Source organism: Tinamus guttatus, unplaced genomic scaffold (genome assembly GCF_059628265.1).
Source record: "Tinamus guttatus ecotype Peru unplaced genomic scaffold, ASM5962826v1 Tinamus_guttatus_pri_ptg000116l, whole genome shotgun sequence".
Classification (NCBI taxonomy): Eukaryota; Metazoa; Chordata; class Aves; order Tinamiformes; family Tinamidae; genus Tinamus; species Tinamus guttatus.
This window is the reverse complement of record NW_028288650.1, coordinates 1,525,336-1,593,246: the sequence shown is the minus strand read 5'-3', so window position 1 is coordinate 1,593,246 and position 67,911 is coordinate 1,525,336. Positions and strand designations below refer to the sequence as shown.

The 67,911-nt window shown below is 40.5% G+C and overlaps 1 protein-coding gene across 1 annotated transcript; it reads right to left on the bottom strand.

Moving 5' to 3' along the window:
* Positions 1-8,221: 8,221 nt before the first annotated feature.
* Positions 8,222-61,177, bottom strand: WDPCP (WD repeat containing planar cell polarity effector). The gene is made up of 13 exons (XM_088521269.1): positions 61,091-61,177; positions 59,818-59,862; positions 59,260-59,310; positions 57,099-57,169; positions 56,791-56,850; positions 48,501-48,615; positions 46,490-46,623; positions 42,099-42,290; positions 33,473-34,082; positions 30,046-30,234; positions 27,393-27,516; positions 14,048-14,111; positions 8,222-8,355 (listed from the first exon to the last, which is right to left on the bottom strand). The coding sequence occupies exons 1-13, from the start codon at positions 61,149-61,151 to the stop codon at positions 8,242-8,244; spliced, it is 1,830 nt and encodes a 609-aa protein (XP_088377395.1). The 5' UTR covers positions 61,152-61,177; the 3' UTR covers positions 8,222-8,241.
* Between the last annotated feature and the right edge of the window lie 6,734 nt (positions 61,178-67,911).

Here is a 67,911-nt window from a genome sequence, read left to right as displayed (position 1 = left end):
CTCAGTTGTACACTGTATATTCCCTGCCTAAAAACCAAGACATTTGAAGGTGGGTGGCGTGTGTGTGTGTCCTCCAACAGCCTTCGACGGTCATGGTTGTTGTCACACTGACACCTAATGGGAGCTCGGAGTAGAGTGTTAAAGGTGGCTGATTTCCCAGGGGTGTGATTTGCCCGACGCTGGAAAAAAATAGCTCAAATTATCCAAGAAAACGAGCTTAGAAAACGGACTTTGCTTAAGCGCGTGGTTGGCCTTGGAGCAGCAGCGCTGGGGAACCGACCCGCACCCCGGGTGCTGCTGGGCAGCGCGGGGCGGGCGTTTTTATTCCTCCTTTGGCCACGATGCATCTTCCATAGCCCAAGAGGGAGCTAATTGTCCTCCCAACCCTTCACGTGGTCAATAAAAGCCTGGGTCACTTGGGCAGAGCTGTGGTGCACCTCAGCGACCAGCTTCCATGCACGGATGGTTCAGGAGGAGCTCCGCCGGGTCCCGAATCCCGCCTGGCAGTGCCCAAGCGCCAATGCATCCATGCAGCGTGCCAGAAAATCCCGGGATTTGCGGCGAGATCCCTGCGGAGGCAACCCCAGAAGCTGCTCCTTGCTCAAGGCCGCTCAGGCATGGCTGGGAATTGCAGGAATATTAACAAATGGGAAGACTACATTTATGAGCTTGCTGGGCGCAATCCAAGGCACTGGCTAGACACACAGAAAACAGTTAGAAAACCAAAATCTGCTAAATCTGCAGGGAAATCCTACGGGTGAGAAGGTAGGACACCACTACTTGTGGTAAAGAACCGACTGCAATGATCACTACGTGTGCCTGGGCTCTAATTAACTATATCTTTTTGTCACATTGAAGCGCAATTTCAAATTTCAACAATGTGGAGATAGTATTGCCTCATGATCTGCTTTAAAGACTAAATTTTGGAGTTTGAAATTGAGCACGATTCACGACTTGTCAGGGTCCTGAATGTTACCAAAATATCCCTGAAGGCCAAACACCATCTGAGTCCAGGAACTGCAACAATCTCATGGTGCTGAGATTTTCTCATCAAGTCTCACTACAGGCTGCCCGAACAAGGAGAATATTTCCCTGGGTTCAAATACAGACATGAGGACAGCCTGTCATTTAGCCTCAGTGTACTGCTTCGTCATGGGCATTTTTGCTCAGGTTTTCACCCGACAGTTGCGAAATTTGCTTCTGGCCCAAGCTGAGCTTTTCCCTATAGATTCCACTAGCAATATTTCTAAGAGCATGTTTCTGGGCCCAAGATGTGACTTTAACAGGAAGAAGGTTATGGTGCGTGCTGGTTTTGTTAGGCTGAAAGTACTCAGAGCTAACACAAGGTCAGCAAAACCCCTTGGCTTTGGATGCAGGAGTTTGACAAAGGTGAACTGTCACGGAGCCTCTCGGATAGGAGTCTCCTCGGGAAAGGAGCCACAGCCTCCTAATTTTGCCTTGGGGCACTCCATAGCATCCCAGCTTAGGAGGCTGTGCTGTGGCTGGGGTTGTAGTGGAAGAGGAGGTAATAAATCCAGAGCCTTTTGGCATTTTTGTTTGATCAGAAAACAGCTTTGCAAAGAGGCTCGTGTTTAGGAGAGTTGTTTTTTACGGATGCAGAAGCCCCGGACTTTTCCTCATCCCTGCTCACTACTACTTAAACTCCCAACATATTTGCTGACAATTATTTGTCAGGCCGTTGCGGAAGGCGGAACGGTGGGACGTTCCCAGCCCGCGTTAATTTAGCGCCCCGCGCCAGCCCCCCGTGACAGCTCCTTCCCAATTGCTCCGCTGTCACGCCACCGAGGTGATGAATTGCAGCCTGTCACATCGCGTTACGTTCCGCAGCACAAGCAGGACAAAACACATACCAACTGCCACGCAAATATGTGTTTGCCAGCTCGCCTTTCGGCGCCGATAAACGCAAGCCGCCCATTCCCGCCGTTGGGAAAGCCGCTCCGACCGCGTTCGTTCCATGGAAATACGCGGGGCCGAGGCCACGGAGCCCAAGAGCGACGCGCAGGGATGAGCAGGGCGGTTTTTGGGAGCTGCTTTTGTGGCTGGGCAGCTTTTGGCTGCGTGTGTGTAAATATAACACCCGCTTATGTACACACGCGCACGTGCACGCTGCGAGACGTGTGAATATACATGATGTGGCTTTGAACTGCAGCCTTTTGGCCCACGTGTGGGCCTTTTGAAGCTAATGGGAGATTTACCAGGGGCTTTTTCACAGAGCTGTAGGCAAGACAGGCACCCAGAACACATTAACATTATACTATAATGATACAGTGTAAATCATCCAGTGAATTACAGGCCATTAAATTTCATCCAGCTATCCTGCACTGAGCCAGAAAAACTTGTGTTAGACTAATGCATAAAATGTATTTGGCTAAAGCCTATTTCCCAGAAAGGTGTTCATTCAGGCTCCATGCAAAGACACTTTCCATGCATCAATTTCTTTGATAGTTTGTTTCAACACTTATATTACCCACGTGTGCTTTCTATTTAAATTGACTTCAGTGCAGGGAGTCAGTGCTGAGACCGTGAATTCCTAACATTAAAAATGTCAGTTTTCTCACTCTTAGCAGTTAGCAAGAAACCACAGGAGCTGGAGCTGCTGAAAGTCTTTCTTGAGGTAGAACAACGTTACTGGCATGCGGCAAAGATGTTCATTAATAATCATCACTTTTAACCATATCCTGACATAATTTCTATAATTCTTCCCAAAGCTTAAGCCTTTTTGAATGCGGTTACCATAAATTAGGATCATAATTCAACTTTTTGGTCTACCAAGTCTCCCTCGTAAGTATATGCCTAAATACCTGCCATTTACCTAGTGTTAAGGAAAGTGTTAAGTGCAAGTGCTAATAAAATAACCCCAGATGCATTACATTAGAGCGCAAAGTTTTCAGAATCACTTCTCAAACTTGCTGAAAATGCAAACTTCTTGAACACTATATTCTGAGGAGCAGATTGTATTTGTTTTGCTGCTTACTCTTGCAAGGGTGATTATTGGTGAACTTACAGGAATACTTTTGAGGCTTTTTTCCTCCGTGTGGCTGTGCACACATACGGATTCAGGGAATGTTTTATTTCTGGAGTGGAACTTGGTGACCATACAGAGCCACGCTCCCTAATATTAGAGACTGTTAACACTGAGAGGCAAAAGGTGTTTATTCATGTTGAGAATTTGCCTGGAAACAAGAATTAACACCTGATCTTTAAAAATTGCTATCTTGTAATGACCTTAGAATTACCTTTTTTTTTTTTTTTTTCCCTATTTTTAACTTGCAATGCATCTCTAAGCATACAGTGTGTTTTTGTGTTTATTTTGAAGTAGACAACCATTGAAGAAAACTATCCCGTATACTATTTAAATTCCAACCTATAATATCAGTCAAGGACTGGGTATGGACAAACTATCCTCAATTGTGGAACATCCCCACACCATGAAAACCTCCGAGTTGGTTTTCCTTTTGTAATTTAATGCTTGACAGGTTGCCATGGAAAATAAGTTGCTTTGCTTGTTAATTAGTGTCATCCCTTGTTTGTTGCCTACATGCATCGATGTTGATGGAGGTTCTATGGCTAAACTAGCGAAATACAGAAAAGATGTGAGATCAGAGATGTCATGTGCCTTACAACCACCTATTTGGCCATGGAACAGAAACACATCGGGCACAAACAGCTCCTTTTGGTCTTCAGAATTTGGAAATGCAGCTTTTGTTTGTAAAGCAGTCATAGTACGTGGGCATGTATACAAAAATGTATCTTCCTAAAGCCGTCCCTTCCAATTACTGATGTCTTTTACTATTCAACGTCATCGTGTAAAACGAAGGCCTGATCTGGTTAGTGTTAAATAGGGCATAACTGTACTGCTGAGAAAAAGCACAAGATATGGTGATCATTAAAACCAAAAACCTAAGGAAAACAGTGTCTCAACTCCAGGTATGTAGCGGCACTTTTTAAAGCAGGTTCAGAAGAAGAATATATCAAGAATATATCAAAATAAACAAAGAAAACAAAAAGGAATGCCACGATTATTCTAAAGCTTGACACAAGACTAAATCTCTTTCAAGTGAAGATACACAGAGCCTTGCGTAGGGCTCTGCAGCTAAGCAAACCAGCTAGCCTTTGATGTACTTCTAATTATTAGGGACTGAGGATTATGTCTTTAGGCAAAGCTGTCTGGCAGGGGGAAGGTAGAGATCAAACCTGACACCATGACACAAGCAAAGGGAGAGGTGAGATGAGGTGGAGCCAAAAGTAGTTTGGCATCACTAGAGACTTCAAGTAAAACAATCAATTCCACGAAAAGAATGCAGCAAGGGAAGCAATCAGTGTCTGCAATCTGTGGATATGACAACTACTACTAGTTTAATTAACAAAAAGGGAAATATCAGAGTAAAGGAGATTCAGTAGATCCGTTTATGCATTCTCATAAGAATATGTAGAGGGTCCTTCCAGATGAGGCTCTTTGTCACCTGCTGAGGAGCACGTGTGTTCTGGCAAAGAGAGGCCCACGAGCAAGCAGAACTCCTGGGCCCAAGGCCACTGAAGACGATAGAAATCTTGTTGTTTTAGCAGGCTCTGTGTCAAATGTTGTGTGTGCTTTGATACACATAGGCGAGTCTACGCACAAGTTAAGTTATACAAAATTGCTGCGGATCTTAAAAGGCACTCCTTGGAAAACTCAAAAAGTTCATGTGGTGAACCCCACTTTTCACCATTGGTTAACTGCCAATTTTACATTAAAAAAGAATATTTTTTTCATCACAAATGCCTTTCTGGCTCTCTGGGGAAAAAGTCATATTGCTGGAAAACTCACGGCAAGTGATCTGATTCCTGAGGCTTCATGGACTTAAGCTGGAGATCTGAAGAAATGAACAAGTCTGATGCTTAAATTAAGGGGAGTAGAGCTCCTGAAGCCCTTCAAACCTTTCTAGATCACAGTTCAACTGTGCATCAGATAACATTTTTTAAGGATGCCACTAACACATTACACAGTGAAATAACAAATAGCAAAAGAGGGTGGGAGAAATCACGCCGTGAAGCAAAACCTGCCGGCCCAACAGAGGTGCCAAGGAAGAGCTGGGATTGAGGAGAGGACCGGCAGGAACAGGGGGACGTGGAGGCAGCAGAACACGCCGGAGACCAGAGCAAGCCAGAGATCATCACAAAGCATCCGCAAGCCATTCCGGATAAAATACTTCCACAGAACTAGGGAAAAATGAAGAAATTCTGAGCTGAAGGCTCAGCTCAGCGATGTTGCTTGCCAGTAAGATGCATTAAGGGCCTCTCTATTTTAAATGCCATTTTATGAACAGTGTGGGATCTTATCTCTATGAGAACTGATAAGATTTCATTCCTCATTTGCAAGCATTATAGAGCTTCTCCAGATTTTTTTAATAGAAAACCTCAAGTGTTTTCACATGATGTTACTGAACCACCAGTTAGTCAGTTAGTCAGTCCATCCACCTTCTCAGTACAATCAGATTATCTCAACATCAGTGTTCCTATTACGATACCTCTGATAGAAACGTTGCCTAAACATTAGCGTTACTAATATTCTGAATTTATTTCTAAGTAGAAATACAGGGCTTCATAATTTGCCTTTGAACTATGCAGCACTTACTTACCCATCTTGTCACAACACGAATCCCTTTTGGGTGAAAGCTATTGATTTGAAGGTTAAAAATCACCTCGCTGGGCCCTAATGCAATTTGTTAGAAGTTGGCCTTGGGAAACTTTCTGACACTGACTACATATGCTCTTTGCTGGATGTTCACTGAGCAATGACGTCTGAAAGGCTGAGTTCCTCACCCCGATGATCATTATTAGTTATGGCATTTCTTAGCAGGCTGTGCCTTGTCGGTTCCTTGTACCTGAATTTTTACATTAGCGACGTGCAGTTTGCAGCACGGAACAGACGTGTTCTTCTGTGGTGGACAATATTGTGCCCCGTTACTTGTGCTCCGGGAGTGTGTGTGCAAGGTCACACTCCGAAGCAAAATTCATTTGTAAGCCTGCAAATATTGTGAGTATTGAGAAAAAAAAAAAGTCAGGGGACTTAAATGTCAGTTTGCACCAAAATCACAAGCAGGGAATAGCAACAAGCTCACTTGACGTTCTCCCTGCTCTGCAACGTCCTCACAAGACTACTCTGAAGCTCTGCCAATGTTTTTAGCACGTTTATCTAGACAGTTTTCTGAGCTTTGAGGGTGACTTCTTGGAGACAGTGTTTAGTAAACTGTCATCACGTGAGGAACTGAAAAGAGCTAAAATTCAGAAAAAATTGAAACTATTTTTAATTCTTTCTTGACACAGATCTTGATTTAATATACACGAGGAATCCACCAGTGATTATAGAACTCGGCATGACATCTATAAATTTAAGTTGAAATTATATTGTCATTCTATGTTATTTGCAGGAGCTTGAAACTCTTCCAAAAGCCTGAGTTTTAAATACATTATGCTTGAAGTGAGCCCTGTGCACAGAAATATCTTGACAATTTAAAGATATCTGGGGCAGGACTCTGAGGGTCCAAAACTGCAGCTCCCAAGGGCTTGGGAATTGGCCAGCAGTTTTGACTCATTTATTTTCAAGTAGAGGTAAGCTGGTTTTCTGAGGATAGGTTAGCTCAGGAAATACCATCATCACATGGAGAGCTAGAGAAAAAGTTCATGCTTGTGCTATTTAGAATAAAAGTACAACAATTGACATGTAAGGCTTCTTATAATTATTCTTTTCTTTCATTGGGCACAAAAAAATCATGTTTCTTGGTATCTCTCTTTGCTAACAAAGTTGTTGGAATAAAAACGGTATAATGAAAAGATCTTGGAATACAGTACAATAGCACAAAACCTCTGGCTTAGATTTCAAGTGCTTAAGGTGAGATCCAACCTGCAGTGAAATGAACTCATGGGAGATTCTTGTTTATTGTAATATAAAATGAATTGGATGCAAATTCATTACTGGTAATAGACTAAATCTCAGTGACAGTTTGCCCTGAGGACATTGAATTTACTCAATATTCTAAATGACCCTCATAGTCAATTATTCAGCAAATGAGAACATTTTAAAGACTTTATCACATGAAATGACTTTAATAACTTATGCTGATGGGGCATTCCAGAGGTAAGTGTGGGATGGTTCCGAAGGAGGGAAAACCATGACTGACCCGGAGGAGGCCACGTATCGAACCTGACAGGGACAGCAAGGCACCTGTGACCACTTTGGGTTTCTTCCCTGTCCCTCTGCTTGTGCATGTGTCCCAGTACACTTAAAAATGCAGTTTACAAACAGTTAAGTAAAGACACAAAGATTAAGGCTTAAATTTCCAGGACTAAGTGTGGTATAATTCATTTACACGAGACTAATAGACTGACAGAAGAGAGATGATTGGCGACAACTCTTAGTTATATGGTAGCAGTGGAAAACCACCTATAGCTCCGAGGAGAACGGACTGCAGGAGAGGTGTGACTGCACACGTGTAAGAGTGCTCTCCAATCACCTAAAAACTCTGCGTTTCCTCTCAAACGGAGCAGGGGAAGGACTCGCCTGAACACCTGGAGACACAGCTATAATATTCACACCTGGTCCTAAACGAGTCCTGTGTTGTCCAAGATCTCAAAGTTTTTCTGACTCCTTCTTCTGAGTCTTAATCATTCACTACTTTCTTGTCACAGATCAAGGACAAAAGCTCAGCAATTCCCTTAAATACTCAGAGATGTGACAGAATGTAGGGAAACACCAATGTGCATATTTGACACTAACATTGTGTTTTGTTTGCAGGTCAGCTACACAGACTCGGTCAGGGCCCCTTTCTGTGTGGTTCATGCTGCAGCCTAGAAAATCAGAATAATCTACATATTTGTACCCTTCTCTTCATGACAACGGGGAAGAAATATAAAGGCAGTGAATGTGGTATGAGTTCCCCTGCTGGAAAAAATTATTCGTGTTTGAGCTGTTAGCCTGATCAGTTTTTTTATCTATACAACCATGATGTATTTATCTCTCTTGCTTTGTAGCTATTGCATTGACACAGTCCTCACCTGAGCACTGAAAGGCAAAACTATGATATTTAGAGAAGCTTCTCACTTGAGTTACAGGCAAAAATGCTCTCTTCTTTTCCCCAAACAACACAAATGAACCAGTAAACCCCCGCAAACAACATGGTGCTGCATAAGACATGAATTCATTAAAACAAAAGCGTTTTCTTTTCCTTTTTTTAAGCAAGGTTAATTCTTACCAATTCTAGTAGTTATTGATTCCGCATCAATGTCGTTAGCCTTTTTCTTTGCCACTTCAGCTAGTGCCAATTCACCCTTATCTAGTGCAACGTAATGGATGTCCTTTGGAAATAAAAGAAAAATAAAAGATTAATCTAAAATGAATCTCATAGGAGTAACAAAAGAGAGTTTGAAAGAAAGAAAGAAGCTCTTTTATTATTTAGATCACAAACACAGATGGAACTGATGAACCTACTGCTACATTTTCATTCTCTCTCAATGCAAATTTATTATCTTACTCGTGCTGTTGAATGCAGCGTTTCTTGTTAACAATGAATAAAACGCTGACCAACCATGCAGTGATAGAAGTGAAGCTATTGACTCAACGTGTGAATGAAACCAATCTGTCTGCTTTGAACTTGTGCTGGTTGGTGCAACAAGAGTTGGAAGAGGATTGCTCGGAGGTGGCGCTGGCTGCCGCAGGTCTGAAGCATTCGAGCTCTTCTGGCTCTGAGCCTGCATCTGAAGTGTGTTACGTTTCCAACTAACGCAGCAGTTTGGGAGGAAACCTTTTGGGACTGATTTTTTTGGAGGTCGTCACGTTGCACTTACTGCTCTTAGCGTAATACGGTGATACTCTTCCCTGTGCTGATATTGGAGGGAATAAGAGCAGCAATGCTCAATAGCTTTAAAATCCCTGCTAGTGACAGGATTTCTGAGTCATTGCAGGGTTTTCTGACTGCAGTTACACAACGGGCTTTTCCAAAAATGTTCTTGGTGAGCGTGAACTGTTGCCAATAATCTAGATCTTGTCTTTAGCGTAGGGTTAAAAATCAGAGAGCGGCAGTAGGGATTTATCATTGCCTGGTGAACTGCAAAGCTTTTAACAGTGTTTTAACCTCCGAGGTGCTGAGCATACAGTGGAATTTCCAGGGAAATACATTTTCAGGGAAAAACTACTGTTCCTGCCCTTGATTTTAGTCCTTTAGGTAAAGTTACATCCCTGATTATCAGTAAAGAGACATTTAAACCCGCTTCTCCTTTGCTGCCAGAGCCACAGGGTGATCTGTGCCTGAATTTAAAGAGATTAAGTAAGAGTGAAAACCCTTTCCCATTGGCAAAGCTGGGAGGCTTCTTTTGTACTGAAAATGGCAATTGGTATCAAAAAACCTAAGTCATTGCTGGCCATTGCGCTGCACTCTATCTGCATGCAGGAATTTCAAGGGAAAAAAGTATTTATTGGACATACTGATCCCTGCCTATCACAAAAGTAACTGCATTCACACAAATTCAGAAGACTGCAGGTGAAACTGTCCTCCTCTGGGTGAATTTAGTGACATCTTCATAAACATGGCAGAAACCCTGCCAGAAACTGGTGAGCAACTCTAGAAAGAGAAGACAGACGAAAAAAACTGAAGGCAATAGCACTGAATGGGAGAGGGAAGATACTGCGCGAATATTCATTTAATAAGAAAAAATAAAGAAAAAAAAAGAAAAAGGAAAATAAACCCAGGAGGAAGGCAGCTAAGGAGGTCAGGCTGCAGCGGGAACGTGGTGCTGACTCTCCCCATCCCAGCAGTCCGGAGCAGCCGGCAGTGCTTTCTGATCCCAAACCCAGGTGCGACTTCCAAAAATGCTGATGTGTCTCGGGGCAAAGTAAGGAGGCCTGAACCTGCTGTGAACCCTGCACTTCCTCTCGCTCTCGGTCTACCACGGTTGTCATGGGAAAGGGCCCGAGCAGCACGGGATGATTTCTGCGGAGATTAAAAAGCAGATCTTGTCAGCTTATTTAGATAACAATAGAAAACCCAAGGGCTCTAGAACAAGTCTGAGCTTACAAGTATTTGAATGTATAGGTAAATCATGTTCATCAATTTGAAGTCTATTCTGACTGGGCTTTAACGGCTCGCTGCTATTTAAACTCAGAGAGGTATTGTAGACTTTTACACAGTTTTATGTAATAAACTTGGGTAGGGGATGGAAGCACCTGCGAAGTTCTTGCAGTTAGGAGGATGCCCATGCTGTTCATGGCAAACGATCGGCTACTTTCAGGTCTTCTTTTTGGCCATGTTCTTTGTTTTGCATGAAGACGTATGAAGATGGGAGACATCCTTCACTTATTAGGGTGGGATTTGTAGGCAACTAAAGACAGAGCAGCATCCGGGTGCCACAAGTTGCTGCCATAGGAATTAATGAAGATTCTTTTGACTTCTGCCTCCATTTTTAAATAAGTCTTAAATAGAGAAGGCTGTACGTGTAAAATATCCTAACTGAACAATTTCAGATGAAATTGAGGCGGTCTCCATTCAACTGAGCCCCAAAAAAGTGTTTTCTAAAAATAATTTCTAAACGTCTGAGTAGGATAAAACCAGAAAATAAACAAAAGAGAAAAGCACTGAATTGCAGGGTGCGTTCAAGAATGGCAGGATTTTTTTTTTAAGCTGAATATTTGTTACAGATTTTTTCCCCCAATTATCTAAGAATTTAGCAGTTCAAAGATCATGTCCCTCTCAAAAACAATGGTGAGGATAAACAGGGTTTCCAGCCGCTTATCAGGAGTTTGTTGAAGGGCTGTGTTTTATCATCTAACAGTTTGACTACTTTTTGGAGTTCCTTTTTACCCTCATCTTTGTTAGTCACAGAGCTGGTCCTCAGTGAGCAGAAGCCATTTGAAACCTTGATGCGCATTTGTCTATAGGATATTTCTGGGCAAAATTCCAACTTTTCTTCGAAGCATGCACTTTCCTCATCAGCGTATCACCCAAGATCTGACACTTTTATTAAAGTGTCTTTTCCTTGCCTTTTTGCTTCCTTTGGTACACGGGATGGCCTTTTGAATTTTCAGCAGCTGAAAGCTGGAGCAAACTACAAAAGGATTTAAAGTTAACAACCCTTCCATCACTTGATCTTTTCTGTCACAGATTGGATCAGTCGCTGTCCAATAACTGTAGCTGTTGTTCATGATATTATGTGCTTTTCAATTTCTGTTTTTTTTTAATTGAACTTTGCAGGAGAGGATAATAATAGATGGACTTAGACGTGATGTGGTGGTAAAGCTTATGGGGGGACACAGCAGTGGCTGCGTGTCTTGCTATGGCATCATGCTAGTGACGCTGCAGTTACGGCTAAGGAGAAACTTTTAAGCCTTTTTTTTTTTCTTTTTCAGTTTTAGGAAAGAAATCAGTCTTTGGATAACAGTCTATCAAACTTTTTTGCAATCTCAAAATAATTGCCAGGATGGTTGCAGCGCTCCGTTTGGCAAAAGAAACACAAAGATAAATTCTCCAAGATATAGAACATTTCCTTAGAAGTGCCAGGAGGCAGATATTCAACCAAAGCCAGGTATCCACAACAGAGACTCTCTGAGCTTCTGTTATCTCTGTTCCTCTCCATCCTTTTATTTTTTCCCTTCTCTGTCCTCTTTCCTTCTCTGTTCTCTTTAATAAATGCCTTTTTGTTTTTCATCTTTTTTATGCCATCGAAAACCCACCTTTCTACTACTCTACTCTTTCTTCCATTAAATTAACTGGGAATAAGATGTCACTCCTAGGGACAGCTGAGGTTTTATAAACTCATTTGTTTGGTCTGTGGAGCAATCGTACAAATAACTGACCTGTGTAATAGTTATTTGTATTGCACATAACTATAAATGCTTTAAGCATAGGCGAAGTCAAGTTGTATGTATGTCATTAATTGCGTTTTGACCCAAATAAACAATATATACAAATTATTCAACGTCAAGCAGAAGCGAAGGATGCACAAACCTTATGTTTAGCAACTCGGGTACCTTGTCGTCTTGCAGCAATGCCTTGTTACCTTCCGTGACGTTTGCTCCTCACTCCCTCCCTGATGGCTTTGCTGAGGGAGCTTTCCCAAACGGATGGTGGGAGTTGGTGGAGGACTTGAAGGTGAGCGCTGCTTGTGGCAGAATTTAGAGGGGACTACGAGCCCTGAATCTCAAACATCACACTGGAGTGTCTAACCCCTGCATAACTGAGAAAGGACTGGTGCCTCTGTGGTGGGCATCTAGGTACTAGAAGCTCTGGAGAATGAGGACAACACCCAGCTGGCTTTGATGGCACAGAAATGTAACCTGGGAGAAGCTATGTGGAAATGTGCATTTATGGGTGTCTAAAGGCAGTGGCGAGACAAGAACTGTGCCCAAAGGCAGCACGAGGAATACGGAGAGGAGGTCCTGAGAGAGGAAAGGCAATATGGAGAGAGGAGGACAGGACAGCGCTGACTTCAGTGTGAACCTTAAAGCTCCTCTAGAAGAAAGCTCAAAGACCTCTTGGCTCGGAGGAGGACACGTTTCCCTGTGCGGAAGAAGGCCCCGAGTCCATCCCTCGCAGGAGCAGGTTTGGAGCCATCTCCTAAGCAACGTTCCCCCCAGGGGATGCCTGCACTTCAGCCAGGTAGAAGATGCTCTCGGTCCTCGGGATGACAGGCCAAATGCCGGGGCATTTGTCCCGGTATAATGGGTGCCATTATACAGAAAGGATTTTTGCTCTGCAGGGTGCAAGAGCCCTGGTAACACGCTGTATTCTACCACAGACCTCTGACAGCCTGAACCTCCTAAGCGGTTGCGGTCCTCAGCTTGATAGGTGTAAGAATAGCCTTGAAAAAGTAGTCTTTAATAACAAAATAAAACAAAAAGAGAGCAGGAAAAGGCTGAGATAAAAAGAGCAAAAAACGAGGGGAGTAAATATAAAACATGTAATGAATTTCCTAAAAGTCTGCCATTTCCATCACATTCTTTTGATGCATACTTAGAAAAGTTTATCGCAGTATTCACATCTTTCTAATTAGATGGAACAAGCCAGATGATTAGAGCCGTGAAAAAAACATCAAAAGGTTCACACAACTTTTTATATAATTAGAAGGGAATTTTCATAACCCATAAAAGCAGGATTTAATTGTGTAATTTAACATACAATTTAAATATCAAGATCAAACTAGCAGGGCAAGTGACTTAATGGGATAAGTGATATTAACATCTAGTGTCAAAGCTTAATTTAAACAACAGAATGTCTTCATTATGCAAAAGAGTCAGGCAAACCAGTCGTTCAAAGGGCTTTTTTTTTTTTTTTTAAACAAGCCCCTTTCCAATTGTTTCTTTGAAAACAATGAAATCAGCTGTGGAGCAGCAACATGCTGAGAGCCCAGCAAAGCGCCACTGGCTTTGTCCAGCTGACCTCGCTGTGACATTGTGGTGCAAGATCTTATAAAACAAGAGCCTCCCGCAGAGCTTGCACTGAGGACCTTTTAAGAGCTGGTTAATTTTACTTTTGTAGCTAATTAAATGGGAGGGGGCAGAGAGCGCATGAAATGTAAAAACCCTTGGGTTGATGCTGCAGAGCTTTGTTGTTTTAAAAGTACCTGGGGAAGCGTTCATAATTTGTCACTTTTCACAAAACCCTGAGAGACAAACTAAGGGCATTCAGGATCCCCGGGATATGGCCGGCTCTTGTGTCCTGGACTCAGCAGTTGCACTTCTTAAAGGAATGGATTAGAAACGTATAAGCTTATTAGAGTGAAAGATGACATTCACCCGCATCAGGACGGATGAAGAAGGGGAAAGTTCAAAAACATATACATTAATTCCTGGAAAACACAGAACAGCCTTTAGGCCATGTTAGGGAAAATGTCAGTGACTCAAAAGATTCTCAATTGCTATTGAGCAGCTTCATGGTGGCAAGGGGCAAGGTAGTCTTTAGCATGTGTCCAAGACTGCAAATGACACTGATCCTTTTTGAGTGCGTACAGAAGTTGACAACTAACCCATCGTTACAACAGCCTCCGAGAAATGACTCACCATGAACAGGTCCCGAGCACCTATGTCGACAGCTAGCAGAAAGGCTTTTTCAAATCTCTGATACCTGCAAGAAAAAAGCAGCGTATCACTTGCTGGGGACAATGTCAAACCACGTCAATTTTCATCAATGAGTAGGAGAAGTCCTTCTATTCTCCTCAAAAGTGATGGCAAAGGTTTACTGGGGAAACTCTTAATATCCTTGTGGTAGAACCGCAGAAGTATGAGATAGGACAGTGAGTGTCCTTAAAAAACATCATCAAGGCATTGTGTTCAGTGGCAAGTCCCATCAGATCTTATTAAACCTGAAGGCTGCTGAGGGATGGTAGCAGCCCCTTTGATTTCCAATGACCCAAACTGCCACCTTTTCCTTCCCCAGAGACAACACAGCATCTCCTGGCAACTACAGCAAACACCCACGGGGGCAGGAGATACTACCAGAGGCTGCAGATACCCTTTGGGGTGAAATCCTGAAGGTATCAGCAGAAGCAGGAGGAAACAAGCCATCCATCAGAGGCTTCACACACGACACCGGCAAATCCTGCACCGGGTTACGCCTCTCACGCTAGATGGGAATATTCCCTCTGCTGGTGGATAGTCTCTACGTGATGATCCAATTAATATTGTGGAAAAGTGATTCTATTTGTATACATTCTTTCCTACTGCTTTGTGTCAAACCTGTTTAAAATGGGAGTTTGGTGCGAATGTTTTTGTATTTGCGAAATGACAAAACACTAGATTTTATTTCAGTTACGGCAAGCAAATTCCATATTTTCCCTGGTAAACTGGTAAATTTTCCCCCTTTTCCCTATCTACCAAAGTCTGCAGGAGATCCGTTGTACATGCTTGACGTTTGGGAAGGAGATGGCTTCTTTGCCATCAGTGGCAGACAAACAGGTCCAGTGACCCGTCAGTATTAGCAAGGTGCACTTTGTGCCTGCCCAAAAAATGCTGCAAGACGAGCCCGTATGGGTGCCAGTATCTATATTGTTCTATAGATGCTGGGTAGCTTAGGAGATTCCTCCTTCCCTTGGTGGATGAAGGTGGTTTTGTGCCTCCCTCTTACTAAAACCTGCCCTAGCCAATGCAAAAATGCTTGCAACCAAAAAATGCAGAATAACTCTTCCTTCGATTGGCCTGCAGAATGGAATCGGGGCCTGAAAGCTGCCAGTTCTTGCCTGTCTCACAACGATTTCATTTTTTTCTGTAATCAACACACATACTTGAGTCTCATTATGGCCCCTCTCCATAAAACTGTGAAGTTAGCTCATTATTTTCAGAGTTGCACTGAAGGGTAAGAAGGGGGAAAAAACAAAAAAAAAGGTTACCCAAGAAATGCTCTTCACAAACCAAGAGAGCTGGAAATAACCAACACTGACACTTCATAAATTACTATAAATAGAACTGCTCTAAAATGAGGTGAAGGTGTCAAACAGCAGCAGCAAGTTTGCAATACTTAGACAAGCAATATTAAATCAGTCAAGAATGCTTTTTTTTTCCTAAAAAACCCAAACAAATTAGCTTTATTAGAAAGTATGTGCTATTCTGCATCTCTTTGGCACGGATTTTTTGTTTTTCACTCCACAGGAGAATCCTATACGGTAGGAGACAGACCTCAAGCTGATAATACCTGTTTTACAAGCACATTTTGTTACGGCAAAACCTCTTGTTATTGTAGCACACTTACAGTTTATCAGTTCCTCACACCAAAAAGCCCCAAACAAAATATCTTCCCTTTTCTCCCCATGCTACAAGTACACGTTACAATATCTGCTTTCTAAAATGGCACCTACAGGGTACAGGTCTTCAAGCAAGTGTCCTCCCCGCTCCCTTCCCTCTGCTTGTTCCTTGCTGCTTGTTTCACAATAACTCTAGCAATCAAGACTTATATGTCTCTTGAAAGAGAGAGATAAGGAAATCTGCCTGTAAACCATGAAGTTCAGGCACTCGTTTGGTCAAAGTGATAGCCAACAGAAATATGACCTTCAAGATTAAGACTCTCAGACTGTGATTAACTATACAGGACAGATCGGAAAACATTTCTCTCCAAGCTGCCTAGGACATAAAATGCTATGTTTAAGCTCCTCTTAATAAAATAATACAGTTACTGGATGCTCTTCTGCAACCTTTCTGCCCATCCTAGAGAACTCTCAAAACGATGGTTGTTAGTACATCTATTTTAAGGACAAGGAAAAGGAGAGAAAATATAAAGGATATGACAAGGGTGATGCAGGTCAAAACGGGAGACACAGCGAAGGATCCAGCGCTGCTCTCCACGGCCACGTTGCAGACCGGGATCCACCTGTGTTTTCCGAATGCGACTTACCCCAGCCGATACCATGAGAGTCAGGAACATTTATTCAACCACGTATCAATTTTATCTACTAAGTTCAGAGAGGCTCTTCTTGGCTTGCATAGGTTAAAAGAGAATCAAATGTCCAGGGTTTCATCTGACCTTTTAAACCTACAGTTTGATGCTCCACAAGAGGCTGATTAAATCCTGCAACTCAAACCCATGTGTCTAGGAGGCAGGTTGGACTTGGGCCTGCAAGGAGGGAGAAGAAGTGTCTTGGAATCTCGGGGAACCGCCTTAAAAAGGTATTTGTAATATTTATACGTAACACTAACATGTCTAACGTGAAGTCTAAGAACCAGAAGGAAAAAAAACACCCTATGGAGGGAGGAGGAAGGGAAGAGAGATGGAGTTCAAGCAAGCAGGAGAGAAAAACGGCACAGAAAAGATGGGAACATTTCTTTAGGGACTAGTTACAACCAACAAGCCTTCTTAGACATGCCTATCGACCATGTAAGCATATTCCTTGTGCCGTGCTGATAAAGGAGGGCTGCAGCAGGTTTCTTGCTTGTCTTCAATAAGAGCACACATTTAGAAAATAATCTGCAGGGGAAGAGCTGTGGCACAAATATTATTTCTAAGGCAATCCTTCTAAATGGAAAAAATTTCAGGGCCCTCCTCACCGCATAGCCCAATCAATCAAGGGTGATGTGCATTCAAAAAGTGAATATTTAGTATGCACCGAGCAAACAGAACAGGAAAAAAATGAATATTGAAATAATTTACATGCAATCAAACTACACTGAAATTAAGTTTTAATTGTTCAGTATTCTGTGATGCATATGCAGATTCTTAAGTATTCAGAATATCAATCAAGTGTTTACTTACATCAAGCAATTGTATTTAAGCATACAAAACAGATGATGAAAATATGTTCAATCAGCTACAACTCCCAACATTTACTGCAGGGTTTATGTGATCGCTTTTAATTCAGTTATTTCATTTAATATTTCAATTTAATAGCTCATTCTTTCATTCAATTTCTAGGCATCTTGCCCATTTCTTAAACACAATAATAATAATTATTCATAAAAGGAGCTGTTTCCCATAAGTTTTCATATCAGCAATTTTTGGAACAGAAATGATTTTCATGCCCTTTTTTCAAAAAAAATGTTATTATCTGAAATATTTTTTCCCTTTTAAATTAGACAATATTAAAATAAAGAATAATGTCTGTAAACTGACTCTGAATCCTGTTTCAATGGAATTCTGAGTCAGAATAACTGAGAGATTATTGGGCTGAGAACATAAAAAGTGTGTGGCTAGATTGCTAAAAGTGCTTGATTTTTAGATGGGGAAAAATGGGTTGAGCTGTATAAGGCCTCTGGTGTAGGCACAGAGCTGCATTTCAGAGCAGAGCTTCAGAGCCCATTAAAAAAAATCTTGGCCGAGGCCTTAAATTCTCATGCATTTCATATGTAATATATTTTTATGTGTAAAATGTCAGATACAGATGGTATAACTTTAATGTGACAGCACTGATGAACTTTAAGGAGCTATTTTGAAGTCAAAGATCACTAAATTCTGAAGTGCTTAAATATGAGTCTTTTCATCTATATAGTACCTAGTACCTATAGCATCTCGTACAGTGTCAAAAACTTTGTTTCATTTTGCAGTGAATGCTGTAATACTGACATTCTCCTTACAGTTCCTGGAATCAATAAATACATTAAAAAATTAGCTTTCATAAAAAATAAACAAAGACAACCCCAAAATATACAATTTTATGTTTTATATGACAAAAATATGATACTTATATTTTATATGTGATTTTACCCAAATGAATTCAATAGGACACACAATTTTAGATCAGGTAATTGCAGTGAAAATTAGACCAGTGAATGCAGCCTGAAGACTCCCCGCAAACTGTGAATCTGTTTCTCAGAATCTCATTATTTGGGGGACTCAGTACTAATTCTTGAATTTACTTGATCTTCTCATACTGTTGTTTTGGGGGGCCAATTGTCACCCACCAGGGCACATGCAGCTCTCTCCTGTTTGAGCAAGAGCCAATATGGACTGCGTGTGTTATGAGCAGTATGTGTGTTGACTGTTAGACTCGATGGATGCATGACTAGATCACAACCTCTCATGCTAGTGATATTATCTTGCCAACCTTACGTTTTTATGCCACTGTCTTCGTAGATCATGGGCTTCTTTGAACCGGACACTAGAAGTCCCTGAAGAGCATCCACCACCTTGATGCCTCTGAAGTATCTCTAGCAGTGACAAAGTGCTGTAGAGCACAGCAAAGGTCATGGAGAAGCAGCCATCAGATCCACACGCATGTGTGTCGAAGACATAATCTTCCAAATTCTATTCTGGATGCAGAAGTTTTAAAGGTTGTCCAATATAATCTACATATCCCCTGAGGCCCAAAGTTAGCAAAGGATTAATGTATGGGTTTATGACCTATAATTTTTGATGGGTCCTAAGTATGGGCATGGTAGAGTGAAGTGCTGCATCTGGGGCTTGAGTGACTAGCTAAAAAAAAGCTTATGAAAGACTCTAAAGGTCATACACAAATATACCTCAAATTATTAAACAACAGCTAATGAATTACTATCTCTGAGAAAATTTTGAATGAGCACAAGTACCTTAAGCCACCCAAAAAGTCTCTGTAACTTGAACTGTACTGTCAAATTACAAATCTCCGAACTAAAGGAAGTCCAACTACAAGTCCATAGATTACTGGGTGTAGAACCAAATGCCCTTCACATCAAAGGGCATAGGAGGAAGCAAGGAAGCAAACAAGACATATTAAAAAAATAGGAAGAAAGAGAAAGCTAATAAGGGGAGCCAGACACTATGACTCCCTGGCCAAAGAAGGCCCTTGAGGGCTGTAACAGCCTATGAATTCTGGAACACTTTCCCAACCTGAAAAAAAATCAGAAATCTTACCATGGGATTCCTATCAAGTAGGACAATATTCTGCTTTAGAGAACCTAAAAGTATTCTTGTGTGAAAAGGTTGAGATGCTTCTATGTTAAACACGTATGTTTCTTCTCAGAATGGACTCTATATTCATCTTTTCTGAGGGTTAGTGTTTTCAGGTGAACCAATTTAATTTTTCAAGAAGAAACTTTTTAAGAATGTTGCATGTAAACGTCTAATAATTTATAAAACAATAGCCTAGATATACAAAACATTCTAGAAAAAAGTGGTAATTCTAGCTTAAAAGAAAGCTTTCGTGATCTTTGTTCAATTAAATGTAAAGCAGCATCGGACTACAACTGTAGAACTGTTGTTCCAAAGAAATATTATTCAGAAGATCCTGATTCCATAAACATTTATGTCCCAGGCTTCCCATTTGGTGCTGGTCAAGCATGTTACTGCAGGTTCTCTTCTTGTAAAATAGGGTTAGCCGCTGAAAAGGAAGACTATTGGGAGCAATAGCTGTGTTTTCTGACAGTGCAGCTTAATTCTTCTGTGTCTGTCTAGTGCTCTGAGTTTATCAATAGTAGGTGCTATAAAAATGTGAAAAACATCAATTTATGACTATTATGAATTATTATTGCATAAATTGAAACTATGAAGGCCTCCTCCTTTTCACACTGAATCTCTTCTTGCAATGGGCACTGCCTTTGAATTTCCCACCCTCCGTATTTCCCTCTTCACAGTCACTTCCCTTCCAGGGAAAACACGTTGTTCCCATAGCAATATTTCCCTCCCCTGTGATTTTATTAGAGCAGTTTTCCTTGGGGTTTCTCCAAGCTGTGACGAACGCCCACCCGGCGAGCACAGTCCCCCCTTGTCCCCAAGCCTCTCTGCTCCCCCAACCTCTTCCTACTCAGCAACTTCTCAACAGTCCGTCTTTATCTGTAAATACAGACACACTCCAGCACACTCTCCCAAAGAACTCTGGGCTAAAAGCAGATGGTAATTAAAAATGCTGATAAGAGTCAAAGACACCTGTTGTTTCACACTTATTTTGCTCAACCCCGTCTGCTAAATCCTCGCCTTTATTGCATTAATTCTCTCCTGCTTTTCTTCTATTCCAGCTTTATCCCTCTCACTCTGGTGATCATGTAAACTTAACAGTATGTCTTGAAAGCTGGATTTTATTGAGCAAACATATCAGCATGTCTACACGCTAAAGACAGCTCTATAACAGAGGCCCAGTATCATTGCTATGGTTAAGGATGAGTTGCTGCCTCTATTATAAATCCCTATTGTATACGTGTGATATCTCTGCAATTTCAAACTGCAGCAGATGGAAATTTGGTATTAAAGTTAAGATGAACAGACCCTTTTCCTTCTTGGCCTTCCATGAGCTGCAGGGCCAATTCTCCCTCATGCCTGACATTGGATAAGATGCAGTTTTTTAGTGCTGAGACTTTCTCAGAGAAGATAATGTTAGCTCAATATTTTCTAAAGCTGGCTGCCTAAAGATAAATATCTAATTACATAGTCATGGTGCACGGCCAAATTTCAGATCACTCGTTGAGTTACAGGTCCATTACAGCAAACTCCCTTTTTCTGTCTGGGTTTGTCAGCAGCCTAGACTATTTCTTTAAAAATAAAATAATGCAAAGGTAATGAAAAGTAACCAAGTAACCAACAGGTCAGCCAGAAAAGAAATTCTCTGGAACATTGATGGTATGAATTTTGGTAGCAAATGCAAAACTAGTAACGATTTTATGCTCTCTCTGCACAATGTCATATGTAAGAAAGTAAAATATAAGAATGACTGAAGGTCCATGTAGTCTAGTATCCTGCTGCCAGCTAGTGCCTAGTTCTTAAAAGTCTCTCTAGACCTCTTTGTAAAAACTTATATATTTTCTGTTCCAGTCCGCTCTTAGGTGCTAGAGTGGTTTTAAAGTAGAGGTTACACACCAGAGTATTTAGTTCAAGTAATGCATCCTCGTCTTTACTTTAGAAGTTCTTTTATTTAGTGTTGGTCATGTATTCTGTTTATCTATCCATCACAATCTATCTATCAATCTATATATTTGTCCATCTATATCTTTTACTGATACTTCAGCCCTCACCAATGTGAACTAAAGACCTCCACCCTCCCCATCCCTTCCTATCCTGACCTACTGTTTGAAAGGAGCTTTTTAAAGAGGTCTGACTAGGTGCCTAGTGGCTTTTTTTGTGTGTGTGTGTCTTCAAACTCTGTCCTTTTACTTCAAGAATCTACCTGAGCACTTGTAAGATCTTTCTGTTAACTGGCCAGTGATCCAGCCATAATGTGATGTAGGAACTGGACCTCTTGAGTGCCCATTGCTCCCTGTATCTTCAAACAACAAACTTGTCGATAATTACTTTAACCTAATCAGCTAGTTAATTATAGCTATTTGCTAGGGATAGGCACTCAAGTCTGATTCCTCACACTTATCCTAAAGATCTCCCTTAGATGGGATTACTCACCCTTTGTGCACCCATGACTCTACTAAATTCAGAGGGATTCATGGGATTTTGTTCTCAAGCAATTAATGGGATTTTGTTCTCAAGGAATTGTTTCATCTTATTTATGTTTTTTTTTCCTCATATTTTGCCCTAAATTTCTCAAACCGTCATTTTTACTAGAGACTTATATCATGGAGCTATCTCTCGGCATCAAAGAATCTGACTGAAACTGCAACCTGTTGCAGAGCTTTTAAATAAAAAACACTCATTAGCAACATAACTAAAACAAAGACACTTTAAACTTCCTTTTCCTGTGATACTTATCCTCTTTAACAGTAAAGATAATCTAGTTCCATTGAAAAATGTACCTTTATTTCTTGTTTCTAAAACAGGTCAAGAAGCAAGACCAGGGGAATCTTTTCATATGCAGTTCCATCTCAGCAAGTGAAATTCGCGTTCGTCAGCGCAGTGCTAATGTGAAAACCTTTGGTTTTGATCGTTTCCACGAGATGACAAAAAATGACTCTTCAAAGTCCTCGCCAGAAGGTGCTACTTTAGTCAGAGCTGCTACTGACCCTGCTCCCATGGAGCAGAACTCTGTTCACGTGGCCACCATGGAGAACCTGGCTGACACCAGTGCTCATTTTCTCTGAAGGCATAATTTCATGCCTAATGGGTTACCTTGGGAATATAAAAGACATCTTTCCTCCTGAAGCATATCATCATTAATGTTTATACCTATTTTGCGACACGCTATGTACTAATATAATTATAGATTCTACTTCTAGGGTGCTCGTAAAAAGGATTGCAAAAATTCTTTGCTTGCCTGGTCCCTAGCTCCATGCTGTGGGTTGCAAATAGAGCTGGAACTGTTCTTAGAGGGTTAAGGCATTTTCTCACCTTTGCTATGGGGTCCTGTTGGGGATGGCAGGCTCCAAGAGGATGCCTAGTTGGCAGATTGCAGCGTAGCAATGCAGCGAGTGCTTTGCCCGTGGTGCTTAGTCCTGCAGCTGCAGGACCACAGAGCTTCATTTTAGCTTTTCAAAGGTTGTCTTGGTGTTAAGAGAAAACTGTGTCAAGGTATTGTATCAGATAGTGTAGTATGAGTCTTCAACAGATTCAACAGATTCATAAAAATCAAGGTGGAAACAGGCCTCCTCTGCTGTTAATAATCATCTCCCTTATTGGTGTTTATTTATGGAGGACCTCTATCAATTTAAAATTCCTCTTGTGCATAAAGTCTTGCCACTAGTGTTACCCAGTTCTGTCCACCACGTAGCTAAATTCCTCTTTGCTATTAACCAGTAGCATCTTACACTGTCCATTGGGAAGAATATACAGCACTTCGGAGAAGATTTGCAAAGTTCTAAAAAGATTAACAGTTAAACAGTAAAAACAGTTAACAGAAAACATGGGAGAAGTTTTCATTCTTGGACTCATGAATATTCACGAAATATTTCATGAAGCCATTCAAAATTCAAGGCTTTGAAAGAGGTTAAAACTCCATCCTATTATTTACAACAGGGTTTTGCTTCATAGGGCAACATATTTGTACTCTGTAAGAACTATCCAGTGACATTCTCTTGATGGAATTATCAGATGCTAAGAGGCAAGTGTTTTTGAATCTTAACATATTTCTACCTTAAAAAGAGAAAGAGAGATCCTTAAACTGTATATTCACAAACAAAAGGAGAATAAAGGAGAATAAGGGAGAAGTGGCTCAGCGGAAACCCTGAATTATGGCTGCATTTGAGCCTGGTAACTGCAGGGCTCTTTCGGAGTTCAGAGCTCAGCCCTTGCCCATGAAATTCTATTCGCGAATTATTTAATTCACGTTGCCTGAGAGAGGCAGAAAGGCTGGGGCAGCTCGGAGCAGGGCCGCGCTCGTGCCCGTGTGTGTGTCAAACCGCCCGGGTAATTCCATGCCTTGGGAAACACGGCGGGAGCAGCAGGAATGCGCGGGCAGAGGGAGGCAAAGCCGCGCGTCAGCGGTGCCAGCGCGGAGGGTGTAGGTGCCACCGCAGCCCGGGCGCCGCGGGAGGCCAAGGGTGGGGATGAGAGGGTTATAGCTCCCCAGGGCTGCCCAATAAACCCGCCCCGGCTCAGGGTTTTACATAATGATCTAATGCTTTATATTATTATAAGTAGTGACATCATATTAAAATACAGGAGTGCCACTCAAGTGGCAAGGAACACCTAAGATATGTTTTTATACTTGCAATTCAGTTCCTGTGTTTTTAATTATAGATAAGAATTTAAAGTGAAATTATTCATTCTGTAAGTACTATTGTAATGGATCCCTGGCATATAATTAAGAGGCCTTTAATTTTAATTTTGTATACCGAACGCCCGGATCTGGAGGTTTTCCATGCCCTGTATTCAGGGCCTATACCTGCAAAGCTCAAAGCTGCCACTGCGGAGGAAGCTGGAGAGGCTGGATGGTTTGCAAACCTAAGAGCTCAGCTTTTATAGCAATGGATACAAAGAAAGAGCTGCTTTAAATTGCAGGCATTTATTAATATTATTAAACGTTGCAAGGTGTTTTCCTGTTTTCTAGCCCATATTTGCAATACAGTTAGTAAATACGGAGCATCTTCCCTCTAAAAACCTTCCCTCCCCGGTACCTAAAGGAGGGAACCTCCTCCTGCAGCGTTCAGCATTTTCTGGAAAGTGATCTCTTTGATGGTAGAAAAATATTTAGCCTATAACCTCAGCGATAATGTGAAAATGGATGTCTCCAGTTATTTGCAACTGGATATGCAGCCCTTCAGCTTACAGGAAAGATTAAAATCACTGTCGCATGATTATTACTAGGTGAGGATAGCCTTTCTGCAAAGGTGACTGTATTTCTCAATTCTAGTAAATACAGACACTTGCATCTTAAAAAGTACAACAGTAACTGGCACCTTTTTGGCAGACTCAGCAGGCAGGCTAAAGATTGTCTCAGCATGTAGAGTGAATTAATATTTCTCTCCCAAGAGTGGGTCCTTCTAGAAAAGGCTTAAGGCAGATTGGTGGGGCACTCAAAGGAAAGCTGCGGGGAGGGGGGACTTTTGTTTATAGGAACATTTTTCAGATTTAGATCTAGAAACATTTAAGTGTTTTAACGTTTTAATCTTGTATGAAAACCTCCGCCCTTGCCTGTCCATTCCTTATGCATTTGATCTCCTCTGTGTTTCACACATCCCATGTTGTCTTCTCCTGTTTCTCTCTGCACTTCCCCTCTACCCTCCTGCCGTTTGCTGCATGTTCAAATGCCCATCTTCACTGTGACCCCATTTCATTGCTTCTGGATCATGCTCCTAACCCATCTTTCCTGACCCTAACCTGCTGTTGAGCTCCTGTTCCCTCTGCCTTGATGCTCCTTGTCTTCCAGATTTCCCTTCTGGATACTTACTGGCTGCTTTCTCCAAAGCCCGCTCCACAATTCTCCAGGAAAGACCTGTTGAGTATCATTTGCACTTGTAGGGTGCACGATTTAGGAAGCACCACGTTTCCTTCACTTCTTCCTACGACAGCATCTAAAGCTTTTGCTTTGGTCTCCTTGTGCTCACCGGAGAGGAACAACAGTCCCCTGGCACTTGCTTCTATTTGGCGCTGACAACCTAGAGGGTCTGCACTGAAGTCTTCTTACTATTATTTTGTTTGGAGATATATGCACATCTATGGTAATATAAATTCACTGTGAAGAGATTCATTAACAATTTGCAGTCAAACTGCTGGTATTTAGCGCTAAACGAATAAGGGTGAATAAATCAAATAAGGGTTGAGACAGACAACATATATCTAACTTCAAACGTCACCCTCCTGGCACCCAGCTGTCATTGCCACCTCTGTTCATGGTTGACCCTGTAAAAAGGCAGCAGGAGGACCGCTCCATTTCAGTGCCCATACCAGGGCACGGCACAGTTCTCCAAAAAGCCAAGAGCAAAACTCTCTCCATGCCTTCCTGGCTGTCCCGAGCCCACAGGTATCAATGGTACCCAGTAGAGCTGGTGGACCTTGGCAGCTCCTCGCAGTGGGAAGGAACAGAAGGAAAAGCAGAGGCTGTAGCTTGGGATTGCCCACAGGAATCAGGGAGCGTTGTGCCTCCCTGGACACTGCAGTTGTGGATGGGATTGTCCCAGTCGGAAGAGGCCGGCTGCGTTACCAGCCCTCCAACAAATCCCTGCTGCACTTCCTTTAGCCTACATGCAAATGGCTAGAGCCACTTAAGGAAACATCTGAAAGGAAATAAACACCAATTAAGGAAGAACCACTTTAGTACAATAAGGATCAGCTCTGGACATCATTTTCTTGCTTTCTATCAGATAAAGCTCCCATTTTTCAGCATTTCATTTTGTACTTAGATTATGTCTTCTCAGATAAGCTTTAAGCATTGCCATCTGTTCGGCAGCAATTGCATGAGCCTATCACTTTGATTCAGTCGAACGCAAATCCCTTTGGCAGCAGGGGAAGAGCAGCGAAACCTCCCGCGGTTCCCGAGCCGCCGGATGCTCCGCGGCGCCGACGCTCCCGCTCCCGCCGGGGCAGCCTCCGCACCGGAGCCTCCGCATCGCTCGCGGGGTTGACCGGGCTCCCCGCTGCCTTCAGCAGCCCCAGGGCTCGCAGCGCAGCCAGGGCCACGTGTCCCTGCCTGCCTGCTGGCGCTCGGAGCAAGGCCCGCGCCGCGGGGAAGGCACCTTCTCCAGCAGCCACGAAGGGGGCCACGGTTACACGGCTCAGGGGGTCTCGCTGCACGGGGCCTCTGCCCCGGTCAGTGTCACAGCACATCCACCCTGCTGCTTGCTCGGAGCAGGGCGAAGCGGCGCTCGTACACACCATGGAGGCCGCAGCCTTTAACGAGGCTCCGGCGAGCGGCCCGGACCTCCTGTTTGGATGCTGTGAGAATTCACCCACTCGGGATGAGGTGCCTACTGCTATGGAGGGGCTTACCAGGAACATCATCCTTTGCAGATTCAGAACTTAGAAGACAGTATTATATAATTCTCTTTCAGATCTGAAAGCATCACCCGTGGTACTCTTTCCCAGTTTGTAACTTTGCATACGCACATGATGTATATCATTTAAATAAAACAGAGAAGAGCGGTGCATTAAAAGCTGTTTTCACAACATCCATCTAGACTTGTCCTCCACAAGGGGTTACAAACATCACGGTTGTCATTCGAACACACAGTTTCTTCTTACTGAAAACTACTGGAACGAGAACTGTGGAGGTGAGAATAACAAAATGCCCAGTGTTCAAGGGTGCAAAGGCAAAAACGGCTTGGACCACATACTGTTCATTTGCATTCTAGCATCTATTTAAACTCAGCATTTTCTTCCTGCTTCTAAGCTCTTTCAATAGTCAATCCAAAAGCAGTCAGTGAATAAATCTCTCAGAAGCAGGCTATCTTTTTTTCTATCGAGCTAGAAGGGAAAGGGTGATTCACGTTAAGTATATTGATGATAAAAGAGCTCTGAATAGCATTTTATCTGCAATACTGTACTTGAAAGGAACGACGTGCAAGTTAAACAAACAACAACAATGAATGCATTTTTTTCATGGGTGGTCCTTCTGGAAAGTGTTAACCACATTGAAGTAGACAGTTATTGAAATACGCAATTAATTTTAAGTTGATAGTAGTTGAAACTGTCATTCACCTGAGGAGGTGGTGGAAGAATCTTCTTGCATATCTGCTGATTGGGTCCCTGTACTCCAACACGGTTGCATCCAAAAGGGGTCTTGTTGGAGCATAAAAGGTTCCCAGGCTTGCCTCGAGCTGCGCTGTGGAGTTCAAACACAGCAATGAAACAAGGGAAACTTTCAATTACAACAGGTTGTTCATGTTTGCAGTCAGTCAAATTCCTCAAATGCTGATGAAATGTGATGTTGTTATAGGACGGATGAAATTAAATTGTGACAGCTTGTATGAACACAAATGTGCATATAAACTTTCACTTGAGGCAGAGCTGACTTCGAGCAGCTAAAGCTGTCAGAAGGGAGCAGAACTCTCTACCCCACGAGGTTCTCACCAGAAGCATCCAATTAAGAGTGACTCACAATTTGAACAAGTTTATCCAGTAGACATCAACTCTCAGCTCCAATTTTTGTCCTCTTAAGGAAACAGTAACAAAGTTTTTTTTTTTTTTCCAGGGATTACTGCAATGTGTTAGGTCAGCAGGTGACAGAATCTTTCTCAAGATCACCTTCAAGTCGAAGCAACCTCGGCCAGTAGTTCTGTAGTTCTTTAAAAACTTCAAATAAAAGGGCCTGGAAGTCTGATTCTCTTACAGCTTGCAGTGGTGCAAGAAAGGTTAACCTCCCTTGTAACCTCCCTTACTCTCCACTTTAAATGATTCCTGACCTGCTCTACTCCTTTACTGTGGCTCCCAGATATTTTCCTACATGTTTTTAATAAAAAATCACACATAATCAGTGAAAATGCACATTACATGTTTGTGTTGCAAATACCTAGCTGAAAGGAAATGTAATGATCAATAAAATTTATTGACATGTGATTTCTGATTGAAAGATAATACATAGTTCCTTTTCCTGACATGCATGACAAAATGACTGATAGGAGTCTCTCTCTCTTATATCAGAGGGAGAATATGATATATCAGCATAGGTTCTTCTTTCAAAGTGGAGGAGCAAACTGTTACTGCTAACCCAAACTTTGTGGGGGCTTTAAAAGCAGAATAAAATCAACCTATTGTCTCATTAGGCAGAAGAAGATCTAATTGATTTGCTGTTATTAAAGTGTGTTTGAAGTAGCCATTTAAGTATTCAGCGATAGGGGTTCTTTAGTTCCAAGCGTGGTTATATTTATTTTATTAGGCTTGATAGTGCTGAATGTGCTATTAGTACCATGTTAGTAACACAGCAAACTATTAGTAAATTAGATTTTGCATTATCTTAAATCTAGACACTAAGATAAGCTGAACTATAGAGGCATTTTCTTTCAAAGCAGCAGTCAATTTAGATTAAAATTGAATGCAGCGGTGCCTTTGCAAAGCAAGCCACACTCTCTGCCATTGCTGTTTTCCTGACAGCATGTTTTGTACTTTAGAAATGTTTCAACCTACATGGAATATGAGTAACTACTAGCACAGTTATAGATTCATTAGATAGCCCAGCTTGATGTTGAAGGCAGAATAAGGATCTCAAAGATAACTGCCACATTGCTAGAAAAAGAAAAAAAGGCTTCACTGGGCTCTGCTAATAAAAAGAAAATAAATTACCATGTCAAATTTGTTAGATGCATATAGAACAAATCCTGGATGAAATAAAATTCCGCCTGCTGTAAACAGTGTCGGGGAGCTGCATGGGGGGGAAACACGCAGACATCTCTCCACGACGTGCATATTTTTACAAGTGTTGCAAACCCAGCCCTTTTCATGTGTGCTTTTAAAAGCATGTTTTATTTAGAATTGATAATTATGTTTACAATGCAGAGGTTTTTTAATCTGCTCTCGTAAAACGAGGTAGCTGACGGCTTGGCAGCAACACGGGACACGTTTTTCTATCATCTCCCACGGCTCATCCCTGAGTGCTCATTCCTGCCACGAGCCACGCAGGTCCCCAGCTGCCTTGCTGCCAGCCTGGGGCACAGCACCTTCCCACTGAAGCAATGCACTCAAAGTCCTGAAGCCTACTGAGCTGCAACACAGACAGCGATGCAGGAGGAAGGCAGCACGGCGGGGCTCAGCAGAAATGGGGCTGAAACAAAAATTCCTCATTTCTTGTTAGGGACATGAGCTCTTGCTGCAGGGGGGCAGGAGGCTGCAGGGAGGACAAATGCTCTGATCCTAAGGGAGGCAGCAGAGGACAGTGTATTCAAAGCCCCTGGGCGTGCTGTAGAAGACCCTTCTCAAGCAAGTTAAAAACCTCACTAAAACCTCTTGTCCCTGTACAGGAGAATGTCCCTCCTTAAGCTGGTGCTCAGTATGAATATAAAATGCATATTTGAGTCCTATACCAGCTAAGACTACATAAGTAAAGTTTATGCAACGATATTATAGCGTGTATAAGATATTGCTATACACATATTAAGTCACGCCTACAAAATATATACATTCAAATATGCATAGTTTTAGGATTACTACTGATATAAATATGAATTAAAGCACAATCAACACACTGACCCAACTGTTACTGAAATTACTTACCTACGTATAATGTTTGAGAGTACCATTATTCTAGCTGGATTCTCACTACTATCTTCTTTGTAAAGTCAATAAATAAACTGCCGTAATCCACACATGAATTACAAAGGCCCCACAAAAATATATTAGGAAAATGAGCAATGCTGACCTTCTCTCTCTGGTGTAAGCTTTTGCTTCAGAAGGTGGTTTACGACGGCAGTGAGGCTCACGTAGCACTGACGCCCCACGGTGTTCCAGTCCATGGTGCTCAGGACGCCGACGGCTTCGCGTGTCTCGTCGTAGCGGAGGTACTGGTGGATGAGCTCCACGGGGCCCAGGCGTCCCCCCGTGATCACACCTGCCACAGCAAACAGCAACAGCATGAGTGTTACGAGTGCGTGAAGCAAAAGCTGCTGAAAAGAACTGGGTTTGGTTAAAATTAAAAAGTTGAGGTTAGTGGGTTTCACGATTCAATATTTATATGATATTTATGTGACATAGCTCTTTATCACCTTGGTATACTCAACAAGGGGCAGTGGAGAAAAACTACCGGTGAACTTCACATATGGAACGGGGGTGAATACGGTCAGTACCTACCAGTACCTACCAGCATCACAAAACCAAGTTTAAAACCTTATTCCCAGTTTATTTTTTCTGATATATTCCTACCTACTCATAAATTCAGGCTCCTAGCACCTCTTTCCTATAGGAGACAATGCTTAAAAATAATTATGTGCGTACAGAAATAAAATCTGCACCAGCTCAAACTCCACAGAAACAGTTGCTGTTATTCTGCACATTGCTGTTCCTCTAAAGCCTAGTCCTAGTTTATTATCACTGCTGCTCCAGATATCAGAACGACTTCCAAACAATTCAAATAATGTCAATGTAATTTATTATTGGTAAAAGCAAGAGATTTTATAGTTGCACATATCCCAGAGAACAGATGTGATCTATGGTGCCATATATAAAACATTCATACATACATACATACATACATACGTACATAATTATTTAGGAAAACTACATCAATTAAAAGAGTTATATTCAACTGTATTTGTGGAAGATCTTTCTTTGCTGGAAGAGATTTTGAAAATTGCTATGCAAGATGCAATGATGGGTAGTAGGATCCAAAAATCCAGTTGTTTTGAAAGGGCAAAAACAGAGGAGTCTTAAGTACTAACGTAAGTAGCTAATTCTAGAAAGGCTGGAGATGACTGCAGAGGCAGAATCAAATAAACTGATTCCTTGAAAGTTTTCTGTGTGTTTGTATGTAGATCTGCTGATACTAATACATGTTAAAAAAAGACCACAGCAGCACTACTGCTGTATTTACAATGCTAAAGGCAAAAGTTGAGAATATATTTGCTGATTCAGCAGTGGTCCTAAGTAAAAACCTAATTTTAAGCATGCCCAGAGTCCTCAAATTCACTTTTGACCTATTTGGTTGAGTCAAGTTACTTTGCTGGGCTGCCTTATAGAATGAATGCTCTATATAGCACATGAACTATACTGTAGATATACATAATCAGGAGTCATTAATGACTGTATTTCAGTCCTGTATAGCTGCTTTTTCTTTTTTTTTTGACACTGAGACTTAATTTTTCTGCATAACTCGCATTTGTATTATTTATTAAATACCACGCACCTAAAAGCTGCTGAGCTTGGCAAGCCAGGCTGAGTAATCAGCACAGCAGTAATAGTCTAGCAGACTGAGTGAAAAGAGGAAAATCTGAAAATCAGGATGCAGCAGAGAAGAACATATGTTTTGCTACAGACAGGAAGGGTTGGGACAGATAGGGAGATCTTTGCTTTCTCCTCGATGAGATTTCACAGTAATTATAGTGAATGAATTTTAAAATATGATAACTTCCAGCTGTAGAGGTCAACATCTTCCCATTTGGATGCTTGACTTCTCCTGGGTGATGCACTTCCAGGCAACCTCCTTGGGAGAAGGAGGCGACCGCCAACTCGCTGCCTAATTGATTTAGGACCGGCGCCCAGGGAGACAGTCCAATTAAGTTTACAAGCTGGCAATTAGCAGGAAAGGCCTCTAAATCCCTGCACTGAGAGCCTGCTTGCCGTAGTAGCAACACAAATGTGCTAAAGACAGCAAGGGGAAAGCTGGGCTTTCTGGAAAGCTGTTGTGAGTAAGCCCCACAAGGGAGGACTGAAGAAAAGCAAGGTAGATGTGGGTAGAGTGCCTTCTGTTTGACAGGTTAACGGGTAATTTATTTATTTTTTCTTTTCTCATGGCCAACATGCACAAAACCTTCAAACAGCTACATTCATTAGTGGTCTGGGGTACTCCGCAACTATTAAACCTGTTATTGAATATAATGGAGCTGAACGACTCAAAATAAATGAAAACTTGTAAACAGTTTTTTATTTAGTATTTTGGGTAGCTAGTAATCTGGAGCAGTTCTTTTAGAAATCTGTAAGCCAATCCAACATTTTGTGTTGCTAACATCCAATTATATTAATTTACCTGTTTGCACTGGCATATTTAGTTAAGCTTTTAAAAACTCAGGCCTTCATATGCTTAGGTCTGCAGTCTGCACTACTTTTAAATAGGATTTTCCCCACAAAAGCATATATGTGTATCGATCATTAAAAAAATAAAAAATAAAGAAGGATTTCAAAGCACGTTGTCACCTAGTTTAGAAAAAAAGTCTTTTTCGCCTCAATGTATGAAATGACCTCCAAATTCCTCTAAGTATCTACAAAAGGAATTCCATTTTCTTGGACAGATGATGGGCAAAATGCTGAAATTTTCCAGGATGAGTATATGTGAGTGGCTCTTTGCCATGCTGAAAACACCGAATTGTCAGTCAGAAGATGTAAGTGTGACTGTTTTTAGCTCTCGTGCTGGGTTTGCACCACTGTAACTTGCTTGACTTGAATGGAATGGAGCCAGTCCTCAGTGCTGGGCAACTGGGGGACTTCTGCTCTCTGAAAGCCTTTCACACCTAAAGTATAAAGTGAGAAGTTCTATATAGATTCTAAAATGAGTATTATTACTATTTCTTTGATTTACAGCTGCTGTCAAATTATCTGAGGGACCAGCTTTCTCTGAAAGCTGTGAACCTCTCCTTGCTGTGCTGAGTCTTGGAGGAAGGAAATACTGTAATTTCATGCACTGAAGTCAGGAAGAAGAGAGTACTGGGACAAATACACATTGTAATGCAAAGGTGAGCTGCATTATGGACAAAATACTAATATTATGCTATTATTATGTATAGCGTATTTTAGGAGTAGCTACAGAATGAATACAAATCCTGTAACTGAATACTCCAGATGCAAATAATTTTTTATATGAGAAATTACTGTTTATATTACAGTTGCAGAGAAATTTTCCAACTAACCACACTAGGCTGCTATTACGTCAGACTCCAGCTGAAAGATACAAATCTGTGTGGACCATAAGGAACTACTTGGTTCACATCTTCAAAGATCACCAGCATTGGGTGCTATTGGCCCAGATAGCTACAATGAGGGTTCAAAAAACTATGAATGAGTTTTCAAACAAAGGAAATTGTGAGGTACACACGTTCCCTCAAGGGCATAAGATTCCGTCCATGTGCTCAGTGACTTACCAAGTTTAAAGTGAAGTGCTCCCAAGGGTCCTTTGTCGAATCTAACCAACAGAAGATCATGGATATCAGGGCCACCAGTGCTGGGAGATGCGCCCTGAGGAGCAGGCCACTCGACCTGGACGAGGCTGCTGGGCACGTCGAAGTGCTTACTGAACTGCAGAGTTGTCTCCGGTGAGAGGTCTTCTGCCAAAAGCTGCATTTTGATCGGGGACAGAGCTGTGTCAAAAAGCTGCAGCTCCCCTTGGGAGCTGCCGACGAGGAAAACTGCTCCGCCGGGGTGGTAGCTGATGAGAGCGGGCAGCAGTTGTGCCTGCGCTAACAGCGTCACCTTGTTGTAGGCCTCATACAGAACCAGTGACGAGTCCTCACAGCCCAGGACCAGCTTGTCTTCCGCAACGTTCCTGCAGCAGCTGATGGCCTTTGCTTTTAGTGGTATTCTGGTGACCGCCACGCACTGAATTCTGTTCCTAACACACTTGTAGACGCAGCTGTCGGCCATGGGCTCTTTGTCTGCAGAGACGGAGCGCTCCACGGTGTGAACCTGGTAGGGCTGCTGAGCGCTAAAGCGAGCATCGAGAGGATCCCATTCTGTGCGGACAAAACTCAAAACCTGAAAAAAATCCAGAGTATTTTGGTACTCATTTGTAACGGTTCGTTCTTATTTTGACAATTTAGAAAACTAGACTGCTGCAAATGCATTTTCTCCCTAAGCTAAGTATCTACTTTAGAAATGGAGTTATAAAATCTGTTATTTAGGCTGTAAAAGGGCTAATCTCATTTTACTCAAAACCCCTGTAATACAGTTTGACAATATTTGTTTACTCGGAGTATATAAAAGGTTAGCAGAACAGAAGACAAGAAGAGATGGTCCTAATGAGAGGAGAACTGAGCTGCTCCCTGAAATGAAAGAATAGCTGATTATTCACAGCGGTGGGTGGAGGAGAAATAAGAAATTTCTCAAAAAATATAATAGATGTTACACTAGCATCACATGTGAAGAATTTTTGATCGCTTGCTCTTGGCCATGGTAACAGAAAATATTAAACTGTAGTGGTAGAAACAGTGGCATGTTGAAACAATGTGTACCGTAGACTGCCAGGTGAGTAGGTGGTAGATGCTCCTTGGTGCCCAACAGCTCAGGATGCAAAAGGAATGAATTTGTGATAGCAGAAAGGGAGGACCAGTTAGGGGTACCTGAAGGTTGAATGAACTGGAATAACAAAAACACAGAATACAATACAGAGACAGCAACTGGCAAATGGCAACAATTTACAGTGTGGAAACACTGGAAGCATCATGAAATGATGCAGGCAACAGAAGAGTCCAATGAAGATTCATGTTGTGTGATACATGTGTTGGGGAGGACATACCACCCATTATCTCAGAAGCAACTGCTGCATTTATAAGCAAGTTATTTGGATGTTGATCAGATTAGAATGTTTTGTTCTAGTAGTTTCCTCATTCTACAAGTAAAAGATATTCTCATTCAAAACGGGGAAAAAGATCTACTGCAGTTTTGTGACTGCATAACATCTGCCTACTAATACAAATGTCTTAGCTAGTTTAAGCTGATCAGTTAGGGACAACCATTTAATAATCAAGAAACAAAGTATTAGATGAAAAAGCATCTAATACAGAAGGCAAAGCATCCAGCTTGTGCAAATCAAGTAAGCCAATTCCATCCAAAAGAGAAATCGTGATCAGCTAAAATATATACCGGATCAGAAACAAAAGGTTTAATTAGCTACATAGGCCAGAAACCTTCTTCCCACCTGCCTCCACTTGGCTGGTTATTTACACTCACAACAAGTACAGTGGCTACAGAGCAGTGGTTTTCTCTTAAAACTGTTTGAAATGTCTAACTTATTGGGGTGTTAAATTGCACTGCAAGGAAACCTGTAAAAGAGGTTATTGTGGACAAAGGATTACTGTGACCACAGAGCTCTGTAACCCCAAATAAAGACAAGGTGAAGTGTTATTATTTGTTCTGCAATTTTCCCTAGAAGCACGTATAGAAGTATATATAGCTGCCTTTCAAATATGTGAAACAGAAATCCTGCCCAAGCAAGTCTTCAAAGCTTCCATAACTTCTGTGAAATGAGCCTTGAGGCCCTCTGGGACTCAGATTTCTGTCTTCCTGTGGCAGGTTTCAATGAACCACAATATTCCTCTACATATCTGACACAAAAACAGAGCTCCTCTCTGGACATCTCTTCACAAGCTGCGAGAAAGTCATGACGAGCCACACAACTATTAAGCCTAGTAGGGCTAAGAGACTATGACTGGCCCTGAAGGTTGAGGCAGTGGAGAAGGGAAAAAAACACAGGAAACATATTGGAGCAATTGCTGTGGGCACTGGTAATAGTCACAAAAAAAAACATATTGTCATCTGATCGTTAGAGAGTCAACACCAAACTGAATACGATTAATAGTTTTGTTCTGCCTTGTAAGAGCAAGAGTGGGACAGGACTGCACTGACTACACTGAAATTAGAAGAAAGCAAAACCTGGTCTTTCAGAAAGTCTAATTTAATCAGCCTTGAGACGAGAAACTTCCCGGGTTTCACAGTTTCGTGAGCAGATCCTTGAAATGAAGGCCAGGGTAGAGCTGGCTGGAGCAGGTAACGCAATTCTAGACCAAGCTGAAGTTCCTGGGCGAGGAAGACTCTTTTTGCTGTCTTTCAAAAGATAAGTTCTGACATAAAGTTTAATTGAATTAGTCTTAAAGGAAAGTTTTCTAGAGAATTCTGTTGATAACACACAGAATACTGGCTGAGAACAAGACGTTTCTCCACAGATGGGAACAGATACGCTACTCCTCATGCATCAGTGGCCTCATTTGCCTCTTAGAGGAAAAGAATACCAAGCCTTGAGATCTCTTTGTTCTGGCTTCCAGCTTTGCTGAATACAACTGGTATTTGGCACTCTAAGGGTGAGAAAAAAAAAAAAAAAGGATATTCTGTTTCATCTGAGGAGGGTGATTTGAATTTCTCTGTCAGGAAAGGCTTTTATTAACAACTCTTCATGCCACTACCTGGAAAACTAAAGCAGAGAGACATCAACTACAGAAGCATGTTGGTAAGGCTAAGAAGATGCTTTGGAGTGTAGTACTGACCTCCTTGGAACCCTAAAGGAGAGCACTGTAATTGCAATATATCTTCCAACAAACAAAACCCAACCTCTGCTTGGGAAACGGGCAGCAAAAGCTGACGAAATTCCCTCCAAAGTGGGCAGGACGGCTGTAGGATTCAGGCAGGAGGCAGCACTGGAGCTATGAAGACAATCATAACATCACAGGGCAAAGGGCACAGTCCCAGTCAAGGCTAAGAGATTTCCAAAAATCTAGAAACAAGCAGAATGGCCTTTTACTTCAGAAAACTTCTGGAGATAATTTGTATGAAGGCAAACCAACTATTTATCGACTGCCTCCCTCCACCTCCTTTTTAGGTCTGTGACATGTACACTACAAAAATACCCTAAATATCCTAAAATATCCCAAAGACTGTCCATATAATGTATGCATTAGGTGCATTAAAGCTGTAGTGATGCAGCACTAGGGCATTTAGATCCCTTTCCCCCTTGCAGGAGTGACCTATGCCCTGTGCTAGCTAATACTGGCAGAATGCATGAGGGATCCTCTACGTGGCAACCTTAAATCCCACCTCTGCAATCACAGGAATCCGTCAGTCTTTGTGCACAGCAGGGCTGAAATCTGCTGGTTACAATGCAGATTTTTTTCCTTCAGTTTGTTGTGTGAAAGAAATAATAGAACTAACTTGTATAAGCAGCATCACTGTTGCCAGTGCAAACATTTGAACACTTAAAGTTGAAGTATTCTGCACTGAGCGCTGGGAAAGGATAAAGCCCACATATCGAACCATGTATGAGTTTTAAATAGTAGTTCTTAAGCAGAAAATTGGCTTACCAAGCAGATAAAAAAGAAAACAAAGGAAACAGAGAAACAAGCTTGCTGTGACTGAATTGACTGTCTTTCAGATGAGAAAAATGTTTGATTTATTTTATGGATGTTAGGAAACTGCTTGTTTAATTTCACACAGTGAGGCTCCAAATAACAACAAACACTTTAATTAGAAATGTTGAGTGGAAAGCGTAGTGCACACTGGAGTGAAATCTCTTTAAACACAGCACTGTGAAGGAGGAAGGAAAAATCCCCTGTTTTTAAACCCTTCTAAAATAAAAACTCGAGGTGATAATCCAGGTTCCTTTTTTTGATGTATTGTATTTAGAGTCCCCCATGCAATTTTATTATTTAAGACTGGTCTTAAATTTTCTTTATTTCAGTAAATTTCTTTATTTCAGTAAATATTTTCAGTATTTATTTTCTTTCGAAATTTACCACCTCGGAATTTATCCCGAACTCTCAAGGCCACGTGGGCTCCGCTTTCCGTCCACGGGGACACTCCGGCTCTCGGGTCCCATTCGGTGCCTCCCTCCTGCAACCCCAGGAGCTGCACAAAAACTCACTCATCGAAGGGCCACTGGGCTCGCTTGGAGGCACCACGTGGGAGCAGTAATTATTAAACACCAGCTCTTGGGAGAAAGGAAAAGAATATTCCCTCCCAAGCAAATTATTTTTTTTCCACAGGAATGAAGTGTAATTTCAATGATTCATATTAACACTAACTGCTGCAAAATAAACACGGTGAAACAAATGCAAAGCATCCCGGTAACTCAGCACTGGCATCATCATCTTCTATTAATTTATGTTTGCAGAGTGAAGTTGATGTTCATTTTACCATGACTTTTCCTCAAAACATTTACTACCGGGCTGATTTCACATCAGAGCCTATTTATTCAGAGCAAAGACTTTGAAATGATTTCCGAAAGATTCCTCTTCTGTTTCCAAAATCAAAACACCAGCATTATCTCCACAGGGAAACAAGGCAAACAACATCCTTGATCATTTGTACTTTAACAAAGAAGAAACTAAAAAAAAGATAAATAAATAAATATTTTGGAGAATGGATGAGTTTACTGCAGGAAATAAAAGCATACAAGAAAGCTGACAAAGATTCAGCAAACCCTGCAGCAGCAGCAGGCATGCAGGCACACAGCACACACTTGCACAGTGCTGTTGTGTAGAAAAGCTCTTTTATTTCTTCTTCAGAGGAGGATTCCCCACCACAACCCATACTCTTTAACTTGGTAAACACTGATCTCAGAAAAATAAGACAAAACAAACAATACTAGTCAAAATTCTAAAACTAATTGATTTTAATTTGGGGGTTTACCTGCAGCTGAAGTCCTCTGTGATACGTTTTACCATGCAACTAAACAGAGCGGGCAATGACACAGTAAAACTGAAAAAGACTTTCCTCTCTGAAATAAGCACAGAAGTACTGCTTAGTCATTTAAATTCAAAGATTTTCTTCAGAGAATATGCTAAGAAAAAGTCATTTCTGTTTTTAAAGAAATGATGCCTACCTTTAGCCCTAATGGTAGTAAATGTAAAAGCATAAAGCTACATAGTGTGATTCAAATCGTATTTATAGTGTATTTAAAATATTAAATGTATTTCTTCCGTTAAGCTGAAGCGCTATTTAGATAAGCAACACCCCAAACACTCCGTGTGCTGCAGGAATCCCAGTTCACCACGTGTAGCCACAGGATACCATCGTGATGAGGGTTGGGTTGGCTTGTCCCAAGGCAACGCTTTGGGCCGGCAGCCCATCATCGCTCAAAGAGTTCTTCCAGGGAGGAAGCAGCACCACGTAAGGGCACCATTTGTACCTGCTGTGCCACAACAACATGTCAGGAGCTGGCACATCCAGCTGTGGTTTCTGCAGGTCAGTCCAAACGTGCTGAAAACGGCTGTGGGTAGCGCCCCTTCACTTCCTCACGCTTGGAATACTGTTTCCTAAGCTCAGCCCATCAAATGCTCTTTACAGGCTTGACATACAGCACTCCCAGCTTTCCATCTTGATTCTGGATAATAATTTTCTCTAACCCAGCTAATACTATTATTTTTGAACAAAATGTTGGCAAATGACAAGACAGGACACCCTAGAACATGGCATTATTTTATAACACTTCTCTTAGATACACTCTCCAAAGTGAATCTCTCCTTGACTCTTCTACTATTGGCAGTAATTATTTCACGAGAGCAAACACTTAGCACGTTACTGGTCAAACAAGTTAAATACAGGTTTACTTCCATGCATAAATTTGGGATGTCAGGTTGTTATTCCAGGTATATCTCTGAAGAGCACTACACAGTGGCAAAAAAAGAAAAGGCAGAGATGCAAATAGGCATATTTATAGAAAATCTATTTTTTTGTGGCATCTGACCTAGAAAGTAACTGTTTAGAAGCTGTCTAGAAATACCACTTATATTTTTGCTCATGTTCCAGCTGCGGCACGACCCTCAAAAGTTGCAGTGTGTGCTCCCAGATGCTGGAGAGAAGAGGTGCATTAGCTGCATATTGTGTATTGCCACTCCTGGGTCATGGCCATGCTCTTCCCTTGCTGGGGTCCACAACAACAACCCAAACTAGAGAAATAACAGCAAAACAAACCAACCAACAGCGCTGCAGACTGTACCTGTCCTGGGCACACAAGGGAAGTACATGGGCTTGTCTTGAACCTCATGCAACAGCCCACGGGTAACTTAGAACTTCCTTACTAGCTTACAACAAAAGATTGCTGTCTAAACATCACTGGGCTCTTCAGAGCACTGGAGCAATGCTTGGGGTTGCACTGACAAATGCAGGAAAAGAAATTTCTTGGGAAGAGCTTCCAATCGAACACACAAAGGAGAACAAGAAGGAAAGCAACGGAACAGTTAAATTTTGCAGTTCTGCTTTTATAAATAATTTCCTAATATTTATACTACAATAAGGGATAAATTAAAAGGATTCAGTACATGCCTAAAGGTGCAGTGAATATTTATTATCATTATTGAGTTAAGAACCAGAGATGTGCTTGGGACCAGATAACCCCAGCCCTGAGAAATTTAGTCTAAACTAGAAAAAGATAAAACAAAGTGCATTGAAAGGTGCAGGGAAAGGCTGTAATTTAGGAATCTCCCTATAATATATAAAATGAAATGGAGAAATCTTCAACTGACAAGGTAGTTTCTGTGAATTTCCTATAATACAACTTGAAAATACATCTCGGAAAAGAGATGCTGGAAGTTGGTATTAGGGAATTGTTAGGGAGCATCACAGAAGAATAGATGTGCAAGAAGGACCAAAAGTCATGGGAATGTCACTGTGAAACCAAGTGGAAAGTCCTGGTATGATCTAAGATGCTGCTAGGATGAAATTTCGTAAGAGGAAAATGGCATATGAGACCTGGTGGCAAAAACCTAGAAAAGAATAGAACAGAACACATGATGCAGTTACCGAGGCAGAAAGAGCCACATTTACACCCGATGGGGCAAAACTGCAGGAGGAATCGAGACCTGCAGGTGAACATCAGGCAAAGGAGGGAGCGGAGGCAAAGGCGACCACGAGTGGAGAGAGGTCACCTGAAAAGTAAGGGAGAGAGAAGCGGAGGTGATTTGCACTTCAAGTCCATAGTGATTAATGACTGAAATGTGAAAGAAAAGCTCTCTCGACTACCTTTTCTCTTTTGCTTTCAATATATAGAAAATCTCAAGAGAAAAAATTCCTCAGTTAAATTAACATAATAATTCCGAGACATTAAAACATTTTTATCTTCCCAAATTAAAGAGAACAGAATGTTGTTTGTAAGAGAAGCTTTGAGTTTTTCCCTATAGGAAAATAGCTTGTAACTCAAGCTCAAGTTTGAACTCAAGTTCATGCACTTCCCTCACAGCCTTTTTAGTCTGTATTAGACGTGGCTCAAGCTAAACTGAAAATAAAACTCAGGAGCATCTATATGAGATGTTAGTCCAGAACAGCTTATATACTTTAAATTCAGTTCAGAATATGCTCTGATAGTTTCGTTTAAAAATTTTCACCTAAGAAACTGGATTCAAATATTCTTAAATAAATGAAATGAAAATGAACTAGCCAAAGGGAAATGATCTGCCTAAAAAAGTAAGTTAAGCAAGTGTCAGGGAAAGGGTCAGCTTGTAGTCATCTTCTAGTTTGCAGCTTATGTTCCCACATGTAGAAGGGGAATTTGGGATTTCAAGACAAAAAACAGTTACTGACTTGACCAACATTCCTCACAACCATTTAAGCAGAATTTGGGTAGAGTCAACACTTTATAACTGTAACAAAACAGTACATGTACTTAAAATAGATTGTAAAATGTGTATCGGATAACATTGCAGATAATGTAAAATAACTGCACTGCAGAAGAACACAACTGCTAGAGATCCTAACCTAAGTTTTCTAGCAGTACTTGAACACTATTTTTTTCAATTGATATAACAAAGTTGTCTCAATGGTGTTAAAGACCTAATTTTCTTGCTACATTTCTCAGATTGCCAATTTCAATGTGAAATATAGACACACCAAATAAGTTTTTTTTTAAATGAAATAATCAACTTCTGTCTTTAAAATTAGGATGACTCATCTTTTCTTATGTTTTTAATGTAGTTACTGTTTTTATCTACCTGAATATGCATTTAAGTTGAATCTTTCTTTCTTCAGCAATTCTGAAAAATCATGTAACAAGAGAGTTCAGAACTTTACCTCCAGTTTGCCATGTGCACAGTGTAAGAGCAATAAGTTGGCTCTGTCCCTCTCACAGGAAATAGGAGACCAAGGCCATGCTCCATTACTAGCTGCTGACCACCAGCAAATAATCATATCTTGAGTACAGTTTATTGCCAGGTGACGTTTCATCCTTCTACCTTCTGGTCCAGGGATATCAGTGTAAGAAATCTGATGGAGGAAAAAAAAATGCAGTAAATATTTAAGGTGATAAAATATCATGGTGGGTGCAATTGGGAGCATTTGCTTTGGATGTGTGAAAGAGACTGTATATATACACAGAGGGCTGTGCACATATATCTTCATATGGGCTGTCTGTAAATGTAAAAAATATCTCCTCAGACAGAGACATGCTCACACTTTTATCTGCGGGGAGGGGATTGGGAAGGAATGTGAGTTAAGAAGGAATTTACTGCAATGACTCCAATCAATACCAAAATGTACAGCCATGGTTGCTTGACAGCATCGACCTACACATAGGATTTAAGCCTAGCCATATTAAATGACAAGTTCTGTGAAGCTGACCAGGGAGCTCAGGCTAGTATTTAAGGCATAGTCAAATATTAAATATATTCTACAGTGTTTGAATGAACATATATTTTTCTTTTCACTGCCTAAATTAAATAATCCAGGCACAAACAGCCACTTTGCAAGAGAATATATACTTTTCTGCATAATGTGGATGAGCTACAGCATCATGCGTAAACTTTATGCAGCTCTTGAGAATTGTGCCTCTTTCTCAGGAAGGATTTGTGGAATTTATTATTCAAACTCTGTTATTTTGGAGCATGGTTATTTGAAAACATGAGCAGTGCACCATCTGGATGACACATGCCAAGGAAATATAGATTGCACCGCATTTCTGCTTAAGGAATTAATGGAAGGTTGATAGCTAGGGGAAAAAAAAACTATCTTGCCATTGCTGGTCAGCAATAATCGAACCACTTTCTGGGGATTAAGCGCATGGCTAAGCCTACTGGACCAGACACTAGCAAAGGGCAGGGGGTCTTCTTATCAGAGAAATGCTTCTGGAGCCAGTCTCACTACATGACAGATTGCTTTCATATTCCTGTCTGCAAGGCAACAAAGGCTGGCAGTAATGCGATAATGCCAGAGTGCAATGGGTGTTAAGAACCCGTTGCATTTATGTATTGTATTTAGTAAATAATCAGGCTCATCCAAATTGTGATCTCACCACTCAACCAAGGCCATTAAAATCAAGGTTAATGCTTTAATAATCCTCTGCTGTTTTTTTATATGGTCAAAAGAACCCTTTTCTATTTGCATGGTCATAATATTATTGACCTCTTCATCCCCTGAATACACATCAAAAGTAACTGAAATCAAAGTAATTACCAATGTTACTCTCTCGCGGTAAACATTTAACTCCTTCTGCTGTCTCCTCCTTCAGTAAATTGAAATGGATTAAAAAACATATATGGGAAAAACTTGCAAAAGGTCAGAGCATCCTGTGTTTTATTTGTCAAAATTATACTTAAAAGTAGAAGGATAAAACCCAATGCAGGGTTTAACAGGTAACTGCGCTCGAATTAAAAGTGCATGTAAATAGTTGGTTTGGTGGCAACACACTTAGGAAACCACATATACTGTCACTGTGAGCGCTGTGCTGCGGGGTTAACTGCTCACACCAATTTAACACCTCGCAACAGCCACGATTCCTTTGCAAACCTTGATGTCCTGCATTAGACATGACACTGCCAAGCACAGACTGGTATCGCTGAGAAAAGGAAATGACCATTTCTGTTCTGTGGATCTCCAAGACTGCAGTGATTCATAAGGGCAGGCTGACTGTGTTCAGAGTGCATATGAAATCCAAGGTGCTATCGCTTAGGAAGAAAGAGGCTTGAGAAAGCAATTGTCCATTTAGTTATGTATTGTGTAAATATTAACTTTGGCTAGATATCAAACATTTGCACCACCTAATTCATCACAAAATTAGAATACATGCCAAATGTGAAAGGAAAAAGCAAGGATTCCTCATTTTTTTTAAGTATACCATAAAATAAGTAAACAAACCAACCTTTTACCTCTAAGTACTGAAACTAACTGTGAGGAGAAAAGAGTGGTAGACCTGTTCTATTACCTGCTCTCTGGCAGTCCAATACAGCCTTGAGCTCCTCACCAATGCTACCCACCTTTACACTGAGCAATGCACAACGTGAAGCTGCTTTTCTCTACATACCAAAACACAATTTAATTCTCTACATACCAAAATACGATAGAAATTCAATTATATCATTACACATGATCACAAGCAAGCATTTTGCTCATTTTAGAAACATGCATTGAAACTCAGATGCAGAGAACACTTCCCAAGGCTACACTGCAATGTGTAGGCAATGATGAAGGCTACATACTCAAATTCCATGCATCACAGATCCATATTTTAGTCCAGAGGTAGCTCTGTGCCATGGCAAACTTCCCTTAATGCACGTTCTCTCTTGCAGAATGAAATCAACATTAAGAACTTTTTTTTAAAAAAATAAAATGTTACAACTTTGCTCATTTCCAGGTGAGGAACATCTTTGATTCTTTTATTGCCATGATAGCAACACTGTTGACCGTCTCTGATATTTTAGTGTTTGCAGTGTTTGACAAGGAGCAGCCCTGAATAGCTCTACTTCAAAACAGGCAGCTGACACAATATTATTGCAGTAGTAAATAATACTTTCCGCTGGCTCACACTGGTGCAGTTCTGAAGATAATAAGAATTATTTTTAGCTGCCTAACTAGCAAGCCTCACAGAAAAGAACATTCAATTAAAAAATGCAAATGCCTTTTTTTTTTGGCTGGCAAAAACATAATCCATAGTGATTCCCACTGATTTCAAGAGAAAGGAAAGTTAACATTGCACATGGATGTGTTCTGGAAGCGCGGCTGTGTCAGCAAAGAACTGAACATAACAACCCTTTTCAGGAATGCAGGAGTTATTTCTGGTTTCCTAGGGCAGAGAGAGGTTTCTACGGATTAGAATTTCCTTCTTTCCTTGAAAAAAATGCCATAACCTCTAGGTCCAAAATGTGCTCAGCAATACTCCAAATGAAAATGTATTTTCTAAACATAAATTAAGGGGCTATGGCCCTTATAATTAAATGATGAAGGCAGGCTTCAGCTCACCACAATTTCTTAGTTGAAGTTCAGAGCTAATAAAAAAACAAAACCAAACACCAAACCCACTAACCTGCTTCTGAAGCACAACCCTAGCAAACACCTTAGGCCAGGCACACGTGAACATCATTTTAAAGTAAACTATGTATCAGCTCGGTTCCTGGTGAACAGTGAACTGTCTCAAATCCACGTCAGAGAGGTTGGATCAATCTCGCAAACACAAGTCATTGCTGAAAAGAGGCCCTGAACTGAAACAGCCTGGAAAATGTATTAGATATTCATCCTAGCAGAAAGTATTTCTACCAAGCAAGTTCAAATGTAATATGGCAAAACTTAAATTAAACACATCCTTAAAGGGCTTGCCTGGAAAAATGCAAACTCCCTTATGTGAGGAAGCAAATTACCGAGGGGTTGTGAGGGGGAAAATATGAAATAACTGGATAAATGTTAACTCTTGCTTGCTGTATCCTTCTCCCTGCCTTGGGTACAGGTTGGTCTCTTCATTCCTGCAGCAAATTGCATGTGGGCCCTCTCCTTCTCTATCTGCTCAAAGTCAGTCGCCACTGGCTCGTTATTTTTTCCTGCCACAGTGCCAAGTGCTCCCAGATAAGGTCACAGCGGTACCGTTCTGGACCCAAAGCGTTCACCATCCACATAGATTATGTCTACACAGCCCAGCCCGGCCAAGACAGAGAGTAATTGAGCTGGAGTTGGGTTTTGCACGCAACGAAACCATGTTGAAGCTACCTCAGCTATCTCTAGACAACAGTCACTGCTGTGGCTGCGGCATAGACACAACCACACTTAAAGGCTGCAGTTAAACACAAGTATTCTGATCTTCACTAAATAAATGAGGAATTGAGGTACAGAGGTGCCCACTCACCTGCCTCAGGTCACAAACACAGCTGGTCAGTGGTGAGAAACTTGCTTCTCTATCTCGTGTCCTAGCTCTGCGCCTTAATTACAAAACCCGCTCTCCCAACAGTGATCACTGTAACTACAGGGAAAACTAAGATATCTGCAAAGAATTACAGCAGTCTTGGAGCCCAGAGAGGTGACTGAATTATCACAGCTTCATGAGTTGGGGTGTATCAGGTGAGCCACAGCAATGGTCTGTGCGTGCACCGTTAGCCCACAGCAAACAAAAGGTAACGCACATTAGCTCAAACCTTTTACACTGAGATTTACCACTACAGACTTTACTTCATGTCGGTATTTATAGTCAGCGTTAACAGGTATACCTTAAAATCCAAGGAAGAGAGTTTTTCCAGTCTTTTGTTCACATCAGGAGACCCCATCTTCTTTGTAAATTGAATAAAGCAGAGCTGGTTATGGTCCCCAAATGACAAGACGATGAAACCATCCGTAATAACAGCTGGAAAAAAATAAATAAAAATAGTCACCATTATAATAACTGTTTCTACTAAGCAAGCAAATTACTGAGTCCTCCACTGAGACACCGCAAAAAATAATTTTTTCTTAAATATTACACTAGGGATCTGCAGTCTCTTAAAAGGCATCAGTGTTTCATTCTGCCAGGATTTTCTTGGAAATGAGAAATAAAGCTTAAGGACTACTCAGATTACAGAAAACTCAATAAATTAAGTCAGACCAAGTTACTGCTACATTTAAATATACATTTTGTTCTTCCCTTACATTTCCATTTTCTTCTTTTTTTTTTTCTTTCTGCCTACAGTAACATCCTCCAATATTTTGCAATTGCACCTAATGCAGCATTGCCTGTGATGAGGCTGATAAATGCAAATTAACACTTGAGGTATATTTGGCATTTTGACATTGGGATCAAGCAGTGCAGCAGCAGGAAGGTTCCAGATGCTACTGCAGACACTGCACAAGGTTGTGCTTTAGATGAGTTATTAACTCGTTGAAAACTTCAGATGTGGTACCCAAACAAAACAGATAACCAAGAAGAAGGAGACCCCCTTGAAGTGTGGAAAAGTGCTGTGGAAATTGTTATCATAAAGAGAGTGCTAGACTGAAACAGTTCAACACAAAACAGAACAACTAATTTGACAATGAAAATGAATTAATCCATACTATCTGGGATTATTTCCCCCAGGCACTACCTGCTGGTCAAGCAATGCATCCCTATAAGCAGATTTCTGAGAAGGAAATAAGTCACCATGGTGCCTAGTTCCACGTGGCTGAAGAGCAGCTGGTGAGAATGAGGTTTAAGGCAACGTGAACAAGCTGCTTTCAGGAGGTAACTCGGGAAGCTCTGCTAAAAGCAGCAGCTCCAGGTCATTCGGGGCCTGATCTGAAAACAGAGAGGGGCCTGGGGTGTCGGGCTAAGGGCAGGAACAGGAGTCAAGAGGCAAACTGCATTCTGCACTTGTTGTGTAATTAGTTTTTTGAATACTAAGGATTCTGTTAGCATAGGAGTGTTATTTTTCAAGGCTTAATTACTATGCACAAATAGGGAAAAATCAGACACAGTATTGCATCTTTTTTAAATAGCAAGGCCAGTATTCAACAGATGCCTCGTGAATGGAAGAAAGCATGTTACTAAAGATTAAAACTAAATTTCGCATACATTCACATTGAAAAGCCGTAACTTGGATCTACATTTTGGAGAAATTTAGAATACAATTCACAATGAAAATTCCACATTCTTGATCACGCAGATGGCAGGATATTAACATCTGGATGAGCTCATCAGTGGAGCTTTGTAGAGAGACGATGTAAAAACTAAGTTGATATTATAAAACTGCTGACAATGGGCACATTTTATGAATTTGTTTCTGCAATATGCAAAAACTTGATTTTTAGCAGTCATTGGTCAATCACTGGTCAATAGTGAGATGCTGGAAATCCAGAAAGTAAACACCTCCATACAGATAACATTATCCAACATTTTTAATAGGTAAATATTTTTATAATAGATGAAACTTATCTATGACAAACATCCCTTGTAATTAATCAGTGTTTTAATTAATCAATGTTTGTTTCTGTCCCATTTTCCCTTTCATGATACCAACACGACAAGTTCAAGTGGCATGAATGTACAAGAAACCGAATTTTAGAAATCCATTCATTCTTTAACAAGCCTGAAAACTTTGATGTCAAATATTATTCTTAAAGTGTTCTTAGTCCTAAGGGTCCTAACTATGGCATTACATGCAATTACTTGTTGTGTTTGCAAGTCCCCAGTGGCAATAATTAGTCTACCTGTTGACACACTGCTTCTCTATTGTTAATGCAGGCAATTGATTTGCACGTGGGTGTAATTACCGTCGCTGATGGTGTCGGAGATGAGCTTCCCCACCAGGGTCCTGTCAATCACCACCTTCTCCAGCTGTGGCCCAGAAAGGCTTAGGGACACCAGGACACCTGAATGAAAGAGGAGCTAAATCCAAAGAGCAAGAAAACAAGACATGGAGAATCAATAATAAAGTGAAACATTCCAAGGTACAGATTTATTGCTGTCTGTTATGTAGTCAGCTAATTTTCAGACTTACAAAGGAGACTTTTATCTTAGACGTGAAGATGTCTTGTAAGGACTTTCAAAGCTTTTTCAGTGAAAAAACACTGAATTATGTGGGTACGAGAATTAAAATGTACTGAATTAGAATGGTAAAAACTGTCTGAAAGCCTGATCTGAATGGACATCAGAATCCCTCTTCATCATCAAAACACTGATTGTTGCTTTTTTCACTACAACCTCTTGTGTCTAAGAACAAACCAACCAACTCAATGCTCAGCAAAGGTAAAACTCTGATGTTTAAGTACTTCTGTACCTGAATATTGGGCCAAAATTCAAATACTGCTACTAACATGGTTTTTGTCTGCTGACCTTGAGAGGTTTTCAGTGAAACTGAAATTGGTCTACAGACCCTTAGATCAACATAGTTCTTGGTCTATTTTTACTGTGCCTGTCATTCACAGACCTGATTTTTTTATATTACATAATTGTGGTTTATATTCTAACTAGAAGTAGATTTTAAAAAACCCAAAAAACTCTGTGCTTTTCTTTTAAAAATGGATATATGACAAATCGTTGCTGTTATAGTAGAAGCTGGCATAAAAATTCCTGTCTATTTTGTGTTACAGCTCTGTGTTACAGAGACAAACTTGGCTGTAATGTACTTTATAGCACAATACACTTGTACGTAGCACACCAGGCAAACCTTCTTGCAATGAAATCTACTGGATTATATAATAATCTCCAGGAAAAGTGTCAGGAACCCAATTCTAGGAGCCTTTTACAATGGGTAGCACAAGGATAAGAAAATATCATGTTGGGAGCAATCCTGAGTTGGCAGTAAGAGGCATTAAGACGTTCCCATGTCTTTTCCCCGTCTTTTCTACACATCAGAAGCAATAATTTCATTTCCACGACTCTCCTTCAGCTCTATGGCTGCATTACAATGATTGTATTTGTTTTACATGTTTCTTTTTCAAAGTCAAGAGGACATAAAATGGCATATGACTGTGCTGAAATAAATAATACAAGTGCTGGGGCCAGGAGTGTAGTGATCTAATTGATTTTGGTTTTTGTTCTCAGCTCTGTTCCCAGTTATTTAGCTATACAGAATGTCAGTTGTACATACTATGCTGTATTACTACAGTTCTATGCTCTCTGCAGCAAAAAACTCAACAGGAATATTTAAATAATGAACCTTTTTGCCTGACCAATATCTTTAACCAACCTTTTTCCAATATATTTTCTTGCCAATTCACAGCAGACAGTTTGAAAACAAATCCTAACGACATTTGAAAAAGAAACCCAAACTACCTGCAATGCAAAATAGATTTGCTATAAACAGATGGTCTTTTCCCATGCTGTCAAACTCGAATCTTGCATTAGTTTGAAAATATATATATTCAATATTTCACTATTCCCTGTCATAACAGATGTCCTTTAAGGTTTTGTCCTCGTAAAATTGTTAGACACAGTTACACTCATACAGCTTTTACTATAATCTTTCAAAACTTCAATCTATCCTTATGTTGGAGCTAGATTAGATAAAATCACAATTTATCCCCAACTTCATAACAGGAGCCCAGCAAGGTTTGATTATGGTTAGCTGTAATTGCCCAGAGAACCCAGCTGAAAAAGTAAGGGCTGAAACCTAGCCCTACTTTGCAAGAATGCACCTACCAAGCAAAATTACATAAATACTCTAGAAAAACAGCTCTAAATTACTCAGTGAGTATCAGTCTGCCACAAAAGAGTAAAACTCTCCAAATCTGCCAGTGCTATGGACCACTCGGAGAGCTGGTGCAGCCACATAAATGAATCTGCACCTTGTGTCTTCCCCAAGACCTTTGCTTGGGAGCAGCCGGCTCTTCCCCCAGAAAATGCTACTATAACAGCAGGAATTTTTCCCTTGCAGCAAGTGAGAAGGGCATCCTGGAGGTAAAAGAGCATTCCTGGACTTCTGAACCAGAAGCCTGTTTGCAGCATCTTAGTTTAGTTGACAAGGTAGGGAACTAATCATTCACCTAACACTCCCTATTTTGGATATTAAAGAGAGTCTCTCTCAATATGGCATGATACAATGACACAGTATGAGTAAAATTTGCATGGCCTTTATTGTTTCTTACAATAATCTCTACCGCTTTTATTTTTAATTTTTCAATAAAGTTTGAGATATTTGAATAAAGCTTAATCTTTAACAGCTTTTTGCTCTAATGCACTCATGGCAGAGGCTAAGTATATCTGTGTTCCACAGGTTTAAGTCTTTGACTCTAGGAATTAAACAAGTAAATCGGAGACCTCACATACTATATGGTTATATAGGGACAATATTTCTTCCACTCCCTTATAAAAATCCTTTGGCTTAGGGGAGATCTCTTAAAACATCCTACAGGGAAAGGTATCCTAGATGGAAAGAATTTGTTGGAAGAAAGAAGGATAATTCACTGGAGTTCAAGATTGAGTCCATTAGAAATATAGATGGTAGCAGGGAGGAATAAACCATGTTATTATATATATGTGAAGGAAATTATTGGGTGCAAAACCTTGTGTACTCTCTTTTCACGTTTCTCAAATGAAGCCAAAACAACTGCAACTGGATTTCTCTAACAAATGAATGTGATGTTACAGAAGAACACCTTAATTTCAGTTATAGGAGAAACAGCACTGAGAAAATCAAATTAAAAGAAAAAAAATACATTATGTAGAAGGCCTTTGTTTAAAACAATGCAACGAAGACAAACAAAAGCATATTTTCAAAAATATTTCTTAATGTTCACCATGAAACACAAGCAGGTATTTAAATGAAGGAAAAACACATTATCTTTCCTCAAAAATGGTCTATAAAATGGAAAATATTTATCTGCTTAAGCTGAAACATCACTGTTTCAATTCTCTACTCACTGCACAGTCTATGCAAAGACTCTTAGAGGATAATAAGATGTCTTGTACGTAAACTCTCATAGCTAAGATTGTATTTTGGTGGACAAGAGCAGGCCAGTGATAAGCAGGAATAAACATGGCCCAGGCTGGGAAGGCTGCAAACTTGGCTTGAACACAGACACACAACTGCTGCTCCAGGGACTTGTCCATCATTACTGAGGGAAAAAAGCAAATATATGAAGCATTATTTACCCAAGACACAAAGCCATCCCACCTAACAGAACTGATATCAAACTGAGGAAAGAAACTCATGCGAATGACATACATCAGGTGTCCCTCAAACCAAGCACTGCCATGTGAGAAATGGAAATCTGGAGAAATAGCTCGACACCTCCAAGTGTTCCTAAGCAAAACGTGAAGGTATTGGAAGCATGGACTTGTTTTCTGTGCTTGAACAGAGTCTGAGCAAAACGTTTGGGCTTCTGGTGACTTGATGTGCTGGGAAGGGAGGATCTTTTAATCTCTGTGTTGTTGGGGAGCTGAATGTGAAGGCTGTAGAGGGGGGACATACTTTGTACACTGAAATGGTTCTCTGGAAGGCAAGAAGGGCAGCAGATGGAGCAGAGCACAGACTTAGCACTCACATACACACTTAAAACTTATGCACCTCCGTAGAACTTAAACATGTCCTTAAGTGGATTCCTTTATCCTCGGAAGCCTTGGCCCTTGACTCCTCATTCATGCTGCTTAGCTGCTTATCAGCCCTTCTACCTAAAAAGATACCTACAGAGCAAAGCCAGGATTTGCCTCTATCTGATTAAAATTGGAAGAGAAGGAAAATATGCCTGCAAAAAATATTGCTGCAAACTGTTTTCCCTCACAGAGCCCAACCTACAAAGGAATATGCAAAAGTAGAAGAGAGTTGCAAAGCATTTCTTGTTCAAGCAGGTTCCCAGGGTTTTTCCCCACCTCTTCATTCCAGATTGCTTTCTTAGCCACCCTACCATAATTATTCTGTTGCATGCCTCATTACAGATGAAGTTATTGTTGTTACATGTTACTGTTACACAATAATCAATGCATTTGTACTTCTGGCTCCAAATCTTGAAAACCACAAAACACATTAATGGCCGTGATCAAAAGCAACCAAAAGAATTTAATATGAGGGCAGTGTTCCTCTCAGGAACCAGTGATGGCTACAAACTTCTCATGTGTTCGAGCCGTGATGTCTTGATTTTGGTATCAGATGTGCCCGTGTATGTCACCACGTATCTTGCTAAATCACTTTGCTTATGGGCATGGTAGCAAATATAACAAGCCATGTCAGCATATACTGCTGTGTATCTCAATTCAGAATCCAGTCCTAAGTATGTCAAGGACGGCAACAAAAGCCCATTCACATACATATGTAAATTGCAACACAAATCAAATTAAATCAGAGTAATTAAGCAAAGAATATATAAATCTTCTTCACTAGCAGGTAACAGATATGATTCATGTCTACTGTTTGGCTTTTATACAATAAAGTAATTCAGTGCTGGCATGTGTTTAGTGTCTAAATACATCATAATGCAAATGTAAAAGTTAAAAAAAAAAGCTGGAAATCAAATGTTTCAGCTATATTGCATTATTTTTACTGCTTCATATTGTAAAACCAAGCCTGAAACCACCATTTCATAAGATTGATTTCATGATTTTGTGGCAAAACTTAAAAGCATTCCAAAGAATTAGAGAAGGAGACCAGAGAAGAGGAAGTCAGAGCTTCTTCCTAGTAAACTAAACAATATTGGTGAAATTAATTCCTCCAATTATTTCTTCTGGGCTGAAGAGAAAGGGAAAGCCAATTTAATTAGAAATAACACAGTGGCATCTTACTGTAAAGACTTCTTCTCTGTTTTTTTTTTTTTTTTTCTGTCAGATTTCTTTTATGGTCTATTTATTTTCTTTTGACAACAACTAACAGAAGATTACAGGATTATTTCCCAAGCTCACCATAGGTCATCAAATGTGGGGTTTAGAGGTACCACGCTGAAACGCTGTACGGTCGAGGACTACGGGAACAAGCAGCAACAGAGTTAAGGAGCACAGCTCAGTCCTTCAGGGCTCGACTAAGCCCTTTTAAATAGGAGAGCAAACTCCTTGACAAAAATCTCCGTACAGTCTAGGTTATGTTTACATGAACTGGCACATCCTCTGTTTCAGAAGCTTTAAGTAGTATTAGAATGCAGAGTCGGGACTGTAAAAATAAAGGTCAGGGTATTTTGGGGGGCAGTAAGCATGGAAGTAAATATGAAAGTTCTAATGCATTGATTATTCTATAGAAAGAAAGTAATGGGAGAAATTTTGATGCATAAAATGAAATCTTAAGATAGGTAGAGTGCTGGGCCAGCATTAAAGTAGACCTAGGTAAACTCATACAAAAGAGCTAATTTAGAGGAAAGCCTCGATCTAACAGATGAGATGACCTGCACGCAAACTAACTAGATGTTTAATTGAGGGATATCCATGAAGTCTAACTGGTCGTTTGCATGTACAGTTAATATGGCAACACACTTATTTTCAGCAGATTTGCATTTCATTTTGTAGCCCCTAGTTTTTGCCTGTGGGATAGTTCGGACCTGGGAGTGCCAGGGGCCAGGGAAGGCACGAAGGGATTAGGAATAGTGGTTTTATGTACCAGAAGGCACGTTTGCAGCAGCCCTATGCTTGTTTTTCAGAAAATCTCAGAGGAATAACACTATTATTTTAAATGATAGTCCTATTGCCTTTATGCCCACTTTCGTTTTTTCTTTTTTTTCCCCTTTTCCCTGACAATTCTGTCTTGCTAGAAGTATAACAGTAGTGGGAAGATCTTTAGGATAGCATATTTTTTATTACAAAAGAACAGGAACTCTTCTCGATTCAGCTAAAGATATGACAGATTTGGATATGCAGGCCATTTAATGAAAATGTGATGACTGTTGAATTAAATATTTTTATTTCTATAACTGAATGTATTTGACATTTCTCACTACTCTAAAAAGGCAAGCAAAAAAACTGAAGATATTTTAATTCAATCATATAATCAATTTTTGCCCAAATTGCTGAAAATTATGACTATCTGCAGGGTAATTCACTACCTGCTCTCAGTGCTGTTTGACTGATTTGTTACTTCCTAGCCGAAGTTAATGCAAACGTGGCCTCTTCTTTTTCCATTAACAGCTGCTCGGGTATCCATGCCGCAGTGCTAGGACATAGATCACACTATTATGTGATAAGGAATTTCTGCTGAAACAGTTAAGCCATAAGCTCTGAACCTCCTTTTCAGAGTGTCAGAACATCTGTATCAAAAAGGCAGGAGTCCAAATAATCCTACAAAAAGCTCAAAGGCAGATGAGCATCAGGAAAACAAATAGTTTGACATACAAATTGATGCATAGCCCTTTTTGTATTGTAGACTGTCCCAAACTGCTCTTTTTTTTCTGTTTTATTTTCATTTGTTAGCACTTATATTTTGAGGAAAACCAATAGTACAGTAACACAATCGTGTTGGCAAAACACTCTAACCCCTTTTGGAGAGTTCAATTATCAAGCATTATTATACAAAAACATGTTGTTTTGTGTTTGAGAAAGCAAAAGCAGAATTTGGTGGCAGAGAAATCATTATTGTCTGTAACTTTAACTCTGGCTATGTTATACATAAGCTATGCAAACCCCTATAGTCAATTTATCAATCTCTCTTTGTACGATTCAGTTCAATATAGAACCAGAGATATCCAGATATGTTAGGATAAAAAGGAAATCTCTTTTATTTCCCGTTTTCTGAAATAAATAACTTTGTTTGTGTTGTCTCTTTTTTACTATGAATGCCTGAAACTAGTTAGGAAATGCTAACTCCAAAATTGTGTTCTGTAGCATTTGATAGCCAAGGTAATGGCAGGACAATCAAATTTTGGCAAGGATTCCCTATCCCAGATATGTATTGATAAGGAATGCAAGTGTTTATAGACACAGGTGGGAGGGGAGGAAGAATGACAGGGGGAGAATGGACAGAAAAAGCAAGTGAAAAGACAGCAACCCTGATGAGAATGCAATGGATTAATATATTTGCGGTTAATTAATTTAGTGTTTCTTATCAAACTCTCTAATCAGAAAAAATAAAAAAAGACCTCTAAATTATTGGAAAATTGATGTTTAAAATTCTTCTAGAAGATGAACATTCACAGATGTTTACCATGTATACTTGCATAAGAGGGATATAGTTTTATTAGAGATAATATCTGTTGGCCAAATGTACTTCTGACAGTAATATCTTTATTACTGATATAAAAAAGTAGTCTTTATACTATTTGGCACGTCAGGTATTTACATTTTTTGGTACTCTTAAAGACACTTCTGGGATTTCAGCTACGATTCATTCAGCTGACGCACATTTGAAGCTACTGCACTTAAAAGGAAAAAAAAAACGAAACTGAAAAAGTAAAGAAGTTAAAACCAAACTTTCTTTTTAGAAACAGTATTAGTAACATTTTAAAATATTTTCCCTGCAGACCAGCTTACAGTATGGTACACATTCCTCAGGAATAATGAAGACGGTAGAAATTTATACAACACTTTGCCCATGTTTTGCAGAACAAGCTGTCGACTAAAGAGCTGGAATATGTTTAATGTTCAGACCTCCCACCTCCCCTGCTGCCCTGTGCTAATGAGTATGTGAAAAGCTGTTTCTTTTACACAATATCTGGAACTTCTATAGACAGAGCACATAGCTACGTGTGCCACATGTCACATTATCTCTCGTTGCGCAACTTGAGGGCTTAGATTTATAGCCTCTCTCTCATGTTACACAAGCACAAAGTAAGAAGGAATTGTGACAGCCTTGTAAATAATTAGATATAATAAGTGTAACATAACATAGATTCCAAATCTCTTTATCTTTTTCAGCCACTCCTTTGGCCTCATCTTTTGGGGTTCAAGATGCTTTCAGTTTCCACGAAAAAAACATCATCTCACAAAATCAGGCCAATAAAAAACACAACGTTTTATAGAATCTATTTCGGATAAAGAATTTAAGTAAACACAATCTAGGTAATAAAAGCCACATATGTTAAAAACCACAGACGCATTATTAATTACTGGACTTGTTGCATTGGTTAACATTTTAACCCGGTTGTATCAATCACTGAGTGATGGTTCGGCTCCATTGACCGCGTACTGCAAGAGGATGTCAAAACATTTTACCTGACAGGTATGTTTGTTCTTCCATTTGCTCAGCACACACTGACTGTTTTGCATCAAGTCCTGAAGGACAACAGAAAACAGAGAGCAGAGTTGGCATGCACACTGTCACTCTTGGTTAACATATTTTTCATATTTAAGTTTCTAGATGAAGAGTGCTACAGAAAGATGCAGCTGTTTTGGACAGTCCACCAAACAAAAGCACATTTATGGTCCCTGGGAGGGCTGGACTTTCATGAAAATTAAAGCTGTTGAAAGACGTCTGAAAACCAGATTTCATGTGGCTGCATTTGGAAGTTTCTGAAACATACCTCTACCTCCTTGAGGGTATCTCGCAGTTTTTCTGGTCGTTTGTTTTTAAGTATCCAAGGATAGCCTCGAGCTGGCAAATAAAAGCAAAAATAAAAAAAAGAGACAAATACGTACATATATATATGTGTGTGTTCATCTATCTGTGCATATGTGTACAAGCTTATATATGTATATAGTAGAAAATGTTTCTTTTTCTGTGGTAAACACAGAACTCAGATTCCTAGGAATCACCTTAAACATAAAACTTAACATATAATTGGACAGAAACAGGTAGGTTTTCCATTGTCAAATGACAGCCTTTTGAAAGGCTCTATTGCAGAACTACTTAGCATGAAATACCCCCTAACTATGATTTCACCATGGCAATTGTGCACAAAAAGCTGCCAAGCATTTGCAGGGAGAAGGACTCGCACATTCAGTATGTTTAATTCAGATTCCAGTTATCAAATCCTAGACAAATACTATTCTCATGAATTCACTGCCTGACTTCAAAGAGCAGGTGCAGATATGTCTGCAAAATATATGTGCACAAATGTACACATATACACAGGTAATAACAAATTGTGAATGTCACAACTTATGTTATGTAGTACAGTCATTTATAGAATTTGTTCTTAAAAATTTGGTCAAAGTCAAGCAAACAAAAAACTGTAAAGAAAGGGAAAATGTTTGAGCACAACTGCCAGGCTCACTCAGGTCACAGTCCTCTTGGACGCCTACACTCAATTAGCCTATTTAGGGCTATTTGGCAAACTATTTTGAAAATTGTGGTCTAATACAATAATTTGGAAACCCACAGGATGGCAAAGCTTCTGCTGGAGTGGCTGAGAATCAGACTCTAATAATTTCAGAAATTTCATCATTTGAAAGTTTTCTGTTCCTAAGTGTACAATGAAAACCATGAGACACTTAAACACATTTCCTTTTTTAATAGATTTCTTTCTATCTAGCCTACTTAAAAGAAACCCTGATAAAAAGTTTTGAGCTCTGAGCTGCCAATTCATAGGCCAACTTCCAGTCTGAATAACTTACACAGTTGTACTTAACAACTCCCCCACAAAAAGTAGCTTACAATGGAAATGCTATAGTGTGAAAAAATGAAGGATTTCATATATCAGCAAAAGAGCACACCAACATACAACTTCCCTTTGTATTTTACTGGACCAAAGCCAGTGGTGGTGGAACTGTTATGCTAATATTAATTATGTGTGTAAGATCGCATTTTCAGTAGGTACCTTCATAAATACTGGAATATTTATCCACATATGCAATATGGGAAACTGCCTGTACAGACACCAGGCTAAAATTACGAATCAGCAGCTGTGAATAAAGTCACCCAAAGCTCCTCTTTAAGAAGATCCCATCAGGGTTTCATCCTGCTCCTTGGCCTGCTGCAAACAACTTGCCCTTCTGGAGTGAATTTTGGCTCCCAATCATTCCGTCGGGAATTTCAATCTGATCACATGAAATGTTAATGCGGTTTTAACAGCATATATATTACCTTGTGAAGTCTTCTAAAAATCAATTAGATTTTTCAGAGCAGTTAGGTATTAATGTGTGAATATTAACGTGTATATTTAATGCTGTAAAACTTGAGCCAGGGAAAAGTTATACTAATATAAAAAAATTTACCTGTCACAGCACTGTGGTGTGATAGTATGAACTGAAATTGCTTTTAAACAGATAAGGCAGGAACTCAGAATACAATGTAAATGTTTCAAAGCTAAAAACATTCTGTGGAGATAGCTGATTATTAACCCATAATTCTATTTCTGCTGAAAGTATTTTAGTTATAATTTTCAGTTGAGAGGGTGGTGGTATTTCAATTCACGAGCTGACTGGAAAAATGTTTATTGCTCATCTGCAGACTAAATTTTGTAAGGAAAACCCTGGATTGTGCTTGGAGAAGCAATGAGCACCACCATGTTCAGTGATACATAGAAGAAGATTGCAAGTACATCAGGAAGGAGGAGTTAGTTACAACTTTTCCAAGGTTCTGAGCTTTGTGGTTCTGGGCTAGTCTGGCTTCCAGCAAATGGGACGTGTAGAAAGCAACACTGGAAACAGCATGAGGTTATTTCAATGCTTTGCCAAGAGGCATCATCAATTCATATTAATCATTCAGTCTTACTATAACAAGAAACTCGGAGAGGTCCTTACATTCTGCAAACTGTTGCTTCTCTTCTAGGTAACCATGCTTCATCTGCAACACTAAAGAGAAGGATGAAAAGACGCATGATAATCCTTACAACAGCTGTCAGCAAACATTAATATCGGAGAGCAGCTTCATGCACTCGGATAAAACAGAGACATTTACAAGAAATTAAGGCGGTCCTGATGTTTTCACCTGCTAGGTGGGATATCTTAAACTTGCAGTGACAGAAAGGCTCAGGCAGCCCTGCAGGCCGGCCCGTCAGCAGGGCAGGAGGAGGCAGCGCGTGGAGCCCGCGGCAGCTCCTGCTTTCCCTGGCCCCGGCCAGGAGGTAACTCCAGCTGAAAAGGCCTTTTGGCCCGTCAGGAAACTTGGAGGATTAACAGGATTAATCAGATAAAGAAAATGGATCGTTCACTCCGAAATGGCCATTTCTGCTCCGCGCGGCGCTCGCGCGCGCTCGCAATGCCCTCTGCTGGGATGTATCACCCAGCAGCCTGTACTAAAGCACTCGACTGTAGGGAACGTTGCTTAGTTTTATTTCTGGGTAAATATTTGCATTTTACCTGGTTCACTCTTCTCGTAATACTGGTGGGTCCCAATATCTTCGTCTACAAGAAACAAAACACAATGAAGCAAGCGAAGGGCGACCTCTCACTTTTTGCTGGCTGGAGCAGAGCATCAGGTGTCACAGTGGGAAGGTAAGACAACATATTCCCTGCATGCCAGTAGACCTTCAAGACCCAGCAAGGGGTATATGACGAACCCCTACATTAATTTGGAGCTGTCCTCCCCGTCACATACATGGTAAGGCCCTGCTGCTAAGACGAGGCCTCAGCATGCGCCAGGCATGGAGCCCATGGGGACAGGGAGCACTTGGGGCAGCTCCTCGCTCGGCCCGTTGACACGTCCGTGTGCCCTGGCAAAGGGCACCCAGTCGAGCTGAGCTCCTACGACTTTAAGTTGCAGCGTTTTAAAATCAGCATGACAGATTTCTAGACTTAAACTTGTGGGAAATTAATACATGCGCAGGGAGGAAGCAAGAAAGTTGGTCAAAGATAGGAAATAGGTGCAGGAGGCCAGACTACACTTTCAACTGCAATAAGGCAATACTACGTGTTCTATTTAAGCCGTCAGATTTTTGTATGAAATAGAGCTTTTTGACTTTTTTATATTACAGCTACAGAACAGTTTTCATGCAGAAGTGGAATGCTAAGATATACTGAGTCAATTTTTCAATAATCACATTCATGTATGGTTTGCAGCAAAACTACAGTACACTATGATTGGCATGAAATGTCAGCAATAACATTTTGATATCATCTATTTCTAAATCAGTGGGGTTTTTTTTGAGCATCAGATTTTACCAGTAACAAGGGAAGATGCATATATGTAATTTCCACAAGGCTGGTAGTTAGTCACATGCCTGCTGGAACAATCGATGAATAAGATAAATAAACACTTTAAATTTTCCAGTAACCATGCAAAATATCCAGAACATGCAGCAATTTTTATTATTCATGCTGAAGTACAAATCACAGTGCCTCTGCAAATCAGCTCGACTACTGATTTCCATTCACCCAAACCAGTCATTACACTGAAGCCTACAGTCAGCAGGCTGTAGATTCCTAAAACATAATCACAACCTTTTAGGCTTGAAATGGTGCTCCAGCTTTATGATAACTGAAGATTCTGATGAGGTTCAAACATAATATTTGTACTTTTTTTTCTCCGAAGTATGAAAACATTTCATTTGTGTATTCAGAATTTTGTATCAAGTTAATATTCACCAAAAGGATTTCTTGTTCTGTTTTAGTTAACAGGTAATTGCTCACTTACCTCTAATGTGTAAGGTATTCTTCAAAGACCAAAGGTGCATCTCAGCCAGGCAGAAAGACATCTCATGGCAGATGAAAACTCAGCACTATCAAAAAAAGGGTAAAAAACACATGAGCAAATTAATTACTCTCTATCACTAGTGAAACTGCAGGTATTTCAGCAACCAAGTAGGAAAAGAGCTTAGCATTGGTGATGATTTGTTACTTTTAAGTTGTAGTTCTCAAAAGCAACAAAATGAATGAATGAGAATGAATAAAGAGGATAAAAAGTGTATTTGTTTATATATTTACATATGAGAAGAGCCAAATCAATATCTGCTCTTGAATTTACAGTTAACCTCACGATAGTGAATAACTGTGCTCAATGCTTCTCGTATATATGTTATAATTAATTTTTACTGTGTGCTTCTTACCTTGACACATGCAAAAGTTAAACCACTGCTTTCAGATCTGGCTTGTAGATATGGGAATTTTACTTTGGGGCCTAACTTTTTAACACTCTGCACATTGGGAGGTACCAATATGGTACCAGTTTTGAGCATAATGTTCTTGCAGGCTCTAGATATAATGCTAAATATCAAAAACAATGTTTTTCTAAATAAAGACAAAACACTTGTGTTAAATCAGTAGGGAAACAGCAGATGTGAAGCATGTAAAAGTAATGAATTGAAATATTTTGTGCAATGACTGCAATTATTAACTGTTTGCTGGGCGTGTTGGGAGTGACCCATCTGAACAGCCCCCTTGCAAAGGGGTTATATCTCAAGGGAGCACTGGGAATCTTTGGAAACGCGGGAACCCACAGAGTGCCCCGAGTAGTTTCCAGGGCACCAAACACTTAGTGCCACAGCTAAAATGGGCCGTGGGACCAGCAACGTCGGTGGCTTTGGCTAAACCCAAGACTCCACTAAAAACCGGACTCTGAAGGGGAACTTGGACAAACACAACAGAAGTCAAGAGTCGCTGTTGGTTTCGGGCTAGGCATAGATATTTTTCTTTTTCTGAAGGGGGCTCTTCATTTTCTTTCCATAAGGGTGCTCTAGCTAATGTTGTCAGAGGGATGAACCTATTAGTAGGAGACTGCAGAATTCCTATCATGTAACGAGTGTCAGACATAAACGTCCGGAGCGCTGTGATGAAACCATGTGCTGGAATCTCAGGTAGCACCAAGAAACCCATGGCAGTCCCAGCAGAGCTGTGAGACCTGCAGGTATTATCGCTCCAACTAATACGTGTGTTTTGATGCACTGCCTAATCCACTGAAATAGCACCAAGGAGAAATAGCATTTTCTTTACACTGATCCCCAAATGTACAAAGTCTTGCTGACTTACTAAATCCCATAGTCCTATCAAAAAAAAAAAAAGGGAAAAGCTCACAAAACACATACACACATCGAGTAAATGGAATATACTTTTGTTTGGGGTGAGAATGAGGTTTGGAAAAAAAAGGCACCGAGATTAACAGCATGGTGGTCTGTGTAACCTGGGGACATGCTCCTGATGTTAATACGGATGAGGGCAGCCCCTTGTTTCCCATGTGCACTTTAGGAAAAAGAGCCTGTATATTATAATTCTCTTTTTTTTTTTTCATTCTTTTCTCTCTTACGTTAACAAGTGAAACAACTTACATCCCCCAAGGCCCAAAGATGCTAGATTAGAATCTCTCACTGAGGGGAAGTCACTGAATTGAGTGAACTTTTCAGAACCCGATCCCGGGCTGACTTCAGGCCAAGGCCTTGAGGGCCAGGCAGCCTGGCCAAGGCCACTGAGGAGACTTGGGCACGACATTGCACGAACGAAGGTTCCCAAAACCACTCGAGACCCCACCAGGTCCCTTCAGTTCTGACCTCTCACTGAATATAAAGTCATCCCCTACCATTTTAATACCCTGTGTCACCTCCAGACTGACAGGTCAGGAAAGCAGAGGGGTGAGTACCGAGAGGACCTTCACATCCTTGTTTTTGTCACTGAGTGGCAGGGCCAGGCCTCCAAACACCAGAAGGAAGCTTCAAATGAGCACTCTCTCTTCAAGGCTCATAATTTTAAAAATTTGAACTCAGAAGTGAGAAAATAAGAAAGTGCTGTAAAGAAAGGTTAAAAATATATATAGTTTCTTAAAAATTGTACTTCAGTTTTGTACTGAACAACCTGAAGGGAGCAAAATTCTCTGCATAGCTCCAACAGAGTAGAAGATTGATTTTACCAATTACTCCAGCCTTGAGGACTAAACAACAACTGATTTTATTGCTTTCCCCTTCTTTGCGTCACAAACCAAGCCACGTATATGAATGGTGGAAACTCCTGCTCTATCATCTGCCCAAAAATACTGATCCCCGCACTTTAAAACTGAGTGCAATTGGGAAAATGGGATCAAGGCAGTCCATTGTTAAGGTAAATCTGGAATTCAGTTTAATAGCCAGTTCTTTTCTTTGGCTCACTCAACATTGCCTGGCCGCTTTCGCAATATTCCCATAAACAATAGGAATGTTTGGTGGCTGCAAAAGCTCACTGACAAATGGAGATATTTGGCAGTGCTTAGTCTGCTCCAGTGTCTCGAATGCAGAAAGTAACCAAATAATAATAATAAAAAAGCCACAAAACCAATTTTCACTAGTTATGATATACCAGGCTTTCTTGGCATATAATGCTATTTTGTGAGAATCATTGCAGACCACCCTTTGTTTTTCCCATTTTACATTAGTTGAATTAATGATAGTCTTAAATTTACGAGGTCATACCTTAAAACTGAAGGATTTTCTATCTTCGTATTCATATGAAAGCAGTTTCTGTTAGCATGAATATTGAGACATTTTGTGTAATGTGCATGAGGAAAATGCAAAAGTTATTAGCTATGCTGGACACTAATTCAGAAAAAATAATTTGGTTACACAACAGCTCTCCTACTTCTAGATTTCAGAACAAATTACCATTGGTCCTGGTTCTGCCCTCCTTCCTCCCACCCTGTGACCATCGTATCTTCAGCATCACCAGAGCTCATTCCCAACGCCTGTTTTGTATCTTATCACCTCATCCAACGTTCGACCAACTCAGCAAGCCACCAATCCACCCCACAACTACTTCTATGTTGTTTTGTGCCCATGTGGAAGATGGAGGGAAGGGGGAATAGCTTAGGGATGAACGTGGAGGCACGATGGCTGTGAGTGCAGCCAACACAGGGAGGAACTGGAAGGGAAACGGGACAGAAAGGACGGCAGGAACCCGAGAGCCCTGGAGCGCAGGATGTAGCGGAAAAGGGAGAGACTGGGACTGTAGTGGAGGGAAGGAGGGGACACGGGATTTGTGAGGAGCTGAGGTGTCCCAGCACCACGTCAGAGAGGAGCACAAAGCGATGCCAGCTGTGCAGCAAGGGTCACTGCAGCTGTGGAGCAAATTCCTCGGAAATTGGACTTCATTAGTTCTGTTGCTTGGTGAATAAATTGTCATAAATATATTCCCAAATGTATTTGTTTCTCACAGATGGATACAAGAGAGTAAGCAGCCTAATTCCCGTCTGTGACACCGGCCCCAGCGCTCACAGTAGATGCTGTGAAATACATGTGTGAATAGTTTCTTGTTCCTGTGCAGAAATCCAGCGATGCAGGAGCATCCCAATCAGGTTTTAAGGCCTTAGTTCCTTGGACCCAGCTCTGATTTTTACCAGAATACTTTTAAATCTCAGAAATGTTTGGATTTCTGACACTGTAGGGATAGCACAGAAGGCAATTGGGAATTTATGGGCTGCAATGGTGGCACGCTGATCTAGATGATCCATCGCACAACCCTTTCGTTGGGTTTCACCAGTCAGAATTTGTATCACGTAGAAACTCTTGCAAAAAAAAAGTTATTGTCACTTCATTCTTAAATGTTTAATTCATTTAATTACAGCAATAGAATGTAGTTTTCTATGAAGTACATGTTTTAGTCTTCATTTTCCACTTTGCACTGCCAAAATCTGAGATATGTGCAAAGTAAAGGGAAGCTTTCATGGACACGGGGCATGACAGCTAGTGTCCAAGGCCCATCCACAATAAAACTGTGCTTAGTCAAACAGTCAGTGTTGTTTTATCACTCCAGACCAGATCAAAAATGCCATGACTACATAAAGCAAATGACTGACCTATAAATTGGATCAGATGGGTTACAAATCCTTCTGTAATTGTAACTGTGGCTCTGGTAGTCCCCTTCTTTCTGCTCTGCAGCTGACCCGGGGTATTTCAGCGACCCTTTTCTGCTCCAATTCGCTGCTTCCACATTTCAGAATATCACGTTCCCCTTGCAGACTTGGCCTTGCTCCTTCTCCTCCCTTTTCTCTCGAGATGCCTGTTGAGCTCAGATCCAACTTGTCTGCTGCTCCTTCCTCAACTCTCTCTTACAACTGTTATCTCCAGAACCTGGGACTGCTCCTCCTTGCCTGAATTTTTTGCTGCCTTTAGCAGCATAATGAGCTGTATTCTTATATTTATTTTTCCTTTAAATTGCTTTTCTCTAAGAAAAAAAATGTAGAACTTTTCCTGTAAATGAAAATGAATACTTCTAAGAGCAACCCCAAATTTTAAGAAGCAGAAATACAGGCATGCTGTTATAAATCGATTCAGTACATAATTATTCATATTAAAATATTGGTTTAAGAATCTTTCCAACTAGTACAAATACCAAGTTGTTCAACTACCCCAAGTCTTTAGTTCTAGACAAATAGACAAATCTTATTACTGCTGCTACTTCCATTATCTTTAATGTAGAAAGCCTTCAGTGACTGGAAATATTTCTGCCAAACACAGGAAAGAAACAAATTCTTCTCCTTATTCTAACTGCCTCAATTTAAGCAAGAAAACTATTATGTAGATGGGTGAAGAACACACAGAATACTCTCTGTATTGAAACACACAGTGAAGCTTCTATTGTAAGAAAGGCCTAAATATGGCTTGCAGAATAATCTTTGAAAGGAAATACATTATCTGATAACCCAAGAATTCTGGCATGAAAATTATACATTGTAAATTTATTCCCATATGCTATGAACTTGTATCATGCTCTATTGACTTAATTTTTGTGAAGTTTGGGGGGGTTTTTTGTGAGTCTGAAAATAATCCTCTTCTTTTTGCATTAAAAATAGTTCAATTTACTGAGTTTTCATATTTGAAGATATTTGTATATTAAACTACATAAAGCTCCTTAAGCTTATCATATAACTCATTATATAGCTCATTAAGAACATTAAGACGATTTGACACATCTTAACACTCTGAAATTCATCTGTAAATTAGAACAAACATCTTTGTCCAAGTTGTTATCAATCAAGATTACTTCTTAAGCAATTACCTTGGGCTTCATACAGTTGTATTTGAGTATTTTATCTGCATTTGAGGCCTCGATCTCACAGCTTGTTCTGCATCGATGGGCTCGCTCCAGCCACACCTTGGCTGAGCTAGGAGCAGGATCATGCACGCCGTGAGACAGTAACCATAAAAATGTAGCCTGACTTAATTTATATTAATAATAAGCACAACTGCTTGAGATATTATTATTTTAAATCTATAAAGCTGTATGTTGCCAAAAGGCCATGCAGGCCCTTGCTCAAAATGGGAATCCTTGGATGAATTCCAAGTCGCCCGGTTCATTCTCTGAGCTGGAAACTCCGAAATTGTTTTGTATTAGTGCAACTAGACAGTGCTGAGGTTCAAGGATGGGTGCAGAAATACTGCAGAAAACCTCTGTGGGGTAACTTATTCCCACCTAATTGCTTATTCATGTGTCAAGACCTAGGCAAAGACTTTGTTTGACTTGTCACACAAGAAGACCATGACAGGGTCAGAAACTAAATTCTTATTTTATGAATTCTACTGCCTGAACTACACTCCAGTCTTTCCCACCTCCATAAACACTTCCAATATATATTATTGGGACACTTTTGAAAGACAGCTATTGATTAACTGAGCAGATAATAAGATTAACAACAGTAAAGCGGACTGAATTTGAAGGCGGCAATGTTATTTGTCAAGAAAATATTTAGTTCTGTATGAGGCATCCCTCTGACAACATTAATGAAGCCAGCAGTCATTCTGCAGTTGATACTGCAGGCAAGTGTTACAATCTCCCACAACCCTCGGAAAGAGGGGGTGTGAAAAGTTAAAAAGGTCACAGAAAATAGATATAATTGACCCAGGTTGTTACTTCACAGAGTAAAAAGTTCATATGCACATTCTGATAAAGACCCTGAAGGCCTTTATATAAACCGGATAGTAGATAAATGATTCAAAATACAGATAACCAGAGCTGACACATGACATAAGGAAATTACAGAAATAGTAAATGTCAGACTGTTTGACGCTATTCTTTTAGATACTGTTTGTTGTTGTAAATAAACTGATTCTTTAATATTTCAGGTTCGCAGGTCACAAGTTTTCATAGTAATGTTTTCTACTGTAACCCAATAGAGAAGATAGTAAAATCTCTACTTTTTAAGCCAAGCAGAAAGGAGTTTCAAAAGGTAAGAGGACCTGCAAATACTCAAGCAAAATGTAAGCAGTCGGTTCCATTGCCCCACCACGACTGCAACTCCTGCGGGCAAGGAAGTTCATGGACCAGCAGCTCTTCAAGCAGGGGACACTTGGGCACATATTAAAATGAATTTCTGGGTTCATGGCATTATTACTGACAACAATAACAGATCCAAAATGCTTATACTTGTATGCACAGGTACTTTAGTTTATCTATTTTAGTTTATCTACTGGTCACAGAGCATGGGCTACTGCTACTAGGAAGAGGGATCAAACAACACTTAGATCCAAACTAATCCATTACCACATTTTAACCCACATTTTA

Bases quoted from the DNA above. Each gene is read 5' to 3' on its own strand.
- WDPCP (XM_088521269.1), bottom strand. From the start codon at position 61,151: ATGTCTTTCTGCCTGGCTGAGATGCACCTTTGGTCTTTGAAGAATACC. The intron at 46,624-48,500 runs GTAATTACACCC...ATTTTTTTCCAG, and splicing joins CTCCGACACCATCAGCGACG to CTGTTATTACGGATGGTTTC. The intron at 34,083-42,098 runs GTAAAGTTCTGA...GATTTTTTTCAG, and splicing joins GTGCACATGGCAAACTGGAG to GTTTTGAGTTTTGTCCGCAC.